A 72,089-nucleotide genomic window follows, 5' to 3' on the forward strand; every position below is an offset into this window, starting at 1 on the left:
TTTCAAGTTACTCGTATAAAAAATGATTTGAATAAAACTTGTTTATTTTAGAAATGATTTTACAGTGTTTTATATGATGTTTTATACTAAAATACATATTTTTATATATTAGCCTAAAAATGTTTTATTAGAAACTCTGAATGTCTCACTAAGTGAAAACTTGGCGTATGATTGTTTCACACGTATGTACAAACAACTAGCAGAGTAGAGCGTGTATATTATACAGTGGCATGAATATTAAAGATATTTTAGCTACTTCGATACTTTAAATATGGAAATTTTAAGTATAATTAATAGTCTAAATGAATAGTATTTTAATAAATCATGTTTAAAATATTAATTTGTTGATTTTTAAATTAGGCAGTTTTTAGGTAATATTATTTATAATATGAAACATGATTGAACTAAATGTTTGCTGTCTAAAATCGGATTTGATTTTTACATTAAAATATTAAATTATGATTTTACGCGATTATTAGATTTAAGAGAAGGAAATTCGATTTGAAATTTTAAAGAAATAAAATTTCATTGGTTTTTGAATAATTAATGTTTTATATGATTGATGTGACATCTTTGACACATATATGGGCACGTAAAAATATACCTTAATTAGAACACACCTAAAAAGAAGCAGAGGATTAGAATATTGACTATCATCTTAATTAAAATGAATAATTTAAGGGGAAAAGAATAATTAAATTAGAAAAAGAATTGAATAAATAAATAATTAAAAGATTAAATTAAACAAATACAAAATTAGAAATCTTGATTCAAATAACTTTGCCAGGCAAACTTGGCACCAAGCTACTTGTCATAACCATTTTTTTTGTAAAACAATTAAATATTATTTTTAAAAACAATTATGACTTTAAATTGAAAAAAATGAGTGATTTTGAATTGATTTGAATTAAATTAAAAATGGAGTCGCCATCGACCTTTGGGTTAGGTAGGTCGAATACCTAAAAACATCTTTTAAAACAATTTTAAGAAAAAATCATTTTTTAGACAAAAATGGTCTGCGTTTACCAAATGTTCGATTTGATGGGTTCGGGAGTCGGTTACGCGTGGGGAAGGATTAGCACCCCACAACGCCCAAAAACTGGTACTGTGTCGCTTACATGTTGTCGTAAAATGGTGGAAATTACAAATCGAATATAAAGTTAAAATATGATCTATTTATTGAATATTTGTTAAAATAATAGAAATACTTCATTTGGTAAGAAATCTCAAGATTTGCAATCCTCCAACGGGAAAGCTATCTCATCTATTTCTTATCTATAAAGTATATCCTATCTTTGAATTACCACTAAATAATATTGTCATGAGTAGAAAATAAAATATGCTTAATTTATGTATCGTTAATATTAACATAACAACCATTAATACAATAAAAATTATGAAAAATAGAATAATATAAATTATGATCTATTTATTGAATATTAGTTAAATAATAATAAAAAAATCCTTTTCCTCGATAAGAATCCCGAGATTTGCAATCCTCCGCAGGGAAAGCTACCTCGTCTATTTCTACTTGTAAAGAATTTTTCTCTTTAAATTAAAAAATGACGAAAATTGACATAATGCATCATACTATACTTTTCCAAAGCATACATCACTCATTTAAGATTCAATGAAGAAATAATAATAAAGATTAAAATTTAAATATTAAACAATATGAACATCAAATAAATTAATCAAAAAATAACAAAAAAAAAATAACAATAAAATTTTCTATAAGCTTGTAAAAGGGAAGAATTTGCATTTTTTATTCTGCTTGAACGTCGTATCGGATTGTACCACTTCGATCAAGTGATACTTTCCACGCCCGTTCTATAAATATGTGTTCTTGAAATTATTCGAATATATACAATAGAGAAATATAATGGGAATAAATATAAATAATATATGCGACATAGAATGTTTATATTAAATGAACAAACAACATTATTTACATAATACAATAACCAAAAAATATGTAAAATACATTCATACATAAATAACTAAAATAAAACTAAGTTAACATTACAAACCAAAATACAAACCAAATAAGCACATATGATAATTTCAAGGACCAAAATGACGCTTAACCAAGCTTGAAGGGCTAGATAATGTCAAAATGAAATTTAAGGACCAAAATACAAATACAGAAATTTAAAGAGTTAAAATCGAAGGAACATAAGTTAAAGAACTAAACTGAAATTACACAAAAACATGAGGGATCAACAAATATTTAAACCAAATACCAAAACATGACTAAAACAGAAGATGCATAATCTGAGGCCAAATTCGAACATCAGCTAAAATCACACAACACATGCAAATAAGGACTAAAACGAATATTATATGAAACGAGCAACCAAAATCTAAACACTTAGAAAGTATAATACTAATCATATAGGATTAAAACGAAACAAGAAATAAATAAAGAGCTCAAAATAGAAAAGATGAAATTTCATTAAGGATCATATTACAACCATTACAAAGCTAAAGGGATTTAAAATGTAGTTATCCTAAGAAAATAACAAACACGGAAGAAGTTATGAGGACCCATACTGTCATTATCCCCTTTTAACCCAGCGTCCGACCCTCCCCTGTCTCAGAACGACGTCGTTTGACGTCTGAGATATACCCTTTAAGGGTTATTATGAAACCCTAAAATCATTTCCTCTCCCCTCTCATCCCCTCAGCCGCAGACCCAACCCGTGGAGAACTCTCCCTCGGCTCACCGCCATGGGAGCGACCAAGCCTCCTGCCACCGCTAATCAGTGGCCACCAAACCGATCAACCATCCCCCCACGAACGACCTCTCCTTTGAAACCCGACCTCTAGAACCCAAACCCACAACTTATATCAACCGAAACCAACCCCCCCAAAACCAGAAAAACAAAGGCTTTACCTTCAGATATGGGCTAGCTGGGATCGGGGAAGGTCACAGCGAGATTCACGGTGGTGGTTAGAGAAGGTAAAACTTTTCTTTTTCCTCTCTTTTTTTTTCTGTTTCGATTTTTCTCTCCGTATCTTTTCTTCTCTTTTTTTTTGTTCTTTTATCTTTGCTTCCCCGGATTTCTGGTGAGATGATGATGATATCTAGGTAGAGCCTGGCTTTTTTCTGATTTGGTAGGATAGAAATCCCGAATATTTAGGATTTATTGGTATTTAAATTTGGAAATTAGATTTTGTGAGATTTGAACTGTATATGATCATTTTTGATTGGCTTTGCTGTAGATGACAATAGTGGAACAGTTGGGTCAGGCCGGAACAGTGATGGTGGCGGCGTCCGGGAAGCTGAGGAGTCACACGGCGGCTGGAACTCCAAACAGAAGTGGCGCTGAGTAGGGGATTAGGGTTTGAAACCCTAATCTATTTTAGGGTTTGAAACCCTAAATTGTTTTAGGGTTTGAAACCCTAATCAATTTAGGGTTTAAAACCCTAATCTGATTTAGGGTTTGAAACCCTAATCTAACGGTTGCTGGGCTCCGGGATTGGGCCAATTCTGAGTTGGGCTTCGGGTTGTTGGGCTCCGGGATTGGGCCTTTTGTAATCTGAATTGGGCTTAGGGATTAGGCCTGCAAAAATTGTAATAATAAAATATAATAATAATAACGATAATAATAATAATATAATAACGGAAAAAAAAACCCGGACAAAACGGGTGTTTACAGCTGCCCCTCTTTGCACATTCTTGTGTTAACAAGAATAGGGCAAGACGACAAGAAACACGTTTTTTGTCTGGTTCTCCTCTTTTGGTTTTAAAAAAATGGATAGTTTTGTTGATGGGGACGACACTGCTCATACGCAATGAAGAGTCTGGTCGTCTAAGGGTGACATGGCTCCTACTGATGAGGAGATCTGGTCATCTTTAGGGATGATAACTCGGTTCCTACGTAATGAGGACGACTGGTTATCAGGTTGACACGGCTCTTACGTGATGAAGAGATCTGGCCATCTAAAGGAAGGGTGATAACTCGGTTCCTACGTGATGAGGACGGCTGGTTATCAGGTTGACACGGCTCTTACGTGATGAAGAGATCTGGCCATCTAAAGGAAGGGTGATAACTCGGTTCCTACGTGATAAGGACGGCTGGTTATCCTAATGTTGACACGACTCCTACGTGATGAGGAAGTCTGGTCAGTTGATGTTGACTGATTCATTGCTTCAATAAGTCTTGAAGATCCTGTAAAAATGGTCATATGCCATGATTTCATGTTAGCAATATGCCCTAAGGATGATCTAAATGCATGTTTAAAGAGTTATGCTCAGTTCGATCCTGGCATTGGGAATCTCTCATACTCCTTGACCGGAATATGCGATATTTATGCGTTTGTCCATGCCTGGTTACTTCCTTGACCTCTCATTAAATATTATTTGACTTGGTCCTTCTGATCTACCCCGAGAGAGTTTATCTTACCTCTTTGATTCTTTGGTCATTGATTGATTTTTCAGAGAAAATTCATTCAGAATGGCCTTTCCTTGTTGCATGCCTTTAAATTGGGACTTCTTTGCTTGGGAAAAGTATGATTATGTTGAAACTGATTTCTTTAATTTAAACCCTCTTTTTTTCTCAATGATTTGTTTAATGATTGATGGGAGCGTGCCTTTGTATGTGTTCTCTGGCGAACACCTGTTTCAAAATCCCCATACTCTGACACTTTTCCGAGTAAGGCATAATAACCGATGTTATTGATTAGTAATTTGGTGAATATATGCGAGGATATTGAATCAAATTCAAAAATTTCACTGAAGATAGGTAATGAGAAAGTACAATCTTTTGGGACAAGAAAACAAGTATATACAAAGGAAAAATAATGGACAAATATAGGAATATCAAATGCTGAATCCTTTTACTTCTTCACTCCAAATCTTTCTTGAAGTTGACATGTGTTTCGAAGATTCAGATCGTACAAAAGATGTGTGAGTATGAGAGTCTTTCCCTAAACTGTTAGGCTTCCGAGGAATCCACCATTTCAAATTCTGATTATTCGAGCCGTCCATTACGGATTTTCAACTCGAATCCTCCTTTGGTTTCAAGATGCCCATTTTGGGTTTTCATCTTGAACCCTCCTTTTTTTTTCTTCTTTTTCATTTTTCATTTCCTTCTCTTTTTTTTTTTTTTTTTAAGTGTAATATCGCTTGACCGAATCTGAATCACGGGATTAGGCAAATCTTCTCCATCCATTCTCTGTTAACACCAAAGCTCCTCCTGAGAATGCCTTTTTACAACATAGGGACCTTCCCAGTTCGGCATCCACTTCCCTCGAAAGTCTTTGCATAGGTAAGATCTTTTTTAGTACCAAATCGCCTTCACGAAATTCTCGAGGTCTGACTTTCTTGTCATATGCTCGTATCATCCTTCTCTGGTACATTTGGCCATGGCAGATAGCTCTCAGCCTTTTCTCCTCAATCAAATTTAATTGATCAAACCTACTTTGTACCCAATCAGCCTCGTCTAGTTTCAACTCCATCATACTCAAAGAGGTATTTCCACCTCAATAGGTAAAACTGCTTCCATCCCATATACCAAGAGAATGGTGTTGCCCCAGTAGATGTACGAACGGACGTGCGATAAGCAAGCAATGCAAAAGGTAATTTCTCATGCCAGTCTCTATATGTTTCAGTTGCTTTTGTGATGATCTTCTTGATGTTTTTATTCGCTGCCTCTACTGCCCCATTCATTTTTGGGCGATAAGGAGCCGAATTGTGATGTTTGATCTTTAACTTTGTGCAAACTTCCTTCATTAAATCATTGTTCAAATTCAATGCATTCTGTGATGATCCTTTCAGGTGTTCCATATCTACAAATGATTCTCTTTTTAGAAATTTGCACACTGCTCCTTTTGTGACATTAGCATAAGAGGCAGCTTCAACCCATTTGGTGAAGTAGTCTATAGCCACTAAGAAAACGATGTCCATTTGAGGCCTTCGGTGAAATTGCCCCAATGACATCGATGCCCCACATTGAAAACGGCCAAGGTGCGTTCATTACATGGAGTGGTGAAGGAGGAACATGTATTTGGTTATCATGAATCTGGCATTTATGACATCTTCGAGCAAATCTGATACAATCTCCTTCCATAGTGGACCAATAATACCCAACCTCATGATTTTTCTAACCATTGTGAATCCATTAGCATGTGTTCCACAAACTCCTTCATGGACTTCCTCAAGTATTTTCTTGGCCTCGATTCTATCCACACATCTCAAAAGCACCTGATCCTTGCCCTTTTTATACAATATATCTCCATCAAGGACATACCACATTGCTAATCTTCTTAAGGTCCGTTTATCATTCTCAGTTGCCTCCGCTGGTATGCCCGATACTTCACATACTGGAGAATATCATAATACCATGGGAGATTATCATCCTCTTCTTCCTCTATGTTGCAACAATGAGCTGGCATTTCTCTTATACTCATCCGAATAGGCATCATTCGAGATTGATCATCGGCCTTAAACATAGCTGCCAACGTAGCCAAGGCATCTGCCATTTGATTTTCTTCACGAGGAAGATATGCAAAAGAAATTTCTTCAACTCTTTGATCAACTCCATCACTAAGTTCTTGTATTCTATCAACTTGGAGTCTCGAGTCATCCATTCCCCGCGAAGCTGATAAATAACCAGAGCAGAATCGCCGAATACTTCTAGGCTTTTAACTTTGCGCTCAATTGCAGCTTGAATACCCAAGATACATGCTTCATACTCTGCCATATTGTTAGTGCATTCAAAGGCGAGCCTACTAGTACAAGGATAATGATCTCCTCAGGTGAAACTAGTATTGCCCCAATTTCATGTCCCACAGCATTAGAAGCGCCATCGAAGTTCATTTTCCATGTTTCATTTTTCGGAGTATCCTCTTCAGTAACAAATATACTCATCAAGTCCTCGTTCGGAAAATCAAATTTTATTGGCTCATAGTCTTCTAATGCTCTGCTTGCCAGGAAATCTGCAATAGCACTTCCTTTAACTGATTTCTGGTTCATGTAGACTATATCAAATTCGGACAACACATTTGCCATCTCGCCATCCTTCCAGTTAGAGCCGTTGATTCCATCAGGTACTTTAACGGATCCAGTCTTGATATCAACCAGGTAGTATGATACAACAAATATTGTCTCAGCCTCTTAGTAGTCCATACTAAAGCACAACATAGCTTTTCGATAGAGGAATATCGAGTCTCACAGTCAGTAAATTTCTTACTGAGATAGTAAATAGCTCGCTCTCTTCTTCCAGTTTCGTCATGTTGGGCCAACACACATCCCATTGACTTCTCAAAGACAGTCAAATATAAAATCAATGGTTTGTTTGGGATTGGTGGCATCAAGACAGGAGCAGTAATTAAGTAACTCTTAATTCTATCGAAGCATTCTTGGCAACTATCATCCCATTCTCCTGGGTTTTGCTTTCTCAGTAATCGGAATATTGGATCACATTTCGGTCAACTGAGAGATGAATCTGGCAATATAATTTAACCTTCCCAGAAAACCTCGTACTTCCTTTGCGTTCTAGGGGGAGGTAATTCCAGAATTGCTTTGACTTTATCAGGATCTATTTCTATCCCATTCTCACTGACTACAAATCCCAATAACTTCCCTGAAGTAGCTCCAAATGTGCACTTGGTTGGGTTAAGCTTGAGCTGGTATTTTCTTAATCTTAAAATAGTTTCCTTAAGACTTTTACATGTTCTTCTCCAGTTTGTGATTTGGCAATCATATCATCCACGTACACTTCTATATCCCTGTGCATCATATCGTGGAACAACGTAACCATGGCTCTTTGATATGTTGCCCCGCGTTCTTAAGTCCAAAGGCATCACCTTGTAGCAAAACGTACCCCACATTGTCACAAAAGTTGTCTTTTCCATGTCTTCTGGGTCCATCTTAATTTGATTGTAACCTGAGAAACCATCCATGAAAGAGAAAAGCATGACCAGCCGTATTGTCAACCAAAGTATCGATATGTGGGAGTGGAAAATTATCTTTGGGGCTCGCTCGATTGAGATCTCGGTAGTCAACACACATCCGACTTTGCCATCTTTCTTTGGAACTGGCACTATGTTTGCTACCCATTCAGGGTACTTGGCCACTTGTAAAAATCCAGCATCGAATTGTTTCTTCACTTCTTCCTTGATTTTTAATAGCATATCTGGTCTCATTCTTCGAAGTTTTTGCTGAACAGGCTTGCATTCCGGTTTTATTGGTAGCTTGTGCATCACAATGTCAGTTTCCAACCCCGGCATATCTTGATAAGACCAAGCAAACATCCCTATATTCCCGAAGAAGGCTTATAAGACCATCTCTTATTTTTGGTGAGAGTGAAGTGCCATTTTAACCTCCTTTATATCCTCTTCTGTTCCCAAATTTATTGTTTCAGTTGTCTCTTTGGGGCAATATTTGTCTATCTTCTGCTCCATCATTCTAACAAGCTCAGAGTTTAGCTCACATTCCTCTTCATCTTTATAACCCTCAGATTCTTCGAGACACATGTCATTTTCAAAATCAATTTGTGGTTCAAAAGTATCATTACTCGAACAGTTGATATCTGAACCTGCGAATCAAAGGAGTATATTTGGCTGGACAAAAATTTTACCTAATATTTATTAAGAGAATAATAAAGAATAAAGAATACTCAAGAGATGAATAAAATACTTGCTAAGATTAGAATGAAAGAAAAACACTGTTTCATTAAAGCATGACAAATAACAATTTCCTTTTACAAAAGCCCTATTATATTTGGGTCAAAAGGAGACAGATTTGTTATTATGCATTACTTTGAAAAGTGCTTATAGAACACAGGGAGTTCTTCAACAGTGTAATTGTTCAAAACATAGCCAGGAGGACACGGACGGATTGATGCCAATGAGCATTCTCCAGTAGAATCATCTGTGATACGTTGATGCTCAGGCTTCCCAATAAATCTTCAACAAATTTTATATCTTCACTATCCCATGACTGTTTCAGCGTGTCAATCACAAATCCTCCAGACACAAAAGATTGGAGAGAGGCGGAATGACCATGGGTCCCCAAACAAGGTCTTCTCTCTTTACTCTTGCCTTCCTCCTTTCTTTAAGCTTTTGTGCATCTTTGACTTTATCATGGTACGTTGGTTTGTATCCGAGACCAAAATAATTTCTTTTAGGAACTGGAGCCGGCCCTTCAGTGATGCCTTGCAGTTTCTTTCCCAAGCCTTTCCCTACCTTTGCTCCTCTAGCTAATGTCTCCTTTAATTGCATCTTTGTATTTTTGAAAGATGAGGACTGGGAATTCTTTTGCCTTCAGAGATAAAGTAGCATTAACAAATTCCAAGGACTGGAAAGAGGACTCTAGTGCATTTTCATCTACCCCTACATATGGTGCATCTGTAGTGATAGAGGCAATGATGTCTTCTTCCGCCTTGATGGTCACCAGAGTCCCATCAACAATGAATCGGAGCTTTTGGTGAAGGGAGGAAGGAACTGCCCCAGCCATGTGAATCCAGGGTCTCCCCAGCAAGCAACTATAACTCGGATGGATATCCATGACAACAAAATCTACTTCAAATGTTGTAGGGCCAATTCTGAGAGGGATAATCATCTTCCCCATTATCTTGCGTTCTGTCCCATCAAATGCCCTTACAGCATTGCTACAAACCCTCATTTTGATACATCCACAGGAAGTCTATTAGAGTGTCGAATGGCATGACATTCAAGGCCGATCCGTTGTCAATTAACACCCCAGAGACGATAACTCCTTTGCAATGAGCCGTAATGTGTAAAGCCTTGCCCCTGCCTTTTCCTTCTTCTGGTATTCATCATCATAAAATAAATGAATTATCTGCATTAATATGGTTTACCATCCTATCCACACGTTCCACTGGTATATCCTTCCCTACAAAAGTTTCATTCAGCACTTTGATCAGAGTATTTCGATGTACTTCCGAATGCAACAGTAGAGATAACATTGAAATCCGTGCTGGGGTCTTATGAAGTTGTTCCACAATGTTATCTCGCTGTGTTTCAGAAACTTAAAAATTCCTGAGCCTCCTCAATCCTAACAGGCTCATTCAATTTATCCTCAGGATCTTAATAACCACATCTCTTGCTTTTCAGCCTTTCCAGGCATAGCATCTTCCACTCCTGGTGAAAATCCAACTTCAGCAACCTCTTCCTCCTTACTCTCAGGAGTATAATTTGGCATGTATAGTCCCAGGGAACACTCTTGTTACTCTTGTAGGCAAAAGGCGTAGGGGTTTTGATCACCACCCTAGATGTTATACTTCCACTGCTGGCCTCGTAATTTGGCTTCGATATGACCAGGACAGGCTTTTTTAAATTCTTTTCAGCTTCCCTTGAATTTTCTTCAGAAGCGCAGATATATCTTTCATTCTCACTCATTCTTTCTTCATAGAACTGCAACTCCTGCTTGTTCATTAATTCTGGACCATTTGCCTGAATTCTTGACAGTCCTGAATCTGATGACCATTTTCACATGGTATTCACAAAGTTCTCTATTTTTTTCATTGAGCATTCATTTCTAGGGCTCAACAACCCTCCTCCTTTATTTGAGCATATACCCACTTCAGTGGTGTTCTTATTTCTTCAATTCTCCTTTTAACTCTCTGATTTTTCTCAATAGCGTTTACTCCCTGATTCTGATGATTTGGAAGTGGGTTTGCAGCAACACATGGTGCTTCAGATCATTAAAGGACACCACTTTTCTCTAATCAGATCTCAACCACTCTTTTAAAGCGAGACACTTTTCAATATTATGTCCTCTGAGATTTGCATGATATTCGCATGTCTCATTTTCGTTGAACCATTTTGGATAAGGTGGTTTAATTGGATCAAGAATTTTGGTGACACTACGTGAGCTTGGACTAATCCAGGAAGAGCTCACTGTAAGTCATTGGTATGGGAGTGAACGTCATCCTTTCATTGTTGCTCGCTTAGTCTCTCCTTGGGATGAAGAAGAATTTCCATCTTCGGTTTACTCACAGAGAAATTTACATTATCACCTCTCCTTCTTTCCTTTTCACATAGGGTTTCTTTGCAGGAGTTTGGCTACCGACAATCTGCCCCTTCTTTAATGCTCTCTCAATCATCTCTCCACACATCACGATATCAGAGAAGCTCTTAGTTGCCACTCCTAACATATGATCAATATAAGGAGATTTTAACGTATCTATAAACATGGTTATAACTCCCTCTCAATAAGTGGTGGGTGCACTTGAGCAGCAATATCCCTCCAGCGCTGAGCGTATTGTCGGAAGGTCTCATTATGCTTCATCTCCATATTTTGGAGAGTAACACGATCAGGCATCATATCGGAACATGTTGATACTATCTTTAAACGCATTGGCCAAATCCTTCCAAGACCCTATTTTAGCTCGGGTTAATTTGTTATACCATCTGACAGCTGACCCCGTCAAGCTGGCCTGGAAACAGTGAATTAATAGCCCATCTCCTTCACGATCCTGTCATTCTTCGACAAAACATGGTCAAGTGAGCAACAGGACAAGTTTTTCCATAACTTTTCAAATTCCGGCATTTGAACTTTGGTGGTAATACTAGTCTGGCACAAGACTCAATTCCTCTGCATTCATTCCGTCTTGAGAACCCTGCTTTCCCCATTTCTTTAAAAAAACCCTTGCACCAGTCCTTTAAATGCTCCGGTACTTCCGTTTTAGGTTTCTCCATTTCCTCAGGATCTACATCAATATACTCATAAGGACTGTTTTGAGGGTTAGTCGTGGCCATTTGAACCTTTACAGCTGAAGACCTGCAGGATGTTCCCCTAACTTTTCAGGTGAGATAACTAGTCTCGGGGTAGACTCCTGCCTAGAAACTTCAACAGGGGCAGCGCTTGGTTCTTTAACTGTTTCAGTACGTAACCCAGACATCTTGGTCATCATCTCATTCATCATATTAGCCTGGCTTTGCAGTATTTGATCTATAATTGACTTTTGTGACTGATCCATCTTTGCCTGCCATTCTTGTTGTATTCTTAGTAAATCTTCTTGCATTTCTTTCTTTAACTGATCAAGCTTGGCCTCCATGGCTCTACTTCGCGTGTGATAAGGATTGGAGTTCTTACTTGCCAGAATCGTCTGTCACATAACCCTTCGGAAATTAATTTTATTGTTCTTTTAAATTCGAATGCATATTATTGGTAATGTGCTATAATGATACATTTTATTGGTGATGCATTATAAATGATGAACATTCTTATGCATAATGAATGATGCAAGTATGAAATGCAAATAAAAGGCGTTGACCCAAGCAGTAACCATTCGGAAATACTTTCATTGGATAAAAAGTTTCACTCATTACAAAGGAGTTCTATTACATAAGGCCTAGCCTCAGACTCAGCTCTACAATTTCATTCATAATGGCGATGATCTCCCTTGTATATTCAGAAACCGGATTTGTGCGCAGTTGGATGATCTCCGCTCTATTGGCTAATTCGTTCATGTACCGAGCCACTTCACCCATTTGAGCAATAGCTTCCCCCATCATGCGCTCGCGTCTTCTACTAAGGATCGATAATGCTCGTATGTATTTTCCCATCCCTTATTGATGCGTTTGATTTCTTTTTCTAGACTGGTAATATGAATTCGGCATTTCTGGAGTTCACCTTTCAATTCCCTGATTTCCTTCTGGAAGGATTTGTTTTCTTCGAGAGCAACTCTTAGGTCCACTGAAGCGGGAGGAACTTGCACTTGCAGAAGGGATTGCTCGAGGCTCGATACATGACTTTTGAGCTCATCATTCAGCTCGAGATTGGTTCATCTCATGTTCGAATCTCATCTGTAATTCTCCCATTTCTCCTGTGAGCTCATCTACTTGCTGACTTTTTGTCGAGAATCTCTGCATCCACGATCCAATCTCTGCCTGCTTTCTATCGAGGAATCGATTCCATCCCTGTCTCTCAGACCACATCTCTTCTTTCTTTTGCTTTCTTTCTTCTTCGAGCTCTAAAATTCTTCGATCTTTGTCCTCAAAGTCCTCAATTATACTGTTCATCTCAGTTTTTAACCCTGGACTTGATTCTTTTCTTCTTCTAATTCTTTCAAGCTGACTTCTTTTTCTTCTTGGAGTTTTTGAGCTCTACGAGCCTCAGCTTTATACTGCTTGATCAATTCCTTTTTATCGGCCTCTAGCTCGCATACTTTTGCTTTTCCAGCTTCTATCTTCTTGATCTGACACTTGTTCTCAATTTCCAGACTTTTGATTCGCCGTCTTGCAGCCGCTAATTCTCTGGATCCAAGTTTCTTTCTCACTTGCTGCACCCTTTGATAATCTTTTTTAAGTCTTCTAAATCGGCTTCCACCTCCTCTTTCCGTTCTCTCATCATTATAAACTGTCTGGCATGAAATTCAGCCTCGATAGTCAACATGAAGTTTTCTCTCTCCATCTTCTATTTTCTTGGAATCTTTAGCCTTTTCCATTTCAAACTCAATTCTTTGGATTTCCAAATTCGAAGGGATATTTCTGATTTGTTCTTCTATCGACCTTGATCCCTCTCCAGATGTTAAAGGTATCTTATCATTTACCCTCCTGATTCTCCAGGCTTCATAATCAGGCGTCAAGATAACATCCGCTCCAACCACTTTAGTCCTAAAAGTCATCCTCCAAGAATCAGCCACATCTTTGATTTTCTTTCTATAATTGCCTTCTTTAAAATCAAATTCAGCACCAGTCAACCCATGAGTCACGGGAACAAACTGTCGGGCACCGTACTGTCTCAATATCAACAAAGGAGCGTATCCCACTCCTCCCCACAATCCCAGTAATATGATCCAGTCCAAATCTCCGCACTTGAACAAGATTTGTGTATGCATCAGCCACGGTGTTCGCCATGCTATGTTTTGACTTTGTAGATTCCGGAAGAAATCAATCCATTGATCTTTCTGAGATACTTCAGGCCACTCCTTCGTAAGGTACTCAGCAATAGGAGAATAATCTTTCAAAAAACGGTTATAGTTGACTTTTCTTCCTTCCAGAAATGGCTTCTGATCCACACAGTAAGCAATTGAGCACAGCCCATAAAACGACCTCCCCCCAACCTTCTACATATATTCAGAGATCGAAAAGTTTCAGCAAGAATTGCATGGACTGGATTCACCTCTCTTCCTAACTTCTCAACCAAATCGACTACTGCTAGCTCGATCAATCCCAAACATTTTGGAAAGATTACCAAACCATATATACCCAAAGCAAATACATCTCTACGCACGTTTTCATCTACATGTGCTTCAGCTATCTTTGTAAGTGAGACCATGGCACTCCCTCACTTTCTCCCTTGCGTTGCAAACGATCATTCACCCATTTGTCGCTTGTGCCCGAGATCTTTGCAAGCTTTGACTTAAAGGAAGGCCCTTTTATCGACCGGGAGTAAACTTTGTCCACTTTAACGCTTGTCAAATTCAACAGAAATTGGTATTCCTCGAGGGTTGGAGTCATGTCCTCTCGAATGTGAAACACTATAGGCCGGATTCCAAAACTGTATTATGCTTCGTATGAGAACCGGTCTACCTTCACGTATATCAGATGAAATATATCCCCATAAGTCTGCTGAAAAGCTTGCCTCTCAATAAGATTCCAACTTTCCCAAATGGTTTTCAATCCCTGAAGCTCATTCTGTTTTAAAGAAGCTGGTGTATAATCAGACAGATCCGACACGTAGTTCCCTGATAGACTATCTCCCTGCTCTTTCTGCTTGGCCTCGGACCAGTTCCTTACATCTGCTGGATTCACTTCTCTGTTTAGGAAACTCCTTTCCATCGTGAAAGTCTTTCCACTTTATCGCTACTCACAGATCAATCGCCTTTTCTAATGATATGTCTATGCAGTATGAAAAAAATAAACAAAACAAACAAAACAGTTAGTCAAAACAATTGCATAAATTTAACATAAAATATAAGTAAAACGGAAAATCTATTCTATTTATGCATTATCTACCTGAATAATATTCCTCAAAAAGGGTCCTACCCAAACATGCTCTCTACCCTCCTAAATTAATTCTAACTGCACCTAAATTCTATTTCACATGCTTTAAAAGAATAAATCTATTCTACACCCTCAAAAATAAATAAATAAAATAAAATAAAAAGGTTAGAGGGTTTCTCCATTGTGTACGCCTATTTTGGGTACCTATTGACGGACAGAGGTTCAGTATGACTCTACCTAGTGTGACCATTCTATGGTTCACTATATGCATGGTTTCAGCTCTAACAGGAAAAAAGGTACTCGAATCGTCCTTGATGTCATGCCCCCTTGGGCTACCAAACCCTCAATCCTCACCCATTACAGGTTTCAAACGGACCGAGTTCAATTCGAGGGGATTCACTGCCTTATACCCATACGAGGAATAAATTCCTACGAAGGTATAAGGTAGTATCCCATGGGTTATTTGCTAAAACTCATACGAAGAATAATTCTTACGAGAGTAAAGCAATCACCCTAACTAATTTGGATCGAAACTCATGTCTAGAGCTCATGTTATGCTAATGAAACGATGTGTGAGAAACAAACAAACCTTTGACTCAAAAAACGGGAAAATAAAATAAAAAATAACACCCAACGAGAACTAAGAAATCTGAAAAAATGAAAACAATTAAAATGTTAGTATATAAAAATAAAGAGATAATAATACATAAAATTCAATAAATAGATCATAGTTTTACTAAAGATTCGAACTTATAATTTCCACCATAACGACCATATATAAGCAACCGACAGCCTGACTCTCTGTCAGTCCCAGCGGAGCGCCAAGCTGTCATAACCATTTTTTTTGTAAAACAATTAAATTTATTTTAAAAACAATTATGACTTTAAATTGAAAAAAAATGAGTGATTTTGAATTGATTTGAATTAAATTAAAAATGGAGTCGCCATCGACCTTTGGGTTAGGTAGGTCGAATACCTAAAAAATCTTTTAAAAACAATTTTAAGAAAAAATCATTTTAGACAAAAATGGTCTGCTACAACCAATGTCATTTGATGGGTTCGGGAGTCGGTTACGCGTGGGGAAGGGCCCCACACAACGCCCAAAAATGGTACTGTGTAGCTTACATGTTGTCGTAAATGGTGGAAATTACAATCGAATATAAAGTAAAATATGATCTATTTATTGAATATTTGTTAAAAATAGAAATACTTCACTTGGTAAGAAATCTCAAGATTTGCAATCCTCCAACGGGAAAGCTATCTCATCTATTTCTTATCTATAAAGTATATCCTATCTTTGAATTACCACTAAATATTGTCATGAGTAGAAAATAAATATGCTTAATTTATGTATCGTTAATATTAACATAACAACCATTAATACAATAAAATTATGAAAATAGAATAATAAATAAATTATGATCTATTTATTGAATATTAGTTAAAATAAATAAAAAAAAAAATCCTTTTCTCGATAAGAAATCCCGAGATTTGCAATCCTCCGCAGGGAAAGCTACCTCGTCTATTTCTACTTGTAAAGAATATTTCTCTTTAAATTAAAAAATGACGAAAATTGACATAATGCATCATACTATACTTTTCCAAAGCATACATCACTCATATTAAGATTCAATGAAGAATAATATAAAGATTAAAATTTAAATATTAAACAATATGACATCAAATAAATTAATCAAAAATAACAAAAAATAAAATAACAATAAATAATTTCATAAGCTTGTAAAAGGAAGAATTGCATTTTTTATTCTGTTTGAACGTCGTATCGGATTGTACCACTTCGATCAGTGATACTTTCCACGCCCGTTCTATAAATATGTGTTCTTGAAATTATTCGAATAATATACAATAGAGAAATAATGGGAATAAATATAAATATATATGCGACATAGAATGTTTATATTAAATGAAACAACAACATTATTCATAATACAAATAACCAAAAAATATGTAAAATACATTCATACATAAATAACTAAAATAAAACTAAGTTAACATTACAAACCAAAATACAAACCAAATAAGCACATATGATAATTTCAGGACCAAAATGACGTTAACCAAGCTTGAAGGGCTAGAATAATGTCAAAATGAATTTAAGGACCAAAATACAAATACAGAAATTAAAGAGTTAAAATCGAAGGAACATAAGTTAAAGAACTAAACTGAAATTACACAAAACATGAGGGATCAACAAAATATTTAAACCAAATACCAAAACAGTGACTAAAACAGAGAGCATAAATCTGAGGGCCAAATTCGAACATCAGCTAAAATCACACAACACATGCAAATAAGGACTAAAACGAATATTATATGAAACGAGCAACCAAAAATCTAAACACTAGAAAGTATAATACTAATCATATAGGATTAAAACGGAACAAGAAATAAATAAAGAGCTCAAATAGAAAAGATGAAATTTCATTAAGGATCATATTACAACCATTACAAAGCTAAAGGGATTTAAAATGTAGTTATCCTAAGAAAATAACAAAACACGGAAGAAGTTTGAGGACCCTACTGTCATTATCCCCTTTTAACCCAGCGTCCGACCTCCCCTGTCTCAGAACGACGTCGTTTGACGTCTGAGATATACCCTTTAAGGGTTATTATGAAACCCTAAAAATCATTTCCTCTTCTCATCCCTCAGCCGCAGACCCAACCCGTGGGAGAGAACTCTCCCTCGGCTCACCCGCCATGGGAGGCGACCAAGCCTCCTGCCACCGCTATCAGTGGCCACCAAACCGATCAACCATCCCCCACGACGACCTCTCCTTTGAAACCCGACCTCTAGACCCCAAACCACAACTTATATCAACCGAACCAACCCCCCCAAAACCAGAAAAACAAGGCTTTACTTCAGATATGGGGCTAGCTGGGATCGGGGAAGGTCAGCGAGATTCACGGTGGTGGTTAGAGAAGGTAAAACTTTTCTTTTTTCCTCTTTTTTTTTCTGTTTCGATTTTCTCTCCGTATCTTTCTTCTCTTTTTTTGTTCTTTTATCTTTGCTTCCCCGGATTTCTGGTGAGATGATGATGATATCTAGGTAGAGCCTGGCTTTTTTGATTTGGTAGGATAGAAATCCCGAATATTTAGGGATTTATTGGTATTTAAATTTGGAAATTAGATTTTGTGAGATTTGAACGTATATGATGCATTTCTTGATTGGCTTTGCTGTAGATGACAATAGTGGAACATTTGGGGTCAGGCCGGAACAGTGATGGTGGCGGCGTCCGGGAAGCTGAGGAGTCACACGGCGGATGAACTCCAAACAGAAGTGGCGGCTGAGTAGGGTTAGGGTTTGAAACCCTAATCTGTTTTAGGGTTTGAAACCCTAAATTGTTTTAGGGTTTGACTCGGTTCCTACGTGATGAGGACGGCTGGTTATCAGGTTGACACGGATCTTACGTGATGAAGAGATCTGGCCATCTAAAGGAAGGGTGATAACTCGTTCCTACGTGATAAGGAGTGGTTATCCTAATGTTGACACGACTCCTACGTGATGAGGAAGTCTGGTCAGTTGATGTTGACTGATTCATTGCTTCAATAAGTCTTGAAGATCCTGTAAAAATGGTCATATGCCATGATTTCATGTAGCCATATGCCCTAAGGATGATCTAAAGGCATGTTTAAAGAGTTATGCTCAGTTCGATCCTGGCATTGGGAATCTCTCTACTCCTTGACGGAATATGCGATATTATGCGTTTGTCCATGCCTGGTTACTTCCTTGACCTCATTAAATATTCTTTGACTTGGTCCTTCTGATCTACCCGAGAGAGTTTATCTTACCTCTTTGATTCTTGGTCATTGATTGATTTTTCAGAGAGAGATCTGGCCATCTAAAGGAAGGGTGATAACTCGTTCCTACGTGATAAGGAGGTTATCCTAATGTTGACACACTCCTACGTGATGAGGAAGTCTGGTCAGTTGATGTTGACTGATTCATTGCTTCAATAAGTCTTGAAGATCCTGTAAAAATGGTCATATGCCATGATTTCATGTAGCCATATGCCCTAAGGATGATCTAAATGCATGTTTAAAGAGTTATGCTCAGTTCGATCCTGGCATGGGAATCTCTCGCTCAGTTCGATCCTGGCATGGGAATCTCTACTCCTTGACGGAATATGCGATATTATGCGTTTGTCCATGCCTGGTTACTTCCTTGACCTTCATTAAATATTCTTTGACTTGGTCCTTCTGATCTACCCGAGAGAGTTTATCTTACCTCTTTGATTCTTTGGTCATGATTGATTTTTCAGAGAAAATTCATTCAGAATGCCTTTCCTTGTGCATGCCTTAAATTGGGACTTCTTTGCTTGGGAAAAGTATGATTATGTTGAAACTGATTTCTTTAATTTAAACCCTCTTTTTTTCTCAATGATTTGTTTAATGATTGATGGAGCGTGCCTTTGTATGTGTTCTCTGGCGAACACCTGTTTCAAAATCCCATACTCTGACATTTCCGAGTAAGGCATAATAACCGATGTTATTGATTAGTAATTTGGTGAATATATGCGAGGATATTGAATCAAATTCAAAAATTTCACTGAAGATAGGTAATGAGAAAGTAAATCTTTGGGACAAGAAAACAAGTATATACAAAGGAAAAAATAATGGACAAATATAGTGAATATCAAATGCTGAATCCTTTTACTTCTTCACTCCAAATCTTTCTTGAAAGTTGACATGTGTTTCGAAGATTCAGATCGTACAAAAGATGTTTGAGTATGAGAGTCTTCCCTAAAACTGTTAGGCTTCCGAGGGAATCCACCATTTCAAATTTGATTATTCGAGCCGTCCATTACGGATTTTCACTCGAATCCTCCTTTGGTTTCAAGATGCCCATTTTGGGTTTTCATCTTGAACCCTCCTTTTTTTTTCTTCTTTTTCATTTTCATTTCCTTCTCTTTTTTTTTTTTTTTTTTTTAAGTGTAATATCGCTTGACGAATCTGAATTCACGGGATTAGGCAAATCTTCTCCATCCATTTTGTAACACCAAAGCTCCTCCTGAGAATGCCTTTTTACAAGATAGGGACCTTCCCAGTTCGGCATCCACTTCCCTCGAAAGTCTTTTTGCATAGGTAAGATCTTTTTTAGTACCAAATCGCCTTCACGAAATTCTCGAGGTCTGACTTTTGTCATATGCTCGTATCATCCTTTCTGGTACATTTGGCCATGGCAGATAGCTCTCAGCCTTTTCTCCTCAATCAAATTTAATTGATCAAACCTACTTTGTACCCAATCAGCCTCGTCTAGTTTCAAACTCCATCAATACTCTCAAAGAAGGTATTTCACTCAATAGGTAAAACGGCTTCCATCCCATATACCAAAGAGAATGGTGTTGCCCCAGTAGATGTACGATGTACGAACTGGCCCTTCTATAGAAGACTTTCCAACAGGCTGCTCTGATCTGGCATACCCCATTCCTTCCTGCCCAAACATAACAGTACCTCACAAATGTCAGACAATCATTACAATCTTCAATAAAATTTGAACATCTTTTTCAGATGGATAAATCAGTATGAACCAATAGGCATCAGAAAAGAAATTTGGGAATCTTTGAGCAACCCCTTTTCTACAGCTGGGATTCAAGAATAATCCCACTTCTATGGAACAGTTTTGACATACAGACTCGACATCAGTTTAATGTTACAATTCGTATCCCTAACCCTAAAAGATTAATAACTACCACTGGCACAATTCCTACAGTCAATTAACCCCCGACAGTAAAATATCTCACTCATATCAATAATTAAATTATTCAACAAGTAAAATAGCCAACATTCAAAGATTCTTTCTTCTCCATCTTCAAATATCCGAAATTTTAACATTTAAGGGCAGGATACAAATTTGATTGACTCACTTGGGCCAACAATTTGCTGGAAAATGCTCAAATGGATGGATGCCTGCAGATCCACAGTGATTTCCATAACTCAATTCCTCCCCAGACTTGTTAAGAAAATGGTTATCACTGCCAGATAATGGTGGAAAGAAGGCCTTCTGTAACCATGGATAGGAATCTCTTGGATCAGCTACAGAACTGAATGTTCCACCATTCTGGCCATTACCAAGAAAAACTTTCCGAGGAGACCATTTGCCAGCAAGTATATGGTCCTCTTTTGTGAACAATGACGCCATAGCTTTCTGAGAAGAAGGGTGCAAAAAGTCTTCCTTGTTAGATCTATTATGTACCAAGGGGCAAGAACCAGCTTGCGGGATCACCCACCAAGCCCAGACCATCCTGATCAAGGGGAGAACTGTTCCACATCTGCCATGTGCCTTTCTCATTTGTATTAGCATCATCCACAGTAAAAGACGGAAGATCTTGGGCCTTTGGGGTAATTGGGAATCTGCTAGAATTCGCATGCCTTTCATCAACAGATCGTGATCTTGACACTGGAGACTAGAGGTGAGGGCTTGCTAATTTCAGCAGCAGATATATTCTTCAAACCACAAGGTCTTTCCATTCCCACGTCTATTCCAAAGCCAGCACCAAAGTCCAACTGAAAATTATCAAGTGACTCAGAAACAGGCCCAAGCAAGGATACCGGATCAGGAACATAATAGGGGTCATCAAAAGCTCTGGTTCTTCCTGTATAAATTCGTTGAAACCCATCTGCAGCATGAGCGAAATGGGTTCAATAGCTGTGTGAGAATCCTAAACTTTGGGGATCCCATTTGTGTACATAGACATAACGGAGATGGTAATCCAAAATTGATAGGATTATCAAATGTTTGTATTGTTGAATGTTCTGGAAATGGTGGGCTCTTAGCTTCTGCTTGAATCCTTGAAGTTGATCTACTAATAACATAGCATTTGAGATTGGAGGAGCAGAAGTGAATGAGTAATAACTGTTGCCACGATTTTTTAGGTGCTGTCCTCAGTTGGGGTTCTGAATTCACCTGCAGTGAACAGCTCCATAATTTAGCATTGTTTCCTTCTACAGAAATTGCTATTATAGACAAAGACCATAATCTTCAAGAGAACATCAAATTCTACAGTAATAGAACATGCCAACTCCAGGGGAGGATGCAGTAAAGCGAACCAAACAATCAACCTTCTCTTCCTAATGTATTTGTAGCTTGCATGAGACAAAGAATAGGAAATAAGTGTGGTGTCACATACATGGGGAAAATGAGACGGTGATTCAATTACACTGACTACATGGTAAGCATTGTACTAATTTCAAAAGAAAATGTCTGTATTTTGTATTTATACAAAAGGTAAGAATTGCACTAATTTACTAAAACAATGAGCTCAAATAAAAAATTTAGAAAGCTTAAAGGCTGGTGATTTTAACATTCTTATCATCTCCATTCATACTCAAATTCCCAGCTAGTCGCTCAGATGGACAGAAGTCTCTCCAATTAGCCGAAGTATGGCATGGTCTACAGGATTGTTATTTTGTTTTGTAACAATAGCAGGAGTATTAGTCTTTCCAAATAAACTACTTCCCGTGAAAGCTTTAGACGATGACAAGAATGTACCCTCATACGATCGAAGTATCTAGTTCCACCATTTCCCCGACTAAAATTAATTGCAGAGTATTTTTGGTCCAGTTTCCTGTTTCAAGAACACTGCCCTTGAGATTATCTGTCCAAGACTTCGGATGTTCCTGGAATCAATCTCACTCTTCTTATCAATGTCATGCTTCCGTTCAGTTTCCTTACAGTTTTCTTCTCAAGCACTGCTGCATAAAGTGGCTTTTACCAGATGCTTTATCTTTCCTTCTCTCTTTATACTTATTTTCTGCTTCCTTTTTTAGTTCTTTCTCCCTAGCAGGTGATGACAATTTGCTGCGATCTTTTCAGCCTCCGGTCTTCCATCCCTCAGTCTCCTTCGTTCTTCCACCAATCTTTAAACCTCCTCTTTGCTCTCTTTTCTTGCTCTAAAAGCTCCTTCTCTAACTTAGCCTGTCTCTTTTCTTCAGCCTTTCTGCGTGCTTTTTCTCCTCTGCTATCATGAATGCTTGTTCCATTATCGTCCCTCTTAGCCAACAGGCCCCTGTAGTCTGCATTAGATAAAGCATCGCAATTTGATGAATTAACCCCAAAAATCTTTCTCAAAAGCCACCTAATGCTCAAGAAAGGCATCTTATAAGCTTTGGGAATTCTATATCCTCGACCTGTTCCTCTCCCTGAGGCGGGAATTCTTTCTAACCTCCAAGCAGATAGCCGGGGCATTAAAATTTCATACCAAAACAGAGTTTCCAAAAGCACTAAAACGCAAGCCAGACTGGGGAGGTGATTTCGAATCGAAAATCAGGTGGAAATAGCTGAGAAAGTGCCCATAAACCTATGAATGGTATAACCAACCAGGCAGCATCGAAGCAACCCTGCGAGACCACTTCTGAATAACACATAGTATACATAATCCTCTAAATCAAAACTATCTTCACTCTTTCGAAATCTCCAAAATAAAACCCCCAATCACGCAATTTCCTCCTCCCAAATCGAAACACCAACCCTAATATTCTCGTTCTATATCAAAATAGATATAATTCAAAGCAGCAATTCCTAAAGAACCCTAAGCATTTATAATCGTGAATCCTTCAAAGAAAAAAAAACTAACGTCGAGTTAATATTTCAATTTTAAATGAATTAAACGCATTGAAGAATAGAAGAAAAGCACTAGAAATGGATCGATTCAGTTTTTTATTTCCCCCCAAAAGTTTATTTCTAAAATCGATTCAGAGTTCATTTCGGAGCTTAATCGGGTCGGAGCTGTATGTGAAAATAGATAAAAAGAGATGGATGCAGAAGAAAATAAGGAAACCTACTTCTTTTCCTTGGAAAAATTGTTTTTCAAGAAAAATAAGCAACTCTCTGATCCGGTTTCTTATGCCGGCTTTTTGGTAGACCGTTTCGTTAAAATGGTCGACTTGCACTACATTAGGCCGAAGGTCTAAAGCTCTTCTATGAAAATTACTTACTGGAAAAAATAAATTACTTAAATATAATTTTGTTCACTTTAAGAATTTAAAGTATTTTTTCGACAAAAATATTTTATTTTTAATGTTATTATTCTAAATACCTCATCAGTCACAATTTAATTAAAATATTTATTATTTTCAAAAATTTTCAAGATTTCTTTACCATTTCTTCTTCATGGTCGTGAGTTTTACAAGAGAAACGTTTCTCTTTTCAATTTCAAGCCAAATTGTTAAGATTTTGAATGAAAGCATGAAATAAAAATTTATTCTACATGAAATTATTTATCATTTGGTACCATTTGTTCATGTTTTCCATGCTTGAAACCTTAAGTTCTTGAATTTGATGGATGAAGAAGATGTTAGTTTTTCATGTTTTAAGGTTAGATAATGATGTAGTTGATGTTGTTGAATCATTTTCATGTTTAGTAGTTACTGAAAACCATTAAAAAAGAAAAAAATCCCAATTTGACCAAGTTATGGTTTTTGGTATGAAATTGAAATTGATATGGGATTGGTTGTAATTGCTTGGAAATGATGTTTAGAAGATGAATACATGCTTGAATCAAGTTAGAAATCCTACCTAAGCATGATAGGTTCGGTCTATGTATGAAAAATAGGGAAAATTATCCAAGGGTTAGCAATGATGAATGGATGATTCTATATGATATGATCTCGATTATATGTTCGAGTCATATATGTGAATGGTCGATCGTGATTCTAGTAAGAAATCTCGTAATAATAGCTTGAACTTTGAAATTGCATAAAATAACATAAGAAGGAACGATATGAAATAATAATTGAAATGATGGAATGAAAATGAGGAATTTGTTGAAGGTGATGGAAGAGTGATGGTCGTTGTGGTTTAATGATATTGAAAATAGATGGTGAAGTATGAATGGTGTTGTCGTGGCAAATGGTGTTGTCGTGGTAGTGTTGTAAGGTTAAAGCGGATTGTGACCCGTAGCTATTTGGAGTTAAGAACCAACAATATAAAAAGATGGAATCGAATGGTAGGGTATGGAACGTGACACACTAGCTATAGATGAGTTAGGAACCAACGATATAACAAAGGAAATGGATGAAGACTACAAGACTATCTTGAGCCGATAAAGTTCTACAGAGAACAAGAATGAAAGCAACCTCTCAAAGATGTTTTATATATTCAAATGTGTATCTACAAATGACCCCAAAGGTGCCTATTTATAGTGTTTCTAAGTAGCATATGAAAAGACTCAAAAGATGAAAACATTCTCATGAATTTAGCAATAAAATGCACTTGAATGATTTGTCTTCTTATCTTCAAGGTTGGATGAATATTCTAGATCATTTGGGAATGAATCTAGACAATTTGAAGCTGAATTTGGCCTTAATTTCGTCCAAGGGGTGGAAGACTCTTGTTATTCCATGCTGAAAGTGTTTTTAAACAAGTGAATTAAATCACCCTTCATTGCATGCTCCCTTGAAGAATATGAACAACCCTTGAATTTAGATGATAACAATCAGCTTGAATGCCTTGAATGGGTGAATTAAGGGTCCTTCAATGGCTTGTCACTTGGATGAAGTTGAAAAACTCTCCCTGGCTCAAACTCATCCAAATCATCCATGCAAATTCTCGTAACAAAATTCCAGCCTGCAATGTCTTCAATAAATCGATCATATCTCAAGCTTCCGTTATCGGATTAAGGTGATTCAAAAGGCGTTGGAAAGCTAAGAGATAGATGAATAATTTAAAATTCATTTCTAGAACCAAACACGTCTGTATCGGATCCAGAATTGGAAGACATTCTGACGGCATTCTTGCATATGATGAAACCATTCAACTTCTCGTGCACTACACACAAAGGTGAACTTTATTCAATATTTAATTGAAAACATGCATGAAAAATTAAGAGATTAATAAACGAACTAGTTTAATTAATGAGCTACTTCCCTAAATGAACTAGATGATTTAAATGCAATGCATGCTTGAATGAACAACACACTTATTAAATGCAATGAATGTTATGCAAACTTGATGTAAACATACTCTCCATGGCTGCTTGAAACTCCTTAGCCCTTTCTCGTGTGATGGGGCCACTTGGGTACTTCTCCGGGTCTTTGCAATTGGCGATCAATCAGTCCCTCCCTTTAAGGCGATTTGTCCCCAAATCGTCACCTATATCATAAGGAGACAAGTCAGCAACATTGAAGGTTGCACTGACATTAAACTCACCTAGAAGATCTAATTAATAGGTGTTGTCATTGATCTTCTTGACTATTTGGAATGGTCCATCTCCTCGAGGCATTAATTTGGACTTTCGTTGAGCCGGAAACCTTTCTTTCCTCATGTGTAGCCACACCCAATCCCCTGGCTCAAAAGTAATTCCCTTACGACCCTTATTTTCTTGCTTCTCGTATTGCTTAGTTCGTTTTTCAATGTTCTCCCTCACTTGTGTATGAAGCTTCTTAACAAACTCAGCTTTGTTAAGTCCATCTTTATTTACAATTTGATCAGCGGGTAATGGTAACAAGTCTATCGGTGTTAATGGATTGAACCCATATACCACTTCGAAAGGCGTACGCCCCGTTGTAGTATGGATTGAATGGTTGTATGCAAACTCCACATGTGGTAAACTTTCCTCCCATGTTCTCAAATACTTCTGAATGATGGATCGAAGTAACATGGAAAGTACTCGATTCACCACTTCAGTTTAACCATCCATTTGAGGGTGGTAAGTGGTGGAGAATAGTAGCTTAGTACCAATCTTACTCCATAGGGCTCTCTAAAAGTGGCTTAAGGACTTCACATCCCGATCAGACACAATAGTTCTAGGTATACCATGTAGCCTTAAAATTTCCCTGAAAAACAAAGTAGCAATATGTGAGGCATCATTAGTTTTGTCACGGGGAATGAAATGAGCCATTTTTTAAAATCTATCAACAACTACAAAGATAGAGTCTTTTTTGTTCTTTGTGCGTGGAAGCCCTAGCACAAAATCCATTGAAATATATCCATAGTGCTTCCAGTATATGTAGTGGTGTGTAAAGTCCATGTGGGATAACTTTAGATTTGACTTTCTTGCAGTAAAGGAACACTCACATAACCTTTCCACATCTCGTTTCATTTTGGGCCAATATAGATGTTCTTGAAGTATAGCCAAAGTCTTTGCTATCCAAAATTCCCATTAATCCTCCTCCATGGGCTTCCTTAGTGCGCAATTCTCGCATGGAACCTTGAGCGACACATAGTCCCCTTCCTTGAATAGAACCATCATGCTTAAAGTATTTATCAATCGTCCCTTTCTTACATGCTTTGTAAATTTCTCCAAAATCAGAGTCAGAAACATATAAGTCTTTAATAAAAGTAAAACCCAACAACTTATATTCCAAAGTGTTTAAAAGAACATACCTTCGTGATAATGCATCGGCAACTATATTCTCCTTACCTCTTGTACTTGATAACATATGGAAAAGTTTCAAGAAACTCTACCCAAGTTTCAAGAAACTCTACCCGTTTGGCATACCTTTTGTAGAGTTTATGCTGCCCCCGAATATATTTCAACGCCTCATGACCGGTGTGAATGATGAACTCCTTAGGCCAAAGGTAGTGTGGCCATGTTTTCATTGCCCTCACAAGAGCATATATTTCTTTGTCGTAGGTAGGATAGTTAAGCGTAGCTCCACTTAATTTCTCACCAAAATAGGTTATAGGACGTTCACCTTGAGATAAGACTGCTCCAATTCCTACACCTGATGCATCACGTTCAATTTCAAAAGTTAAATTAAAATCAGGTAGAGCAAGTAAAGGGGCATGAATTAAAAAATCTTTAATGCTATTAAAGGACTTCTCTTGATCTTCCCCCCAAAAGAATTTAGAATTCTTCTCTTGTTAGTGGGGCGCCTATGGTGCTAAAGTTTAGGATGAATCTCCGATAAAAACTTGCAAGTCCATGGAAGCTTATAACTTGAGAAATGCTTGTTGGTCATGGCCATTCTTCAATGGCTTTAACCTTCTATTTGTCAACCTCCAAACCTTCAGAACTTACAATGAAACCTAGGAAAACAACTCTATCAGTACAAAACATACATTTTTGTAAATTAGCAAATTCGAACTTGCTTGGTCACCTTGAGTTCTCCTCCATCATTGAGCCATTGCAGTTTATAAGGTTGTGGATGCTTTGTTGTTCCCAAGCCAAGTGTATCTACCATTAAGGTACTAGCAACATTAGTGCAACTACCTCCATCAATAATAACAAAGCATATATTTCCTCCAACGTGGCAGCGAGTATTGAAGATATTTTCACGTTGTTCATCTCATCCATTGGATTGCACATTTAGGCTCCTTTTGACAAAAAGAACCTCTCTTTCCACGGTATGCTCTAATTCTTCCATTTCAATGGTAACATCTTTATTCTCATCCTCTTCTTGTTCCAATACAACTTCTCCACCATCTCGAAGAAGCATGGTGTTGCGATTTGGACATTGGCTTGCAATGTGTCAATGCCCAAAATACTTAAAACATTGTATGTCACGGGAACGATTTGGAGTGATGGTAGTCTTACCCATGCTAGTTTCGGAAATGGGCTTACTTCTTTTGGGTGGTCCTCCTCTTTCGTGGGATGACAATAGAGAAGTCTTCTTATATGAACTTTGCCCCTATTTTGAAGTTGCACTCCCATAAGATTGTGTGGCACCCTTCCTTGAGTTGCTTTTCCACCTTTATGGTCATATGCACCATGTCTTCCATCTCCACATAATGTTGCAACTAAACCACGTTTGCAATGTCCAGATTAAGTCCCGCTAGGAATCTTGCCATTATGGCTTCTCGATCCTCATCGATGTTGGCTCGAATCACGACTACCTCCATCTCTTTGTGATAATCTTCAACACTTCGGTTACCTTGTGAAAGGTTTTGAAGACGGTTGAATAACTCCCGATGGTAGTGGGTTGGAATGAATCGCCTTCGCATCACTACTTTCATTTCATCCCATGTAGTGATAGGATGTTCTTCATTGCGTCTCCTACTTCATGTCAATTGATCACCATATTAGTGCATAATCCATAAACTCAAGGGCAACGAGTTTTACCTTCTTGAGTTCGGAATAATCATGGCACCCGAAGATGTGTTCTATCTTCTTTTCCCATGCTAGGTAAGCCTCGAGATCCATATTGCCTTGGAATGGTAGAACGAAAATCTTGATATTAACAAGATTATCATCCATTAATGGACGAAACCTTTGGGGCCTTATACCTCGATTTCCCATTCTTTGTTCTGATGCACGATCTTCTTCAGGTCTTTTCACTTCTTCTTTCCTCCTTGATTGTCATCTTCTTACTATGGAGAGGTTCCAACTCTTCCCTCAAAATCCTAGTCAATTCATGCATCATGGCTTGCATTTGTAGGTTTGGTTCAACGTTACCTGTAACTTGAGAATTGTCTCCCGAATGATGAGACATAATTAGTAATAAAAAAATAACCTCACAAAAAAAACCTCACCAAACACTCCAAGAAAAGTCACTCCCACTCGTGTTTCACTCGGGATGTCTTTTACCCTTAATGATCACTCTTGCCTTTTACCACTCATGCTTTGATTTCAAGTCCTTTTAGGAATTTTCTCAAGGCTTACAAGGTCTAGTGGACTTCGACTGAAACAATTGTGGCTTGGTAGTAAGGATAATGAAATAAAATTGGCTACAAGTAAAAGAGATAGTAAGTAAAGGTAACAAATTGAATAATTGAATATAAGATGAAGTAATTTTTTTTCTTTAAAGATGAAAAGAATTACTCCCTCCCTATTTAAACTTTTTTCTTTCTTTTATTTTTTTTATTTTTTTTTTTTTTTTTTTGATTTGTACAAACCTAGGAGAGAGAAATGAAATGATACACTTACTGAATCAGCTAGCTCTGATGCCAAATGATATTGATTATATGTTTCGTCATATATGTGAATGCCCGATCGTGATTATAGTAAGAAACCTGTAATGATAACTTGAACTCTGAAATCGCATAAATATAAACATAAGAAGGAAATGATATGAAATAATAATTGAAATGATGGAATGAAAAGAATGAGGAAATTGTTTGAAGGTGATGGAAGAGTGATAGTTGTTGTGGTTTAATGATAATGAAAAAAGATGGTGAAGTATGAATGGTGTTGTCGGGCAAATGGTATTGCCGTGGTAAGTGTTGTAAGGTTAAAGTGGATTATAACCAGTTAGCTATTTGGAGCTAAGAACCAACAATATAAAAGATGGAATCGAAATGGTAGTATGGAAAGTGATCCACTAGTTATAGATGAGCTAGGAACCAACGCTATAACAAAAGGAAATGGATGAAGACTACAAGACTACCTGAAGCCGATAAAGTTCAACAGAGAACAAGAATGAAGAAACCTCTCAAAGATGTTTTATATATTCAAATGTGTATCTATAATGACCCAAATGCCTATTTATAGTGTTTCTGAGTAGCATATGAAAAGACTCAAAAGATGAAAAATTCTCATCAATTTAGCAATAAAATGCACTTGAATGATTTGTCTTCTTATCTTCAAGGTTGGATGAATATTCTAGATCATTTTGGGGATGAATCTAGACAATTTGAAGCTGAATTTGGCCTTAATTTCATCCAAGGGGTGGAAGACTCTTGTTATTCCACTACAGCAAAACTGATATGTAGCAGTGTTTTTAGCAGCATTTGGAGAGAAAATGCCACAAAAGTTAAACATATAGCAGCATTTTACAATCGTAGCGCCACAAATTGATACTTTAGCGGCGTTTGTTGTAAAAACGCTGCAATAGATTTGACATATAGCGGCGTTTTTACAAAAAAACGTTGTAATATGGTGGTTTATTGCGGCGCTTTTTAACAAACGCCACAATAGAGTGGTAAATTAGCGGCGTTTATACCACATACGCCACAATAGATTAACATATAGTGGTATTTTAGTCAAAACGCCGCAATAGATCGGTAAATTAGCGACGTTTATACCACAAATACCGTAATATATTACACATATAGTGGCATTTATTCTTAAAACGCCGCAATAGTGATAATTAATAATGGCGTTTTTAGACAAATGCCGCAATAGTGTTAATCAATAGTGGTGTTTTTAGAAAAACGCCGTAATAGTTTTAATCAATAGTGGCATTTTTAACAAACGCCATAATAGTGTAATCAATAGTGGCATTTTTTTGTATAAACGCCGCAAAATGTTAAATATATAGTCCTCCTTTTCTCCTACCCGAACCCTAAAATCATTTAAACTCTTCTTCCCTCAAAGCTTCTTCTCTGGAACAACAATAGCTCTCAAACGATTCCTACCGACGTCGTCGTTTGTATGTCCTGACGACCAAATCGGGCCTCTCACCGACGAACTATAACACAACTGCACGGTTTGATCCCTCTTATCATTAATGATCTTTTTCATTTTTTTGGTCTTTTGAAAATGGGGAAAACCCAAAAAGCTAATGTATTTGAGAAAAAGAGAGCATGTTGTTGCCTTGAGTAAGAGAAGTTATCGTCGACAGAATGTCTAAGTGGCGTATTTGCTCTGATGATGGATCAAATTATCGTTGGGAGGATATCGGTCCGGTCTCGCCGTCGAAACTGGATGATGACTCGAAAGGAACTCCTATTGCTCCATACTCTTCCATGGTTAATCTCCTTCTTGAAGGTAATAATCTATGAATCTTTCAGCCGCTATAATTTGTTTTTCTACGCTCAGTCAAATTTCATAGATTGTATGCATATATGATCTTCGAAGCTTATTAAGAACGATGATAGAGGAGTGGATAAATACTCGATGTTTAGAACTGAATTTGGTAACTCTGTGGCATTGAAAGAATCTTCAATTGCAAAAGCAGTATCTATCCTCAATGAAGATGAAGTTGCCTCTACTGTTACTCTAAGTAAACATTTATATCATCTATTTAAATTTATTTTAATTTTTATTTAGTTCGCAAGTCACCTACAATCAAGTTTCATACTGTAGGTGAAAGGTCGTTATCTATTTCAAGTGAAGCATTGAAGCACGCAAGGACTCTTCTTAGTGAACCGGAGGTAGGAGATTTATTTGGTGAAATGGATGAAGAGTTTCTCCATATAGAGTTTACACAGAGGAAAAACTTAACGATATGTCGTCAAACAAGGAAAACAGCTTTCCTACGTCCTTTCCCCACGAATGAGCACAACTAAATTCTACTGAACAATATGGTGAAGACTGTTTATGCATAACTTTAATGTTTCTAAATTGTAATGTATTTTGTTGCTAAGTATTTTTATGCATAACTTATGTCTTAATTAAAATGTATGGTTGTTGTTAATATGTAAAATCAACTAATGTTTCTCCATATACTATTTATACATATATCAGTCAATTTAGTTGATGTACAGTAGAAATGAAATATATAAAATCAACTAATATTATCTAAATAAAAGGTAATTAGCGGCGTTTGTATCCAGAAACGCCGCTATAAATATGACATTTTGTGACGTTTGTATCCAAAAATGCCGCTAAAGAGTAATACTTTAGTGGCATTTTTGAAACAAACGCCGTAAAATGGTTGTATATTGTCATTTATAGCGGCGTTTTTCCAATAAACGTCGCTATAGGTACGTACTTTAGTGGCATTTTTATAAAAACGCCACTATAGAATCGTACTTTAGTGGCGTTTGTATTTACAAACGCCGCAATTTTATAGTTTCTAAGTCCCACGCCCCTTTAACCCTTTTCCATTTTTTTCTCCCACCTATTTTTCATTCCCGTCGTTCTCTAATTCAAAACTCTAATTCAAAAGAGTAGTCATTTGTAGCATTTTTTATATAAACACCGTAATAGGGTTACGTTTGTTGAAAATGCCACAATATAATAGTACTTTAGTGGCGTTTTTATACAAATGCCGTAATAAGGTTCATCTATAGTGGCATTTTTCAAAAAATGTCGCAATAGAGTAGTACTTTAACGGCGTTTATAGAAAAACGCCGCAATAGATATAATCTTTAGTGGCGTTTGTTTCAACAAACGCCGCAACATAATTGTACCTTAGGCAACTTTAAAAGAACCACTAAATAAGAAAATAAAAAAAGGGTAAATCTAAAATTCTTATTTGTACAACACCAGAAGCAACTGAAGCAACAGGGAAATTGAGACTTCGACTTTCCTACGCTAGCGCACTCTCTCTCACTCCTTCCACAATCTTTCGGTTCCTTCCTTTCTCCCTTTATCCCCCCATTTTTTGATCTCCCCTCTCCCAAAACTCTCTTCCCTTTGTTTCGTCTTCAAAACATTCAAATCTACGATGTCGGATCAAGGTATGCTTGATTCCGATTTCCCTTCCCATATTTACTCTAGATCTTTATTGTTCATTCAATATGATTATTTTTTCCAATTTCGATTGTATTTACTTTTGGAAGTTGTTTGCATTTTTTAAATATTATGGTCGCGTTTTACAATTTTTAATGTTTTATCCGAGGGTTTTAAATATTGGTTGATTTCTTTGCTCTTTTAATATGTATAATTTGATCAGCTTTACCTATTCCCCCTTTGATAAAGTCTGATTATAAATCAGTTTTAGGGTTATACGAAAATCTTTATGTTTGTGTAAAGCTGAATTAATGATTTTTACAAGCTTTCATTTGACTCGAATGGAATTTATATTTTTTTGACTATCAAAGTCTTAACTGTCGACCTTTCTAGAAAAACTTTAGAATCCTGATTTAAAATAGTGAACCTAATAACATTTTCACCAGCCTACCCAATCTAATCCAACGTCCCATAATATTCAATGATAACTAATCTCATCATATCTACCGTCCGATCCATTTCTTAGAAATGAATGGTGATGAAAATTCTACTCTTCACCCTTTCCCTGCTTTTGCCCCCAAGTTTCCAATGCATATTTCTCTATTTTCTCGTATTCTCTTAACCTTCGAACAGATTCTCTGATCCAAAGGATGAATTATCAATTGTCGGGGGTATCATTCTTCTTTTCTGGATTTTTTTAATAGATCCTGCAGTCAAATTGATTGGATATTTTCTGATTTTTTTTAACCTGCTTGAACACTTTGGGTTTTAATTTCTAGGGTTTGTTATATCTGGGCATTTTTGAATTTAGGAGTAAGTTAAGGTTCTAGGTTAAATTTCCTTTTTTTAAGCTTCCCAATCCGGGGATTTTGGTTTAAGCATTTGAATTAATGGTTTTAGGTTAAAAATTCATTCATTTTACGGAATTTGAGTGCCAAGAAAGCACGGAGGCTTTTAAGAATTTAGCGAACTGTTGTGAAACAAATCGTTTTAGTTCCAATTCCGTAACCAAGGATTTAGAACTTTCGAAACTGGCATTGGGTTGTAATCCTACGAAAGGCAGTCCGAGTTATTGTAGTTCGAAAAAGTTACCTCCTAATGATGTTTTTTCGAATGTATGGTGCGCGATCACGGATCTCCCATCGGCCTTGATATCTAAGATTTTGAATTGTCTTGACCCTAAGGAGCTTGGTGTAGTGTCTTGTGTGTCGACCACTCTCCATAATATTGCATCTGACCATCAGGTTTGGAAGGAATTTTATTGTGAAAGGTGGGTTTTACCGACCGCTGCTCCAGTTTTCAGATGAGAAGCAATGGAAGGAATTGTTTGTGGAGAGGGAGTATAGGAGCAAGACTTTTTTTAGGAAGGTATAGCATTGATGTTCTACACGGTCATACTGAAGCTGTTCAAACCGTGTTTTTATTGGCTTCTGCCAAGCTCATTTTTATAGCCGGATATGACGAGGCAGTTCTCCTTTTGGTTCTACTTCTCCTGGGATTGTTAGTGTCGTATTGTCAAGCAGCAGGTTTAGAAATATTTTTTAGGTTGAACACATATATATATATATATATATTAAGTACCATAAAATTTTGTACATAACAAATACAAATAAAATTTCAGATAAATATATATAATAAAATAAATAAATATTAAAAAAATTAGATTATCATTTGTATTGGGGTTTCAACTTTCATGTACGTTGGTTTAAAAAAGTTGACGTGGTAATTTAAATGCTTTATAATAAAGTTGGTTTGTAACGAATATCTTATTGTTTCATATTCACCTGAAACAGATTGTCAGTTGTTATTCATGTTGAATATTTTACATAAACTAGAAGCCCTTGTCCTTCTGTAGTTTTTGTTGAACATGAATGTTGATATTTTCTGCAATAAAGAAGCCATTTTTCCCCTTTTTTTGCATAACATGAATGTCGATATTTTCTTGCATATTTTGTTATACACTTTCATCGGTTTGAATTCTCTCTCTAGGTGCTAATTGAGTTGAGACACTCGAATTTAAATCGATTGCGAGGAACACGTTTTTCAGGAAACAAAGGTAATCTTCTCTCTTTAAGAATGAAACATGAGTTTGTTTAGATATAAATGCTTGATATTTATGTTTAGAGAATATTGTTTTTGTGAAAAAAAAAATTAAGTCGAGATAGAGTAATTAGTAAAGAAAAGTTAGTGGTGTAATATGTTTCCGTACTCGAAATAACATAACAAAAATTTTATTTGGATGAAGAACTTCTTATACTGTTACTTGATCTTAGCCTAAATCCATATCTCTTATTTGCTTGTTACCATAAAATCCTTGAAGTAACATTTGAGAATTTGGACTTTATTCTTTTTCTTGTTTGAATGTGTCTGCTTTTAGAACTTTGTTTTATTTTCAATTTGTTAATGTTAGTCCTGTACTGATGTTAGATAATCATTTGTTTTTGTGAATTCAGGATTTTTAAAGCTCCAAATCAGTGAATACTACATTTGTGGACCCTTTGTTTGCACTTGTCTACTATTTTTTTCTTGAAAGGTTGATTCTCATAGAGTTTTAGGTTCAATGTAATGCTTATGTTTAGGTTCTAAATTTATCTATAATATTAGCAATTAACATTTGAATTTGAAACTCCAGAAATACGAAATAGATAAGAGTTGGATGGATTTATCAAGGATAAGTGTCGAATATCGAAATGGAGTCGAAAAATTTCTAAATTTAGCTTTTTCTGAATGCAAGTCAAGAGAATATGATTCTTTGCCCTTGTAAGAATTGTGTTAACATTAACTCGCACATTCGTGAAGTTGTGTACGAGCATCTAGTTATTTTTGGATTTGTTCGGGGTATAGAAAATGGATCTTTCATGGAGAGTTTGTATCAGATAGATATGCTTCCACGAGTTATTCGACTTATCCTGCTCCTTCTCACCATCCAACTTTTAGAGAAGATGACATGGAAGGGATGTTACGAGATGCATTTAATATGCACACTCATCATCCGTATGTTACAGAAAATTATTGTCAGAATGATGTTAATGATTTCATTGAGATGGGAAGAATTGGAAGTACTGAAGAGTCAAATAGAGAAGCGGAAAAGGTTTACAAGTTGTTGAATGAAATGAATGAACAATTTTATGAGGGATCAAAGTTTTCAAAGCTTTCTTTCTGCATTCGTCTTTTCCACTTAAAATGTCTGGGAGGGTGGACTGGTAACTCCTTTACGCAATTGTTGGAGTTACTAGGAGAAGTGTTTCCTTTTGCAAAAATCCCTCAATCATGCAAAGATATGAAGAAAATGATAAAAGATTTGGGTCTTGGATATGACAAAATTCATAGTTGTCCAAATGATTGTAGAATGATTGTATGTTGTATTGGGGTAATCGAAAAAAATCAGGACTCTTGCCATGTATGTGGAAAATCTCGATGGATGATTAGGGAGGCAGAAAATGTTACTGAGGATGAAGCTCAAGCACGATCAAGAAAGAAACTGATTAAGATTCTGCGATATTTTCCTCTCATACCTAGGCTACAAATATTGTTTATGTCCTCCAAGACTGCTGAGTCTTTGAGGTGGCAACATGATGGCAGAACTGTTGATGGATTATTACGGCATCCAACGGATTCTTTAGCTTGGAAGTCATTTGACAACAAGTATCCAAGTTTTGCAAGAGATCCTCGAAATGTCAGGCTCGGTCTTGCAACTGATGGGTTTAATCCATTCAAAATCATGAGTACTTCGTATAGTACTTGGCCAGTTGTACTTGTTCCATACAATTTGCCTCTCTGGATTTGCATGAAACAATCATCTTTCATCTTTATCCATGATAATCCCTGGCGAGAAAGGCCCCGGAAATGATATTGATATTTACATGCAGCCGCTAATTGTAGAGTTGAAACAGTTATGGGAAGGGGCCGAAACGTACGATGTGTTGACGAATGAGAACTTTAATTTACGCGTGACTTTATTATGGACAATTAATGATTTTTCTGCGTATGCAAATTTATCGGGTTGGAGTACAAAAGGTCGTTACGCTTGTCCTTGTTGTACTGTAGAAACATGTTCGAAGTGGTTGGTTAATGGAAAGAAGTTCTCTTATATGGGACATCGTCGGTGATTACCTAATAATCATAGATTTAGAAGTCAAAAGAATATGTTTGATGGTAATGAAGAGTTTCGAAATGCTCCTGACCAAACAATCGGCTCTCAAATATTCAGAATGTTGAAAAATATCAATTTTACTTATGGAAAGATGAATCAACCAAGTAGTGAATGATCAAAGAAAAAGGCAAAGCAAGTCAATGAAGAGGTTGAAGTTGACGAACAAATTGATGATGAGTCTGATGAAGAGGATGATCCAAACGAGGTAGACTTGTGGAAAAAGAGGAGTATATTTTTCGAGTTATCTTATTGGAAAAAGTAGATTTTGAGACATAATCTTGATGTAATGCATATTGAGAAGAATGTTTGTGAGAATATTATCGGGACCATTCTGAATGATGGCAGAAAATCTAAAGATAATCTTAAGAGTCGACTTGACTTAGTGGACATGGGAATTCGCCATGATCTTCATCCGCAATTACGTCCAAAAGGAAGAAATTTCTTACCGCCTTCTATTTTTTCTCTTTCGAAGAAAAAAAGAAGAAGTGTTTTGCACGGTGTTGAAGGATATAAAAGTCCCAAATGGGTATGCATCAAACATTTCTCAATGTGTCAGTGTTAAAGATCGAAGACTTTATGGTTTAAAGTCACATGATTATCACATATTAATGCAAGATTTACTACCAGTAGCTGTTCGAGGTTGCATGTAGAGTAAGGTGACGTCTTGTATCATTGAACTTTCTAATATATTGAAAGACATCTGTGGGAAAGTTCTAATGGTTGAAGAACTTGATAAACTACAAGATCGAGTCGCCTTGACTTTATGCAACTTGGAGAAGATATTTCCACCTTCATTCTTCACAATTATGGTGCATCTGCTAATTCATCTTCCTCACGAAGCTAGAGTTGGTGGTCCAATTTTCTATCGATGGATGTACCCTATAGAGAGGTGTTATTTGAATTACACGTTTCAAATTACTACTGATTATACCTCTCACTCAAATGTATTTACGTAGTATGTTATTTTGTGTATAGGTTATTGGGCAAGTTGAAGTCTTATTGTCGTAATAAGCGTTATCTGGAAGGATCAATTGCTGAAGGGTATTTGGTAGAGGAATGTATGACATTTTGCTCTAGATATTTGGAAGATGTTGAAACAAGATGGAATAGACCAAATCGAAATGATGTGTTAAGTACTGATGACTTACCTCAACATTATTTCTTTGGAAGTTATGGTCAACCATTAAGGAAAGTTGAAATTGCACACTTAGATGACACGTCTTGGGTACAAGCACACCGATATGTTCTTTTCCATCACGATTCAATAGATCCATTTCATACGTAAGTCTTTCGGACCCAATCCTAATGAAATCTCTTTATCTTTTATATTTATCAATTTTTAACGACATAATATTCTTTATAGTGAGTTTAAAGAAGTATTGAGATCTCAAGCACGCTTCCGAAGATTAAATCAGCGAGAGCTACATAAGTTATTCACAGAAACTTTTCATGAATGGTTAGGCCAGACGGTAAGCAATTAAATCTTACGGAACACTTATAAATTATATACGTCTTGCTTTTTATATCGACGTCAATGCAAATTAATTCACCATTCATGTGTAATAGGTTTGGAGTGGGAGAGAAGTTAGTGAAGAAGTTAAATGGCTTTCTCAAGGTCCGAATAGAATAGTTAAAAGATATAATTCCTTCCTTATTAATGGGTTCATGTTCCACACAAAATCTCATGAAAGATTAAGAATGACATAAAATTGTGGAGTCGTAGTTACTTCGTTAACTACAAGTTATGCTACTGTAAGGGAAAATAATCCGCAAGAGGGAGAGGTCGATTATTATGGAAACTTACGGACATTATTGAGTTAGATTATTACGAAAAACGAAAGGTTGTGCTGTTTCGGTGTGACTGGTTGATGTAAACAGATGTATAAAAAGAGATAAATTCTGGTTTACAATGGTGAATTTCTCTCGATTAATTCACACGGGTCAACGTTTGATGGATGAACCATATGTATTTTCTTCTCAAGTGAAACAAGTATTTTATTGTCACGATCCAATGGATGATGGTTGGTATGTTGTGCTTCGAAATACTCCCAGAGACTTGATATACATCGGGGATGGAAGTAGAGATGACATTGAAACAAGATCAGAAAGTTTACCTCTACTACCACAAAACTTAGATGAAACTATCAGTAATACAACATAATTTCATTGGGTTCGAGAGGACGTTGATGAAGATATTTATGACAACTGACATTATATAAGACTTTTGTACGATTTTATATATTCATTTATTTATTTATAATGTTATAACCTTTAACATATTGTCTTTCAATATATTCATTAATTAATTAATTTTTTTATTACTCATGTTTGTTTATTATAGATATCATGCCGAGGAAAAAAATAAATGATTTGCGGGTTGTTCGAGCTTCTGAAGACCACGAAGAAAGAAATAACGAGGAATCGAATGCACCTGAGTCTTCCGAAGTTTCGAAAACTGTTGAAGAAGACGTACAAATTCAAAGTAATATTCGAAACATTATTTACTACTTTGTTCATTTTCAAAACTGGATTTTGTTAAGGTAATAATGTCATGATAATACATACTCTATAGAAATTCAATACTAATTTATACTTACGGTGCACACTTATTTGCTGTATAGGAGAAATTTTCTTTAGAGGTCTTTGACGATTATGTGAAGCAAACGTTAGGGAAGAGACAGAGGGATCACAAGAGCTCATTAAAGAAGAAATACTTCAAGAATGATCTCAGCCTTGAAGAGAAGTTGCAAACAGTCCCACCAGGAATGCTCAGGTACCAATGGGAAGATGCAGTCAGATTTTGGAGTTCAAAAAAAGGACAAGTATGATGTATTTTTCAGAAATAATTGTAACGAATTGTAAAATCATCATTAAAAGTGGTTGTTTGACATTGTAGGACCGAGAGCATATTGGTGTTGCTAGCAGGCAACGACAAAAGTTTACGCACACGGCTGGATCGAAGAGTTTTGCTTGTATAGCTCATTAGGAGGTATTATAGATTATTGAAATAGTTTTTTTGTATTCCATGTACATACTAACTCATAGTAATTATATTATGGTACATTGTAGGAAAATACATCCGGTTCTAAAGTTGGTTGAATACAACTCTTCGACATGACACATACGAAGAAGGATGTCACTCCTATGACTGCTGACGCTGTAGAAATTATAGTACGTTTTTTGGGTAGATGTTTTAAATTTACCTGACTTTATTTATATTTGTACCATGACATTTTTTATTTTAATTAATTATTCACTTTATTAAGAAAAATTGAGGGAGAAAAAGGCGTAGTATCATATTACTACTTCGAGTCAAGGTATTGTTAATGATGATGACATTGAAAATCAAGCTATTAATGACGTTTTGGGTCCTGAAAGATATGGTCGGGTGTGCTGTCAAGGATCATTCGTTACTCCCACCATATATTTTGGATCCAGTTCATCACAGTACATGTCATCACAGTCTCGATCTTCCCACCAAGAAGTTTGTCGTTTAAAAGAAAAATTGGCTGAGATGGATCAACAAATGGCTAACTTGAAAGCGGAAAATGAAGCAAGGGAAGCAGAGAGAGAGCAACAACAGAAGCAGCCATAGCAGCAGCGGAAGAAGAGAAAGAAGCAGCGGTAGCACAGAGAGAAGCAGCGACAGCACAGAGAGAAGCAGCATATCAACAGAGATGTGAAGAATTTGAAAAATGACTCAATGATATGATGCTGATGATTCAGAAAACACAACCTCAGAATCCACCATCGTAGTCTCATTTATGTTATGAGTATTCTACTGAACCTTGTTTATCTGAACTTATATTACGTTAATGAAAACTTTTATTTATTATATTGGATTTGATGTTGTTTGTTATGGATATAGAGTTTGATGTTATTATTGTTTTGTTTGTTGGATAATGGAACAGGTTGAAAAAATAGTTTTGGGGTAATCAAGTATAATTTCTAGTACTATTAAATTCTGTGTTATTTAGCGGCATTTGTAACAAAAAATGCCACAATATACCATACATTTAGCGGCATTTTTATCCTAGAAACGCCGCTATATACAGACCTTTACCGGCATTTTTAGCAACAACGCCGCAAAACATCAATGCCTACTGCGATATTTGTGAGAAAAATGCCACAAAACATCAAAACCTACTGCGCCGTTTGTGGGAAAACGCCACAAAACATCAACACCTACTGCGGCGTTTTAGATAAAATCGCCACTAAACATCATAACCTATTGCGGCGTTTGTCTATAAAACACCGCTAAATATCAATACCTATTGTGGCGTTTGTCTAAAAAACGCCGCTAAATATCAACACCTATTGCAGTGTTTGTCTAAAAAACACCGCTAAATATCAACACTTATTGCGGCGTTTGTAAATATCAAAACCTATTGCGGCGTTTGTCACACAAACACCGCTAAATATCAATACCTATTGTGACATTTTTTGTTAAAAAACGCCGCGAACTTTAGCAGCGCTATTTTCAACGGAGGTTTTCACGGAGTTTGTCTTAACGCCGTATGTGTTTTTAGCGATGCTTATAAACGCCGCTAAAGGTTAAAAAAACGCCGCAAAAAGATTGTTTTGCTGTAGTGTTCCATGCTGAAAATTGTTTTAACAAGTAAATTAAATCACCCTTCATTGCATGCTCCCTTGAAGAATATGAACAACCCTTGAATTTAGATGATAACAATCAGCTTTGAATGCCTTGAATGGGTGAATTAAGGGTCCTTCAATGGCTTGTCACTTGGATGAAGTTGAAAAGACTCTCTCTCTTGGCTCAAACTCATCCAAATCATCCCATGCATAAAATTCCCGTAACAAAATTCCAGCCTGCACTGTCTTCAATAAATCGATCATATCTCAAGCTTCCGATATCAGATTAAGGTGATTCAAAAGGCGTTGGAGAGATAAGAGATAGAGAAATAATTTCCAATTGATTTCTAGAACCAAAAAAATCTGTATCACATCCAGAATTGGAAGACATTCTGACTGGCATTCTTGCATATGATGAAACCATTCAACTTCTCTCATGCACTTAGACACAAAGGAGAACTTTATTCAATATTTAATTGAAAACATGCATGAAACAATTAGTAGTTGATTTAATAAACGAAATAGATTAATTAATGAACTACTTCCCTAAATGAACTAGATGATTTAAATGCAATGCATGCTTGATTGAACAACACACTTATTAAATGCAATGAATGTTATGCAAACTTGATGTAAACATACTCTCCATGGCTGCTTGAAACTCCTTAGCCCTTGCTCGTGTGATGGGGCCACTTGGGTACTTCTCCGGGTCTTTGCAATTGGCGATCATATCAGTCCCTCCCTCTTTAAGGCGATTTGTCCCCAAATCGTCACCTATATCATAAGGAGACAAGTCAGCAACATTGAAGGTTGCACTGACATTAAACTAACCTGGAAGATCTAATTGATAGGCATTGTCATTGATATTCTTGACTATTTGGAATGGTTCATCTCCCCGAGGCATTAATTTGGACTTTCGTTGAGCCGAAAACGTTTCTTTCTTCATGTGCAGCCACACCCAATCCCCTGGCTAAAAAGTAATTCGCTTACGACCCTTATTTTCTTGCTACTCGTATTGCTTAGTTCGCTTTTCAATGTTCTCCCTCACATGTTGATGAAGCTTCTTAACAAACTCAGCTTTGTTAAGTCCATCTTTATTTACAATTTGATCAGCGGGTAATGGTAACAAGTCTATCGGTGTTAATGGATTGAACCTATACACCACTTCAAAAGGTATACGCTCGTTGTAGTATGGATTGAACGGTTGTATGTAAACTCCACATGTGGTAAACTCTCCTCCCATGTTCTAAAATTCTTCCGAATGATAGATCGAAGTAACATGGAAAGTACTCGATTCACCACTTCAATTTAACCATCCGTTTGAGGGTGGCAAGTGGTGGAGAATAGTAGCTTAGTACCAATCTTACTCCATAGGGCTCTTCAAAAGTGGCTTAAGAACTTCACATCCCGATTAGACACAATAGTTCTAGGTATACCATGTAGCCTTAAACTTTCCCTAAAAAACAAAGTAGCAATATGTGAGGCATCATTAGTTTTGTCACAGGGAATGAAATGAGCCATTTTAGAAAATCTATCAACAACTATAAAGATGGAGTCTTTTTTGTTCTTTTTGCGTGGAAGCCCTAGTAGAAAATCCATTGAAATATACATCCATAGTGCTCCCGGTATGGGTAGTGGTGTGTAAAGTCTATGTGGGATGACTTTAGATTTTGCCTTCTTACAAGTAATGCAATGCTCATATAACCTTTCCACATCACGTTTTATTTTGGGCCAATATAGATGTTCTTGAAGTATAGCCAGAGTCTTTGCTATCCCAAAATGTCCCATTAATCCTCCTCTATGGGCTTCCTTAGTGAGCAATTCTCGCATGGAACCTTGAGGGACACATAATCTCCCTTCCTTGAATAGAAAACCATCATGCTTAAAGTATTTATCAATCGTTCCTTTCTCACATGCTTTGTAAATTTCTCCAAAATCAGAGTCAGAAACATATAAGTCTTTAATAAAAGTAAAACCCAACAACTTAGATTCTAAAGTGTTTAAAAGAACATACCTTCGTGACAATGCATCGACAACTATAATCTCCTTGCCTTTCTTGTACTTGATAACATATGGAAAAGTTTCAAGAAACTCTACCCATTTGGCATGCCTTTTATTGAGTTTATGTTGGCCCCGAATATGTTTCAATGCCTCATGATTGATGTGAATGATGAACTCCTTAGGCCAAAGGTAGTGTTGCCATGTTTTCATTGCCCTCACAATAGCATACATTTCTTTGTCTTAGGTAGGATAGTTAAGCGTAGCTCCACTTAATTTCTCACTAAAATAGACTATAGGACGTCCACCTTGAGACAAGACTACTCCAATTCCTACACCTGGTGCATCACATTCAATTACAAAAGTTAAATTAAAATCAGGTATAGAAAGTAAAGGGGCATGAATTAAACAATCTTTAATGTTATTAAAGGACTTCTCTTGATCTTCCCCCCAAAATAATTTAGAATTCTTCTCTTGTTAGTGGGCCGTCTATGGTGCTGAAGTTTGGGACGAATCTCCAATAAAACTTGCAAGTCCATGGAAGCTCATAACTTGAGAAATGCTTTCTGGTCGTGGCCATTCTTCAATGGCTTTAACCTTCTCTTTGTCAACCTCCAAACCTTCAGAACTCACAACGAAACCTAAGAAAACAACTTTGTCAGTACAAAACGTACATTTTTGTAAATTAGCAAATATTTTTTTATTCCTCAAAACAAGTAAAGCTGACCTCAAATGTTGAACATGTTGTTCCATGGTTTTACTATATATTAGAATGTCGTCAAAATAAACCACACAAAACTTACCTAAGAATTGCCTAAGAACATGATTCTTTAACCTCATAAATGTGCTTGGTGCATTAGTTAAGCCAAAAGGCATAACCAACCACTCATAAAGGCCTTGCATTGTTTTGAATGTTTTTTTCACTCATCACCTTCCCGCATTTGTATTTGGTGGTAACCACTCTTAAGATCATTCTTGGAGAAGAGGTTATAACCGCTAAGCTCGTCTAACATGTCATCTAAGTGAGAAATAGGGTGATGACACTTTACCGTAATTTTGTTTATCGCTTGACAATCCACACATATGCACCGAGTTCCATCCTTCTTTGGAACAAGTAGAACCGACATGGCACATGGGCTAAGGCTTTCCCTCACGTAGCCTTTTTCCATCAACTAAGATACTTGCCTTTACAATTCCTTAGTTTCTTCAGGTTTGCTTCGGTAAGCTGGTCGGTTTGGAATGACAGATCCTTGAATAAAGTCTATTTGATGTTTTATACCACAAATAGGTGGCAACCCACTTGGTATTTCTTTCGGAAATAGGTTATCAAATTCTTACAATAAAGACACAACAAAAGCAGGCAAATTTTGATCATGGTAGTTAGTGTTCAAAAAATATTCCTTATACATAAGCACAAGTGCTTCCATTGTCGTCATTAAACACTTTTTTAACTCTCTCTCTTTAGAAAGAATGATGATTTTCCTTCCCTCATTTTGATCACACTCTTTTGCTTTTACCTCCATTTTGGTCTCTCTCTCTTTGGCTCTTTCAAATTTTCCTCTCAATTGAATTTGGTCTTCATGTATTTGCTTTGGTGAAAGTAAAGCTAAAGTGATCTTCCTTGCCCCATGGTTGAATGTATACCAGTTGGTATAACCGTCATAGATCACTCACCTATTAAATTGCCAAGGCCTTCCAAGTAGTAAATGGCTTGCGTGCATTGGAACGACATCACAAAACACCTTGTCTTTGTACTTACCAATGGAAAAAGCAATTCGAACTTGCTTGGTCACCTTGAGTTCTCCTATATCGTTGAGCCATTGCAGTTTCTAAGGTTGTGGGTGCTTTGTTTTTGCCAAGCCAAGTGTATCTACCATTAAGGTACTAGCAACATTAGTGCAACTACCTCCATCAATAATAACAAAGCATACATTTCCTCCAACGTGGCAACGAGTAGGGAAGATATTCTCACGTTGTTCATCTCCTCCATTGGATTGCACGTTTAGGCTCCTTTTGACAACAAGAACCTCTCCTTCCACGCCATGCTCTAATTCTTCCATATCAATGGTAGCATCTTCATTCTCATCCTCTTTTAGTTTCGATACAACTTCTCTATCATCTCGAAGAAGCATAGTGTTGCGATTTGGACATTGGCTTGCAATGTGTCCACGCCCCAAACACTTAAAACATTGTATATCACGGGAACGATTTGGAGTGACGATAGTCTTACCCTTGCTAGTTTCGGCAATGGGCTTACTTCCTTTGGGTGGTCCTCCTCTTTCGAGGGATGGCAATGGAGGAGTCTTCTTGTATGAAATTTGCCCCATTTTGAAGTTGCACTCCTATAAGATCGTGTGGCACCATTCCTTTTGAGTTATTTTTCCACCTTTATGGCCATATGCACCATGTCTTCTATCTCCACATAATGTTGCAACTCAACCATGTTCGCAATGTCCGAATTAAGTCCCGCTAGGAATCTTGCCATTGTGGCTTCTTGATCCTCATCGATGTTGGCTCGAATCATGACCACCTCCATATCTTTGTGATAATCTTCAACACTTCGGTTACCTTGTGAAAGGTTTTGAAGACGGTTGAATAACTCTTGATGGTAGTGGGTTGGAATGAATCGCCTTCGCATCACTGCTTTCATTTCATCTCATGTAGTGATAGGATGTTCTCCATTGTGTCTCCTTCTTGCTATCAATTGATCCCACCATATTAGTGCATAATCCATAAACTCATGGGCAGCGAGTTTTACCTTCTTGAGTTCAGAATAATCATGGCACCCGAAGATGTGCTCTACCTTCTTTTCCTATGCTAGGTAAGCCTCGGGATCCGTCTTGCCATGGAATGGTGGAATGGAAATCTTGATATTAACAAGATTATCATCCATTAATGAACGAAACCTTTGGGGCCTTATACCTCAATTTCCTATTCTTTTTTTGTGATGCATGATCTTCTTCTGGTCCTTCCACTTCTTCATTTCCTCCTTGATTGTCATCTTCTTTCTCTCGAAATCCTTGAGTACGTTCCTCTTCAATACAGTCAATACGTTCATGGAGAGGTTCCAACACTTCCCTCAAAATCCTAGTCAATTCACGCACCATGGCTTGCATTTCTAAGTTTGGTTCAATGTTACATGTAACTTGAGAATTGTCTCCCGAATGATGAGAAATAATTAGAAATAAAAAATAACCTCACAAAAAAAACCTCACCAAACACTCCAAGAAAAGTCACTCTCACTCATGTTTCACTTGGGATGGCTTTTTTCCTTAATGATCATTCTTGCCTTTTACCACTCGTGCTTTGATTTAAAGTCCTTTTGGGAACTTCCTCAAGGCTTACAAGGTCTGGTGGACTTCGGTTGAAACAATTGTGGCTTGGTAGTAAGGATAGTGAAAGAAAATTGCCTACAAGGAAAAGAGATGGTAAGTAAAGGTAAAAAAAATGAATAATTGAATATAAAGATGAAGTAAAATTTTTTTCATTAAAGATGAATAGAATTACTCCCTCCCTCTTTAAACTTTTTTTCTTTCTTTTCTTTTTTTTATTTGATTTTTTTTTTGTACTAACCCAGGAGAGAGAAAATGAAATAATACGCTTACTGAATCGGCTAGCTCTGATGCCAAATGATATGATATCGATTATATGTTTCGAGTCATATATGTGAATGCTCGATCGTGATTCTAGTAAAGAACCCTGTAATAATAGCTTAGACTTTGAAATTGCATAAATATAAACATAAGAATGAAATGATATGAAATAATAATTGAAATGATGGAATGAAAAGAATGAGAAAGTTGATTGAAGGTAATGGAAGAGTGATGGTTGTTGTGGTTTAATGATAATGAAAAATAGATGGTGAAGTATGAATGGTGTTGTCGTGGCAAATGGTGTTGTCGTGGTAAGTATTGTAAGGTTAAAGCGGATTGTGACCCATTAGCTATTTAGAGCTAAGAACCAACAATATAAAAAGATGGAATCGAAATGGTAGGGTATGGAACGTGACCTACTAGCTATAGATGAGCTAGGAGCCAACGATATAACAAAAGGAAATGGATGAAGACTACAAGACTATCTTGAAGCCGATAAAGTTCTACAAGAGAACAAGAATGAAAGCATCCTCTGAAATATGTTTTATATATTCAAACGTGTGTCTACAAATGATCCCAAATGTGCCTATTTATAGTGTTTCTAAGCAGCATATGAAAAGACTCAAAAGATGAAAACATTCTCATCAATTTAGCAATAAAATGCACTTGAATGATTTGTCTTCTTATCTTCAAGGATGGATGAATATTCTAGATCATTTTGGGGATGAATCTAGACTATTTGAAGCTGAATTTGGCCTTAATTTCGTCCAAGGGGTGGAAGACTCTTGTTATTCCATGCTGAAAATTGTTTTAACAAGTGAATTAAATCACCCTTCATTGCATGCTCCCTTGAAGAATATGAATAGCCCTTAAATTTAGATAATAACAATCAGCTTTGAATGCCTTGAATGGGTGAATTAAGGGTCCTTCATTGGCTTGTCACTTGGATGAAGTTGAAAAGACTCTCCCTTCGCTCAAACTCATCCAAATCATCCATGCATAAAATTCCCGTAACAAAATTCCAGTCTGAATTGTCTTCAATAAATCGATCACATCTCAAGCTTCCGATGTCGGATTAAGGTGATTCAAAAAGGCGTTGGAAAGATAAGAGATAGAGGAATAATTTCCAATTGATTTCTAGAACCAAACACATCTGTATCGTATCCAGAATTGGAAGACATTTTGACTGGCATTCTTGCATATGATGAAACCATTCAACTTCTCTCATGCACCTAGACACAAAGGTGAACTTTATTCAATATTTAATTGAAAACATGCATGAAAAATTAAGAGTTGATTTAATAAACGAACTAGTTTAATTAATGAACTACTTCCCTAAATGAACTAGATGATTTAAATACAATGCATGCTTGAATGAACAACACACTTATTAAATGCAATGAATGTTATGCAAACTTTAAATTCTCATGCAAATTCATGCATAAGTAACGTAAATTGTTCCTCCCATATTATTCTTTCGTCATCATGTTCCAAACTTGATGTAAACATACTCTCCATGACTGCTTGAAACTCCTTAGCCCTTGCTCGTGTGATGGGGCCACTTGGGTACTTCTCCGGGTCTTTGTTATTGGCGATCATATCACTATATGCTTTAGAATGTTATTTGGACCAATTTAAAAGTTTATAAAGATTTGGGGACCAAATTGCATAATGTAGGAAACATGGGTTTAAAATGGAAATTGATGAAAAGTTTATGTGCAATAAGCAAATGGATGGTTGACATGCTTGAATATGTTATTGGATACTTGAATTTGAAGTTAAATGGTAACGGACCATTTGAATATTTTGGAAATACTAAGATAAATTCTAAAAGAATTCATTTTTTTTGATTAAATTGTGGAATTGGAAATAGTTATGTGATATATTCTTTGAATGGGAGAACTGAAGTTGTATTTTTGAAGTGTTAAGGTTGGCATTGGTGTTATGTAATGGAATTAGTATCGAAAAGTATTGAAAGAAATTTTGGAATTTTTTATGCTAATGTGTGCCTATATGCTTTAGAATATATATGCTTTGCAAATGATATTCGTATAGATCATGATCGAAACCAAGAACAAAGCAAGATAAAAGCTAAGGAAAAAGTGCAAAAGTGAGGCTTATATCATTAAATAAAGTTTGTAAGCTAAGTATACCAGGTGAGTGCATTCTTACTTATATTATTATATGTATGATACGAGGAAAAATTATGATGAGTAAACCTCAAATGTTTTGCAAATAAAAAGATTTAAATCCTATTATGATATATTTTAATAATATTTTTAAATGGTATTTGAATGTTTCATGTATGAACTGCCCAATGCATTGATTTATGATAATTGTTATACATGAGTTTCTATGGATACTTTTGATTAATGGATGATATATGATTTTGGATAAAAAGCTCATTATATGTGCATTGAGAGTTATTGGTACAATTAGCATGCCATGAGGTGGAATGATCACTGAATTAAGTGATTATGTATTGGTGTATTCATGTATAATTTATTGGCACTATATGTGCATTATGGTTTCATGATGTTTTGACGTTGTGAGCTACCATATTTGATTATTGATTTTTTGTATAATGATGTTGTATCTATAGTACATGTGTATTTGTCTGGCACTAAAAGTGTAATTTATTATTGGCAGTTAAATTGTATATGCACACACTTGTCTGACTCACATACCATGCATTCTCATTTGATATTCATTGGCGTATGAATTGAATAAAAATGAAAAGTACATGTTTGAATGATTCAGTTGAAAGTAAATCTTTTATCGAATACTCTAATTTGACATAAAGTGTTTTTTATCTGAATTATTGATTTGCAAGTTACCCGTAACACCCATTTCCAGTATATGTTTCCGAACACGAGTCATAGATGTCACATGACTTTTGAAACATTTTTATACTTGAAAATCAGTAAAAAAATTTCGTTTTCTTTAAAAAAAAACCATTTAATATTATATTAAACACATCTACTCTGATTAACAATACTAGTTCATGTTATCCATATTTACAATCAATATAAAACGATCCAGTTAATATATCACAACTAGTTCCAAAATATTTAAATAGAGCTAATAGGACATTCATAAGTACATGCCACTAAACTAAGTCAAAAATTACATCATAGGATGTCTTACTGATATTGCAGTATATTCCTTGATGCTTGGAGTTGCTATGTACTCTTTACTTCTAATCTCGACTTTTACCTACGTGTGAAACCAACACACACTAAGTATTTACTTAGTGATGCATAGTAATATAAAATGAATTATACTTAAATATAAGCATATCCCAAATTATCAAAATATAAATGAAAATTGTATAATTCATATCAATACATCAAATAGGCTTGGCGAACCAATCTTCAATCAAATAACATGATAACTATCTTTGGTATGCCCATCATACCTATCAATCAGTATTTTCTAATTTATCCTTTGCTTGCATAATAAATTTTAAATGAAAATGCATGGTACACGAATTGCACCTAAATGTCGTAATTAAAACATAAGTATATCATAACTATCCAAATATGAATTTAATTATTTTCATATCATTATACGTTCTTTGGGGTGCACACGTAGTGTTGATATGGTAATTCAAAATCTCATTATGAATTTCGTGGGTTGCACACTTAGTGCAGATATGGCCGTTCATAAACATATTATGAATTTTGTAGGTTGCACACATAGTGCCAATACGGAAATTCATAAATTTATTATGAATTTCTTAAGTTGCACACACAGTGCCAATACGGAAATTCATAAACTTATTATGAATTTCTTAAGTTGCACACATAGTGCCAATATGGAAATTCATAAACTTGTTATGAATTTCTTAAGTTGCACACACAGTGCCAATACGAAAATTTATAAACTTATTATGAATTTCTTAATTTGCACACATAGTTCCCATTAGGTAAATGCAATACCTACATTAAGCAAAATGCATCTATGACTATCATAACATATAAGTACATACTAAATGCACTCACCTGGTTTGCCTTACAACAATGCTCAAATGTAGTCCAACTATTCTACGACTTTATCCTTGCCTTTCTGATTGTTTGACTCAGGAGCTTGATTACGATCTACATAAGCATCCATTAAGTACACATACCATACCAATTTTAGTATACTTCTCTAACATTTATACTTTTAATAATACTTAAAAGTACTACTATATTCAATTTCTATCAAAAATTCATCATATCTTAAAGTTTCCAGACTCAATAGTATCGGTACCCCTATCATGGTATCGATACTTATATACTATGGTACCAATACTCCCTTTCAGTATCGATATCATTTATGCATTCTGTAATCCATGATATCGATACCCACATCAGTAGCGATACTAATTGCATCATTATCGATATTATTCATCGTAATTCTTCAAATTTAAACCTATAATATCGGTATTGTTCTTACAGTACCGATACCCTTACCCATCTTTTCTATTTTTCAGCTCGATTTTTACCCAAACCTCAAACATTATCCTTAAACTTAACATCACTTAACCCAACTAACTTTCCTCCGTTTAGCTTCTTATAACACCCAAATTCTCTAAAGAACACTCCAAACCAAGAATCATACAACTTTTTCTAACATGTTTTTAATCACCTCCAAGTATTCTAATCTTTTATTTACTTATTTGACAAGTAAAATATACTTATAAACATCAATAAAAACTCATATTTCAATAAATCACTCAAAAACCCATTTTCTTCAATCTCAAATAAAACATGCATTTCTTAGTTTTAATCCTCTTTAACCCTTCCTTAAGCTTACACGTCACTTAAGGTTTCAAGACTTGCCCATAAACTAAAGAATAAACTAACTTAAAGAAAACTTACCTTGGCTATGGGGAGAGCACGATCATGGGGAAGAAGGATAAGAGAAGAAAGATAGCTAACTTCTTTAACTTTCCCCTTTTCTCACTTAAATCCCTTATAAAAATGAATTTTAAATTCATTTCCCTCTGAAAGACCAAAATGCCGTTTCGTTCTTCCATTCTTCCATTCCTTACTAATTAGTCTTAAACACAATTTCCTAAATCATTCCTTACACTTTTCAATTTACTCAATTAAGCCTACCAAATTTTAAATTATTTCACTATGATCACTGACCCAATTTTTGGGATATTACAATTCTCTCCCCTTAAGTAAATTCATCCTCGAATTTAAAGAAATACTTGATACGAAGATGTGTGGAAACTGTTTCCTCATGTCCTCCTCTCTTTCCCAAGTAGATTTTTCTTCTACCCTATGGTTTTGCCAAAGTACTTTAACTAGAGGAATCTTCTGTTTACGTAGTTCTTTTCTTTCTCGAGCCAAGATCCGAACTGGTTCTTCCTCGCAAGTCAGATATGGTCGGATTTATATTTCCTTTGGTGTGATAACATGGGATGGATATGATCGGTACCTTCTGAGCATCGATACGTGAAAGAAATCGTGGATCTTGTCCATATCCGGAGGCAAAGCTAATTGACATGTTACTGGTCTGACCCTTTTCAAAATATCATAAGGTCCAATGAATCTCGGACTTAGTTTTTCCTTTCCACCCAAATATCAATACTTTCTTCCAAGGCGATACCTTCAAAAATATCTTGTCTCATACTTGAAATTCAATTTATTTTCTTTTGAAATCAGCATAAGACTTTTGGTCGATCGTAGGCTATCTTTATATTATCCCGGATAACTATCACTTTCTCTTCCATTTCTTTCATCAAATCAGGGAAAACTAGGTCTCGATCTTTTAGTTCAAATCAATTTAAGGGTGTTCGACACTTCCTCCCATACAAAGCTTCATACGGAGCCATCTTAATACTCGATTGGTAACTCCGCTAAAGGAAAATACCTTTCCCATGATCCTTTGAACTCAATCACACATGCCCTTAGCATATCCTCCAATACCTGAATAGTTCATCCTGACTATCCATCTGTTTGTGGATGAATAACTGTAATGAAATTCAATCGAGTACCTAAAACTTTATGCAATAAATTCCAAAATCTTGAAGTGAATCTTGGATCTTTTCGATATGATCGATATTAGCACTCTTTGCAATCGAATAATCTCTTATATACATAACTCATTATATTAATCCATTGAAAAATATGTTCATACAAATATGAAGTGAGATGTCTTAGTAAATCTATCAACAATCATCCATAATGAGACTTTCTTGCTAAGTGTCAAAGATGGCCTTGTAATAAAGCCCACAGTGACTCATTTCCCATTTCCTTTCATAAATCGAAATTGATTGCAACAATCCGGAAAATACTTGATGCTCAGCTTTTCCTCTATTGGTACGTCAGACACTTTGCCATAATTTCCATGATGGCTCTTTTCAAACCAGGCCACCAAACCGACTCTTTAAATATTTGTACATTTTTTCCATCTGAATGCATACTTAACTAACTTAATTCCCCAAAAAGAATATCTTTCTTAAATTCTTCATCATCATGAATACAAAGTCTCCCATGATAATACAAATATTTGTTGGACTTGACATCAAAAGTCCTTATTCTCTTCATTTTCTACTTATACAATTCTTATCATGAAATTTTCATCTTACCTGTCTCAGGTTCAACTCTTTTTGAGTCTACAAGTACTTTAGGCTTTTGTAATTAGCATAACTATATCACCACTTACCATACAGGTAAAGGCATCAAATCTTTAAAGAAAACTCGACTGTTGCCAACTCTAAATCATCCGTAGGATAATTCCTCTTGTGAATCTTTAACTTTATCGAGGCATATGCCACAACTTTATCTTTTTGTATAAGCACCCTTCCTAAGCCATTAGGAGATGCATCACTAAAAGCCACATAATATTTACCCAACTCAAGTTGTATAAACACTGGTGCCTCTTTTAAAATCCTCTTTAGCATTTCAAAACTCTCTTGGTTTGGAATGCACCAAAATATCATCTATAATTACCACCAAAAATTCATAATGTTCATACCGAGTCCGAAAAGCTGTCTTTGATATATCCTCCTCCTAAATCTTTAATTGGTGGTATCATGACCTAAGGTCTATCTTAAAGAACACTATTGTGTCTTTCTATTGATCAAATAGATCATCAATCCTCGAAATATGATACTTATTCTTTATTGTTACCTTATTTAACTGTCAATAATCTATGCATAACCACATAGATTCATCTTTCTTTTTGCTAACAACATAATTACTCCCCCAAAATGAAACACTAGGTCTGATGCAACCTTGATCCATCAACTCTTTTAATTAAGCCTCTAATTCTCTTAACTAGCTTAGGTCATGTGATACAGAATCATAGAAATATGCTCAATACCTTGATAACTATCAACCTTGACATCCACCTCTCGATCTTGAGGTAACCAAGATAATTCATCTAAAAAACATCTATAACTTCCCTAATTGTGGAAATATCATATAATTCTACTTTAATTATTTGAGTATCTAACATGTTATCTAGAAAAGCAATACATCTTTTTGAACTAACGGTTTCTGGACACAAACAACCTATACCCAATAAGATCTTAACTCATCAAATGACAATTCCATCAAATTCACAGAGAACATAGACCTTAGAATCATTATCAAATATTTACTATCTGTCCAACTCACACTTGCACCATGACCCATAGGGCTTACCGCTATCCTCTCACTCGAGATTAAGTTGAACATAATACTTTTATTTTAAAATTTCTTATTTCCTTCTTGAGGTAATTTGTGTAACTTTTCCGGATCCATTGAAAATATTCTCGAGTAGTTGAAACATTTTCCCTCTCAACTATGAAAGTCTAAATATCCACATCATTTAATAAGAAGACTTGACAACTTTGTAGCAATAACTTAATAGCAGTTAATGCTAAAATTGAACTAGTAAACAAAATTTACTCTTTTTCCTATCATTATGAACTTGACAATTTTCAAAGTTCTCAAGAATTAACTTCAATTCTAAATAATAATTCATTGTAGCATGGAATGAGTAAAAAATCCATTTTCACAAATTACTTTCTAAAAGTATCTCTATCAAATCCATAAAACTTAACATTTATTCTCAAACAAACTCATAATCATTTGATCTACTAATAACTCAATTTTCTATAAACTTTTAGCGGTCAATGTATTTACCGCTTACTCATTTCCTCTTACTCAAATTAATAATACTTTAAACAATTTAATTCTTCACTTAAATATTTCTCAATTATTTAAGCTTACCTGAAGAAACCTCATAATTATCACTAGATTCAGAATATCCTCTGGATCCTCATCCGTTTCAACTTCTCTTGTAAACCGTTCAAATTTTTTAATGGATTCCTCAAATGTAGAAACGTCGTTAAACGCTGGGGCATTCCTTCCACAGAATGGAGGAAAATTCCTAGCAACTTATATCATTCTAAGGCGCGATACTGAAGTCATGTTAGATTCTCTTGGGTCTATTTTGATCTCGACCTTTTTTCGATATTATCAACTTTCTTGATTTTGGTCTGAAATGAAATGGAATATTTTGTATTCGAGCCTTTTATGTTTCTATTTTTATGTTTTAGTCACTATGTATATGTTTTAATATTTTCGTTAAATACTTCGATTGATATAGAAATTTGTTTTTATTTCATGTTAGTCCTTTATGTTTCTATTCATTTTATTTTAGTCCTAAAATATTATTTATGGGTTATTTACATTTATGGTGCCTCTATTATTTAACATTCGCAATTTGGTCTCTGGTTTATTTTGTAATTATTGTTTAGCCCTTTTAGTTCTGTTAATACCTTTTTAGTCTTAAGTTTTTGTTTTTGGTTATTTTAGTCTTTTAAATGTCTATATTTGTTATTTAGTCCCTTAAGTTTCTATTTTTTTACTATTTTAGTCCTTTAAGTTTTTTTTGCTATTTTAGTCCTTTAACTTTTTGTTTTATCTAATTTAGTCCTTTAAGTTTTTGTTTTGCTATTTTGGTCCTTTAACTTTCTATTTTTGCAATTTAGTCCTTTACGTTTCTGTGATTTTTATTTTGGTCCCTTAAATTTTTGAATATGTTTATTTGGCTATTTACATTTTGATGTGTAAATTTTTATATTGTTTTGTTTTTATCCCTTTTGAATTTATACATTTAGCATATTATGTATTTATTTGTATAACATTAAACAAATGTAATTTTTTATTATTTGTTGTAATTATTTTTTTACATTTACGATTGTATTTATTCCCATATTATTTCCATATTTAGTTATAATGTATTTGAGTAATTTCAAGAGCACGTATTTGTTGAACGGACGTGGAAAGTATCACTTGATCGAAGTGATACAATTCGATACGACGTTCGAATAAATTGGGACTTGAACTAAATCTATTTTATTTATTAATTAAATATTTTTATGTGAATGATTCAATGCTTTCTGATTAATTTATTTTATTTCATGCAAATGTCAATATTCATTTTTATTTATTATTCGATTTGCGTTGTTATATAATCGAAGATAGAATCTTCTTTTACATATAAGAAGTAGTCGAAATAGCTTTCCCGACGGAGGATTGCGAATTTTGAGATTTCTTATCTAGTCAAAGAATTTTCTTTAAGTTATTAATTCGAAGTAAATTAAATTAACTTTAATAAAGGGAACACACTTTAATTATCGATGTGAATTCAAAATTTCCACCATTTACGACGACGTGTAAGCGATTCAGTATAAGTTTTTGGGCGCTGTGGGGATGCTTATCATTCCCCACTCGTAACCGACTTCTGAATTCGTTTTAATCGAATCTTTGGTAAACACAAACCAATTTTTTGTCTAAAAATGATTTTTTTTTCTTAAAATTATTTTTAAAAGACGTTTTTAGGTATTCGGCCTACATAACTCAAAGGTCGATGGCGACTCCTTTCAATTTTATACAAATCAATTCAAAATCACCCAATTTTGCAAATAAAACTCATAATCATTTTTTAAAATAATATTGAATTTAAATGGTTATGACACATGAAATTAAAATATTACATTCTTTTCTTAAACGATAGACTTGAATTTGACTTTGATGTAATATCTTAAAGAAAATATTAGATTAAAAGATATACACATGTGGTTAATAGTATTACACAAAAATAAAATCTTTTACGAGAAATCAATGCAATAAAATACTCGAACATATATATATATATATATTCATTAATCATAAAAGAACCAAAAATTATTAGAACTAAATTATAATAACCATAGGCTATAGAAGATAGTTGAATTCAAGCAATCACAACATTTAAAGGTTTTACGAGAAATCTTTTTCTTCCGACACACTACATTCGAGAAGTTAAGTAACGATTTCATTGACTTCGACAAAGAAGAAGTTTAGTCGAAGACTACTACAAAGAGATACAATCCTTAATGAACCGTGCTAACATCACAGAAGAAAAAGATACAATTTTGAGATTTTTCATCAACTTGAATCCAAACATTGTCGACCTCGTTGACTTACATGGGTATACAAGCCTTGAAGATACATAAACCTTAACATATAAAAATATATAATCTTAATTAATATAAACCTTAATAATAAATATTAACGTAATGTAATTTAACAATAGTGTATAAGTAAATTCATTAGATATAAAGATAAAAAAGTTAAGGAAATACCTTTTAGCTTTTATCACACATTGTCAAGAAATATAGCGTAAACACTCCAATATGCCTATATAAGCTAAACCCGTTAAGCTCTTCAACTCATGAAACTAATATATATTAAATTACGATGTTAGTCCATATAGTTTTATTTTTAATTTTTTTAAAGTATATTTTTTAAAATGCTTTCAGAGATGATGTGAACTTTGGAAGGTGTGCACTTTGAAATGTGCATTCTCACGTGGCATCATGTCAACATTTTCCATGGAAGACACGCTTCATGATCCGTGTCATCTGTATATGTCATAGGTTCAGCGAAAGAACAGATGTCGATTCATGCCTTACTTTACGTTGAGTTAGCTCGGACAAAACCCCACGAAGACGTAAATGGTGATCCGCGCATTGTCAGAAAGGGTGCTAAATTATCAATATTAAGAGAGATGATGTCTGACTGATAATTAATGGGTCTGAGGGCCTAAGAAAGTTGGAGAAAGGAAAAGGACGAGAAAATATTTTTTTAAAGAGTAAACACCAAGTTTAATATTTGAACCATTACTTATGTTCTGTTTTATCGCTTAAATTTCATGTTTATTTAAAACTATGCCTAACATTTAATTTATATTTTAATTTGTTATTTAATATTTAAAAATTAATAAAATAGTTGACGTGATATTTTTTTAATTTTTAAATGATGATGTGATATTAATTTATCGTGAAACATCAATATATTTTTAATGGTAAGATGTAAAATGAAATATAAATTAAATTTTATATATGATTTTAAAAAATAATTAATTTGTGTACAAAAGAAAAATAAAAAGTACTAGGACTAGATATATAGTTACCCCTTTTCTTAAATAAAGAAATTAGGTGTAAAATGGGGAAACAGTAAAAAGACGCACTAATAAAAGAAGGCCAGATTTGGCGGGGGCATTGCTTAAGTTGCAGAGAGTTGGTGCTTTATCTTACTCATTTCTGACTATATTCTCTCACTGTTTCTTGGCTCTCGTGCTTATATTTTCTTTATTTTTTACTTAACTTAATAAAGAAATGTTCTAATTTAACCCTCCCCTCTTATTATTTAATTTTTTATCGGTTTAATTTAAAAGGAACTACATTTGCCTCCGAAAAGGCTAGAAAGTGAAGATGAAAGAACAGTTTAGAAGGATAGTTTGACATTTATTACTCTTTTCTATTCACCACAAAATAGTAAATCACTGTTGTCCCCTCACTCATCACACCACTACAGATTACAGTTCTTTTCTCTTTCAATAATGCAACCTTGGGTTTATATAATATAGTTTATGTTTCACTGTTCATAGAATTTCTCGTGAGTCTTTGTATTTTTAAATGGAAAAATAATGAATGGGTTGAGAAATATTTTTGATAAATTTCTATTCATCATAATTTTTTTATCGAAAATATTAATTTTTTTATTTAAAAATCAGTAAAAAAAATAACTTTTTAAGTAGTGTCTAATATTAATATTTTTGAAAAAAATAATATTTTAAATAACATTTTAACTAAATTATTAAAAAATAATAATATTTTCAGTAAATTATCTGTTTAACTGTATATTAACTGTGGTATGGAAAACTACTATTTTTTTTTACTTTAAAAAAAACGGGAAACTTTGTGGGGTTTTTTTTTTCCATTGATACTTTCTTCTACAAGCGTATTGTCGGTTACAAAAATCTGACCTTTATACTGAGTAGTGAGTGAAGTGCTGAAGTAAAACACTTTGTGATTTCACTTTTATAGCTTTCATGGCTTTGGGGTTCTGGGGACTTTTGGTCACCGTAAATTCTCTTGCTGGGGACTTGGGTCATAGTAAAAAGGTAATCTTTGAAAATATTTGGAGTTTCCAAGCTGGCATTTTTTTCTTAGTTGCCGGGAAGTTCTTCTTTTGCAAGCTTCAATGTTGAGGATTTAAGGGTTTAATGGAAGTTTCGAAGTGAATGTCTCTGCTGCATTGCTGTTTTCAAAGGTTTAAGTGCTTCTGCTCATGTATCGAGTGCATCTAAAGAAGTTTTTCAGTTGATTTTCTTGTTTTAAGGTGAGATCTTCAGGGTTTTTAGTTCATCAGTTGCTTAAATTATGTTCAAAGAGTCTGGATTTTACTGCTGGACATTTTGGGGCTCAAATTACTGTTTTACACTTGGAATTTTGGCTTCAAGGTCTGACATTGTCCAACTAAAGCTGTTTACATTTTCTGGAATCAGAATATTTTTGTTTAGTTAAAAAGTTGTTTAGTATCTTGGTATAATTCTGGGATCTAGAGGTTTAATTCTTAGTTGACTGCTAGAAAGTGTAAAAGAGATGGGTTTTTTGAAAATTAAGAAGTTAAGGAAAGTCCAGAAGCCAGATCCTGAGAAGGGTTTGGTCGATAATAATGTGACACAACCAGAAGAACTGAAAGATGATAATGGTGATGGTGACATTGGTTTAGATGGATCATCCAAACCTGATCTTGCGGCATCCGACGTTGAGGATGAAGAAGATGACGATTTTATAACAAATGAGGTGAAGAGGAGGTTAAAAGAACTAAGAAGAAACAGTTTTATGGTGTTGATTCCTGAGGAGGAAGAAGAAGAGTTGTACCTCGAGGATGACGAAGCCGAGGCCAGTGAGACCAGCTCGAGCGAGTGGAGGGATGTGGAAGCAGAGGGGAGACAATGGTGGGGTGGGTTTGATGCTGTTTATGAGAAGTATTGCGAGCGAATGCTGTTCTTTGATAGGATAATGCACAGCAGATCAAGAATACTGGTAAATATTTCCATTTTCTCTGTTGCATTGTTGAATCTTATGCCGTCTGAAGTGAGCTACTACCTTTAATACAGCAGGAACATATTGTTAGCTGCATATTAGGTGGATTTGTTGTTTCCTGATAGATTGAAATTTTTAATTATATGTGCCTTTTGTTTTGCACTAGCATGAAGAATAATTTAAGATGTCCAAAGGTATAAGGTCTTAGTTGTGATGAGGCACGGTTCAGGTATCAAGTGTCACCCCTATCTTTTTGTGATACAAGTCTCCTTCATGTTACTTGAGAAACAATAATGTCTGAATTATTAAAACGAATCAGCTTGCGTGGAATGCAACTATGTTGAGTATTGGTTTATTGAGCAATGCCATCTGCTCGTATCACAAAAAGAGTTTTCCGGAATTCAATACGATTGATTTGTGATGGTTCACTTAAATGGTGGGAATAGGGATCAATCAAAGGTTAATTGCTTTCATACTCGGTTGTTTTTTGTTTGTTTACTATTTCCCACTTCACTCTTTGCCTTCAGGCTGTTGCCTTTTATGTCCATGAATCGGATATATTTCTGTCTTGATGAGATCGTACAGCACAAGTAGATGCATAAACGAAGAATACTATTGTTGGCAGGGTTCTTTTTTCTTAAAATATTTTTCCTCCGAGAAGAATAGAACTAACTGTAGGATCGTTGGCACTTGAAAGGTTTTTTTTATTTATGCTGTTGCTTAGAGTAGACTTGTCATTCTTTTTTTTTTGGAATTTCTTGGGAGATGTTTTCACCTTTTTGTTTCGTTTTAGCGTTGTAGTTTTATGTTAGTACCGAATCTTGAATTCTCATTGTGAATAATCGATTGGCTTACAGGCTCTATAAATCCTTCACCAAAATCTGCATCCAAGAAACATGCATCACCTCTTAGTTGCCTTTCCTTGAAGAAGATTGAAGAACCCGATGAAGAAACCGAGCACCTGCAGCAGCCAACGAACGACCCGTATCATGGCCTTGAGGTAGCATATGTGGCTCAAATTTGCTTAACTTGGGAGGCATTTCATTGCCAATACACACAACTTAGCCAGTTAGTTTTGTGCCAACCTGATAATCCTGCTTGTTACAACCACAGTGCTCAGCTCCTTCAACAGTTCCAAGTCTTATTGCAAAGGTTCATCGAAAATGAACCTTTTCAGGATGGTCCTAGAGCTGAAATATATGCCCGTTCTAGGCATGTTTTGCCTAAGCTTCTTCAAATTCCAAACATACAAGGTAAATCTTTGAGGATTGATCGGGAAAAAGTAGGAAACTTTGATATCTTGACTATTTTTTTTAATCTTTCCAGGTATGGATCATAAGGCTAAGGTGGAAGACGAATCCGATTATTTGGCTCTCGCTCCTGATATCATCAGGATTATCGAGAGCGTAATCCTTACATTCCAGCTTTTTGTAAAAATTGACAAGAAAAAACATACTTTGTTTGGAAATCAGATCCAATGGCTACCCCGTTTCAACAAGTTAAATCTTTATTAGAAAAGGTAACTTCATTCTACAGTATCCATATCATCTCCTAGGATACCGCTTGATTACACAGCACCGCCTGCGGTACCACACTTCGAACTAATTATATGGACCATTACGTTCCGCGGAATTGCGATCAATTCTGCCCTTTCATTATCAGTAGTTTATTTGCTTCGCTTACTTTGATCTATGCAAGTTTTTGGTCTACCGACATCACTGTACTATAATCCATCACCTGCATTATTTGTATTCGAATATGCTGCTCCAATTCTTCATTTTCCATTTTTGTTCCTGGCTCCATATTTGACACATTCGAACTTGCATGTCTCATCAGTGAAGGGAATGGTGATGTTCGAACGACCAACCATATGGATTTATTCATTATAATCTACTATGTTCTACAATGTTTTCATTTCTATCTGCAGAAAGCGACGAAGCTGAAGGAACTGCGTAAAAAGAGGAAAGGGGAAAAAGAAATCCTGGCCACCGACACCAGAAGATGTTCTGTTGTTGTTTGGTCTCATCGATGTCAAGATTGTATACCGGGTTCTCAGAATGGAAAAGATCAGTAAAGAGCAGTTGTTTTGGTGTGAAGAAAAGATTAAAAAACTAGATTTGTGCGACGGGAAGTTGCAGAGAGACCCATCGCCAATCCTTTTCCCATACTGATCACGTTGATCGACAGAGCTGATTAATGGACAGATAGCTGCCGAAAGACCCCTCTTTTATCATATAAAACTAAGAGTTGCTACTGGTTTTCTTCTGGGAATGCTATTAGCAACATGCTGCGTTGCCATTTCCCAGTTTTTGTTGATAAACTAGTAATTGACTGATGTGTGGCCCTCCTAACTGAAATTTTCGAAAAATAGAGTGGCCTTACTGCAATATTTTCCCAGGTAATTATAGTTGTCCGTTAAGCTAGTGTTGTGTTATGTTGTATTTAGGACATTTGAACTTCATCAGCCTTGATATTACAGAATTCAGATGTATGTTGTGGATATTGTCTGAGAAGTAATATATATAATATATATATATATATTCGGTAAACTATGCTTTTGATTTCGTTTCCTCAACTTTCAAATTGATTTATAATAAAATAATTACTCGTTTGAACGGGACAGGCTAAGGTATATGGAACATATCAATTTAAATTATGATAAAGAAGTCATGCTAACTCATCATTAATATCTTTTTTTGTGGAAATATGTACGTAGAGTTTATTAATTATAATTATTATTATGTAAAATAATATCATACATATATTCAAAATAATCATTAAAAAAATATAACCATGAACGATTATTACTAGATCTAAAGGGTCAAATGTAAAACTCCCCTTAATGTATTCTCATTTGATACATATCCAGAAGTCAATGAAATATTATATACAAATCACTACACGTCAAGAAACAATCAAAGAAACTTGAAGTAAGAAATCAAAGAAACTTGAAGAACTGTAAATCAAAAGGAAGACCAATAGAAGAAACTACATATCATTAATATTTGTATATATGAATATTTTAAAAAATTAACAAGTTCAAAAATAATAATAAAAATAAATTAATTTTTTAAAATACATAATAAGGGATTGATGTAATTTATTCATCAAGTTAATATGGTTTATATATGGAATATTTTTTAAAATATAAATTTTAAATACATGATAAAAAATTAACATAATTTGATCAACGACAATCAAATAAAATCCCTTCTCTTCAATAATCCGATATTTAAAGTCCTTAAACTTTTATAAATAAAAAAATTAGTGTGACCCTAAATTTCTTTTATGCATTCAATATGACCCTCAAGTCGAGAAAAAAAATTAATTTATCCTTTGATCAATAGAATCAAACCTTGACTATTACGATGCTAACATGACAGTTCACGACGTTAATATGACAATTCAAGATGGCTGAGGATGTGGTGGATGGGTTAAAACAATATTTTGATCAAATTAGTTGGCCAAATTTAAAAATATATAATATATTAAAAACCAAAGTGCTTTTAGTTTTATATACATATGAACATCATGAAAAATGTCTCCCTTTTATATCATATATGTATGCATACTAACCATCATTTAATTATCATATAGTCATATAAAACACTTATACAAAACATTCCTATTAAATTAGTCGAGACATACACACAAAATATTCTTATTAAATTAGTCGAGACATACACATTTTGCATCTAAATAGGAACATAGTAAGCAATTTGTATCAATAAACACATCTAATCATATTTCAGACAACTTTTGTAACACACAAATATAAGTGATTCGAGTGTCACACGGAATCACTGAATTAACTGACCATTTTTTTTAAAACCATACTCACTTTTAAAATATTTACACAAAGTATGAAACCATAATCATTTACAAAAGTGGGGCCCCAATTTAGAAAATTCGATAAATAAAATAAATAAGAGAAAATAACCTCAGTGACCAAAAATCCCATATAATATACGATTTTAACCAACTTTTTCCGGATTTGCCAAAATGACCAACAAAATCGCAATGCGATCGCTAATTCGCAACGCGATCTCCATTATCGCAAATCAGTTTCCAGATTCGCAACGCGATTATGACTATCGCAATGCGATTTTCCAATTTCGCGTTGCGATTTTCCCAATTCGTAATGCGAATAAGTAAATCGCAACGCGAATTTGGAAAATCACAATGCGATACTGACTATCGCAACGCGATAATACAAAATCGCAACGCGATAATGACTTTCGCAACGCGATACCGACTTTCGCAATGCGATTCTGACTTTCACAACGAGATAATACATAATCGCAATGCGATTTTAAAGCGCCATTAGTATAGAAACGCGTATTTTATTTTCAAATTCCAAACACGAATATTAATATATTGGAACACTGAACCGTCCACAATATATCCCGTAATCGCAACTCATAACCTAAAACCTAAAATCACAACTCAGTCCCATCTCCATCTCTCACTCTCTCACCCATCTCCGACGAAATCCATCCCCATCTCCGGCGAAATCCGTCTATCTCCATCTCTCAGAGCCACCCTCACAATCAGAAATGGAAAATCAACCAAATCAACCACCGAGGGTTAGTTTTTTTAATTATTTTCTTTTTGAAATTTTTGCATTATTATTAGGTTTTTCATATTGAAATTGATGATAGGGTTAGTTTACTGGTAATTTCAATAATATATTAACCATTTCACTTAGATTGCTTATTAAATCAACCGAGAATCGCAACGCGAAATGAAAATCGCAACGACAAAATCGCAACGCGATTTTATTCTCTCGTTGCGATAGTCAAATTCGCGTTGCGATTGTCATTTTCATGTTGCGATTTTCATTTTCAGAAACTATTCTTCTTCTGCAAATTGAAACTTGAATGAATTGCATTACTTCAACCAAAAAACAAAGACAAATAAGAAATTCACAGTGTTGCAAATTTAAGTTTGAAGAATAAACTACTACTCTTTATGTTTATTATTGTTTTTGGTATATCTTCACAGTGTAGTTTTGGGTATATCTAACTTAGTATGTTTATTGTTTTTGTAGAACTTATATTCGGCTCAATTGACCTTAAGAAATAAAGTCAGCCTGGCTAAAACAATTGCGGCGAAGCTTTCACCTGCACAAAGAAAAATGTTTGAGGATACTTGCTTCGGGCCATGGCTGAAAGTACAACATCATCCCGGTGGAGATGCGATGTTGACACACCTGTTTCTTCAAACCATGACTAGGGATCTACCAGATACTATACAACGTCGTGATGAAGAGATATGGTTTGATTTTCCACCGGCGTATACGTGTTTTGGGCGGGAGGAGTTTTGCTTAATCACCGGTCTACGCTTCGGACACGATGATGTAGGTCGGTACACTAGACACATTACCCGCCCATCATGGTTATCCCGGGTTTTTCCTGAGCTGGAGAGGCCGAATCTACACGTGGAAGACCTGACGAGATTATTGAATAAGAAAGATGGTTTTACTCGGATGGATAACGTCGATGTTATCCGAGTATGCCTTCAAATACTTTTGCATGCCGACTTTTTAGGAAGAGAGGTCAGACAACCTATTCCGAATGATCTAATCAAATTGGTAGAAGACCAAAATGCATGGAACCTGTTTCCGTGGGGTTCGTATTTATGGAAAGCTACATGGAATAAGTTATCGTCTGCCTTGGATGATCGAAAAAGTTTGCATGGCGATGGTTCCAAATACACTTTGACAGGCTTTATTTGGGCCTTTAAGGTAAGAATTTTTATATAATGTTTCCAAAATTATAAGTAATTATTTAACAATTACTAATGTTTGTTATTATATTGTTTGTAGATTTGGATATTTGAGGCCTTTCCCACCATGAAGACATATGCAATAAAAACTTCAAATGATATTCCCAGGGCTATTTCCTGGAAGAGGAAAACGGAACTTGCAATGGGAAGATTTACTACGGTATACGACAATAAATAATGTAAGTTAACATAAATACTACCATATGTTTATAAACAAGTTATTACTAGTACACGTTTAACTTTGTTTGAGCTTTTATATTGTTAGGAGGCCAACACTCCATTACAGAGGCTGACACCAACGGAAGCTGAGCTTGCCACTGATTGGTGGCAAGGTAGTAAGCATTTTTTTGATGGCACGGATGATGAGCAGCCTCCACTTCGGGAGCCATCACCTCACCCAGAGCCATCACCCGATCGACCCGACTATACACCTCCACAACGACAACCATCACCTATTCTGTCACATCATCGAGCCTCTTCTCCACCATCACCGCGAGATAGGCGACCGACAAAGATGCTACGACGTTTATCTCCCTGTTCTCCACCTCCACCTCCACGGGATGAGTTAGGGGAGTTACGTGATGAGGTCAATGCCTTGCGTGAGGAGGTCGGTACTTTACGCAAAGACGATGGTGCATGGCGTGTTGAGGTGTCTACTTTACGCGGTGAGGTAGTCGCTCTACGTGAGATGGTAGCATCGTTGCAGAATGAGGTTCATACTCTACGCAACGAGGTAAGTTTAAGATTTTTTATATTTAACTTGATGATTAATTTACTCGTAATTTCACTTAGATTAACCATTTCACTTAAATTGCTTAATAAATTCATTCGGTTGCTGCCAATACTGCTAAACTATTTTTGTTAGTATTTGTTTTTGGTTTTGTTTTTGTCTTTTGGTTGAAGTAATGCAATCCATTCAAGTTTTCAATTTGCAGAAGAAGAATAGTTTACTTTCGCAACGCGAAAATGACTATCGCAACGCGGAAATGGCTATCGCAACGCGAAATGAAATTCGCAATGCGAAATGAAAATCGCAACGACAAAATCGCAGCGCGAAATGAAAATCGCAATGCGATTTGTGTTTCGCGTTGCGATTTTGTCGTTGCGATTTTCATTTCGCATTGCGATTTTCTCGTTGCGATTTTCATTTCGCATTGCGATTTTCATTTCGCGTTGCGATAGTCATTTTCGCGTTGCGAAAGTAAGTTTCGTGTTGCGAAAGTAAACTATTCTTCTTCTGGAATGTTTATATATGTTGTCCTTTTAAATGTTTATATAAGTGCTTACTTCTGGAATGTTATCTGATGCATTTTGTGAACTATGATAGAATAATGACTTGGGTGAATTCAATGCAAGTTTGAAACATATTTGTCTTTGTTTTCACTGTTTAAATATCATGTCTGTTTATTTACTGATTTTTGTATTTAATTATTTAGCGGCCCGATAAGGTGGATTCTTTACGTCGGGTTTTTCTTGCACGACAGAGTTCACGCATCAGACGGCGTGCACGTTCTATTAAGTCTCCGTACACCCCAATAGTGCGAAGACACCGCAAGAAGAAGCCTGACTCACCTGTCATCCCTCAAGAGTCCACTCCTATCGTTGAAGAGGCCCCTATCATTCCTCGAGAGTCCCCTCCCACCGTTCAAGAGGCCACTATCATCGTTGAAGAGGTCCCTCCCACCATTCAAGAGCCCGATTCATATGGCGTCATATGTAGGATTCTTGAGAAACCCTCTGACGTGCCGGACATGATGGATTCAAGTTGGCTCTCGTATGAGTTACCGGCCAGTACCATACCGGTATCTGAAGTGGAGAGGAGACAACTACCGGACACAATTCTGGATAACACCCTTTGGGCTAAGACCGCAGTTGATTTTTATCTACATGAGTGGAGCCAGGGGTGTTTCACTGACATATGCAAGCTCAACGATGATATCTATTTGTTGCTTGATCGGTCTTGGTGGGGCGTATTATTAGGGGTCGAAGACAATGACTATTTCGATGGAGGGGTAAGTCTTATATTTTTTTTATATTTCAATTTGATTATTTTTTTTTAAATTTATGTAAGTTACTAATATATGTCTTTTTTTGTAAAACAGCATATCGATGCGTGGGTGTCATGTCTTCTAATAATTAGGAAACTTAAGGAAAATAAAAGAAATACACGATATATAATTATGCCGACGTCTTTTAACGCCGTTCACTTGAAGAATCAACGAGATGAATCATTTGCGTTGGGCAATGGACAAGCTAAACTTTATCCTGCATGGTGGGAGGTTGATAAGGTTAGTATTTATTTTAGATTGAGTTTAAAGGTATTCATAAATAAGTGCGCAAATGAATGAATTATTACTTATGATTGCAGGTGTTTATCCCTGTTTTGGAACGTAAACATTGGCTTCTCGTCGAGCTTCAACTCCCATCCCTTAAGGCAATAGTATAAGACAGCATGATAAATTACATATCATTGGCTGATTTAAGAGATATTATTAAGGGATGGAGCTCTCATTTGGCTAAATTCTTGGATGCGATAAATTATTGGACTTGTTCTGGAAACAAGAAGCCAAAGAAGCTCAATATTACAGTTAGCAGAGACGAGACCGCACCACAACAAACGAAAGGACCCAGAGGGGATTGTGGTCCTCTCGTATGCTTGGCATTGGATCGTTTGATCACAGGAAGTATAAAGTATCTACCTCCCACCGATAGAGATAGAGCTGCAGTAGGCTTGTGGTTTCGGCATTATATGGCTAGATCGATATATACGAGACGCTGCCTACCTGATCCGCGTTATAAAAATGTTCATTAAACAATTGGTAAGTTTATAGGCTTGTGGTTTGAAAATGTTTGGTTAAGTACCTAGAATTCAATAATTTGCTGTTTGTAGGTTTTAGATGTGTAGAAAGTGTTGTTTGAGTAAATGTTTGGTTTCTGCAGGTTAATCTCAGAAGTGAGATGCGTGAAAATGATGTATGGCTGCAAAAGTTGATTCAATAGTAGATGAGGAAATAAGAATTATTGCTTATTTTTTGATTGTTTAATTGATTTGTAAAAGATGATTTGTAAAATTTGATTTGTTTAATTGATGTGAACATAATTCTTATTTGTGCTTGTTTAATTGATTGAAATGTAATGGTTGATTTTGTTGATTTCAATCTACATTATGTTGAAGGCAAAAATGACTATCGCAATCCGAAATGAAAATCGCAACGCGAAATGAAAATCGCAACGAGATAATCGCGTTGCGAAATGAAAATCGCAACGCGAAACTAAAATCGCGTTGCGATTTTCATTTTTTCAAACTCAAGTTACTAATACATGCCTAACTGAAAATGTTAAAAGTTCACACAAAATCTACATAATACAACGTTTGCATTTAAAAATCACCTAAGTTAACAGTCCCAAAAGGTGAAGCCAGTTGTGATTGTGATTTTAAAGATGATTGCGATTTTGATTGCCTTTTGCTTAACACCATATGAGCTTTGGATTTTGATGAGGATCCATATTTTGGTAGAGGAAAAGATGATTGTGATGGCACTGGTGATCCACATGTCAACCTTGTATGGCCACTTTCCTTGCACCGACTACATGTCGATCTCTTCTTCTCTTCACCCTTAGACGGTATACGATCGTGACTTTTTGGTCGGCCAGGTAGCCTTCTGTCCATGGCTATCGCAATGCGATTTTCAAAATTCGCGTTGCGATTTTCCCAATTCGCAATGCGAATAAGTAAATCGCAATGCGAATTTGGAAAATCGCAATACGATACTGACTATCGCAATGCGATAATACAAAATCGCAATGCGATACTGACTTTTGCAACGCGATATTGACTTTCGCAACGCGATTCTGACTATCGCAACGAGATAATACAGAATTTTTTAGGTATATATCTACGCAGCAGCAACAACTCATAACCTAAAACCCTAAATCGCAACTCATTCCATCTCCATCTATCACTCTCTCCGGCGACATCCGTTCCTATATCCGTTCCTACATCCTTCCCCATCCGGCAACATGTCTTAATTTCGCAGCTCGTTTGTTTAGTAAATTAATTTACAACCATGAAATCATCTAATGTTGATCATGTTTGGATAGATTTGTGTTTTGGAGGGTCATGGGAGAATGTTCATGGTGTTTTACAATATATGCCTTTACCCATGAATCTTCAACTAAAACTGTCATTAAAAAAGTTAACTTATGAAACTCTAATGTTACGTGTTTCAAAGAAATTGAATTTAGAGCCCCTAAGTGATTTAGGCTATCTTATCAGAGAAATGGTAAAGTTTATTTGTTAACCGACAATGAAGATGTTGAACGATTCATTGCTTACATTAGTGTTTCAAGTGATGATGTTACATTGTATGTTGTTGAACCTAGAAGTAGTATTGTTGGGTCAGTAGCGGGTAGTAATCAACTAAGTTTTTCTCAAAACCCACAACCTTTCTCTAATCCAAATCCCAATAAACTTTCAGCACCAAATTTCGGTTTTCATATTGACCAATTAGACGACGATGAGCCAACAGAAAAAATTGTGAGTACTAGTCAGTATTCAAAATTTGGTCTTGGTCAATACCCGGACTTTGATATTGGTCAATACTCGGATTTTGATGATGTTTCAGAAGAAGAAACAGACCCTACGTGTAATGATTTTGATATTGGTCAATACCCGAATTTTGATGATGAAACAGCCGTTGCCGAGGAAGATGTTGTTGATGATAATGAGGAGGAAGTTACGACTGTGAATGAACATGTTGAACATCCATTCTGTAATTCATATAATCCTGAAGAAGAAAAAGAAGAAGAAAAAGTCCCCGAAGAAAAGAAAATGCCACAGGAGTATAACTGGAATATGCCAAAATTACTTCAGATACCGGAAGAAGAGTTGGTAAAGAAAGCAGTTGATTGTTACACAAAAGTTATTCGTATCAAGAAAGATGATTGTTTTGATACAAAGGAAGACTTGAAGATAGCTTTGTATACGAAATGTGTGGAAGATGGCTATCAACTAAAAGTTAACAAATCAAGCAAAGATCGTTTCGAAACAAGGTGTATGATTGACAAAAACTGTACGTGGCGTATGATTGCAAAGAGGATAAAAGATTGCGAAATGTTTCAAGTTAGGACTTTTATTGATAAACATACATGTTTAAGAACCCAAGTTTTTCCTCACCATAGACAGGCAAACAAAAAGGTGTTGGGTGGTTTTCTGGCTGAGTTAATGTTTTTGAATGGCAGGGTATATCGGGGACATGAAATTATGACTGACATGAATGCTCGGTTCAAGATTAGTATATCATATTCTCAAGCTTGGAGAGCCAAATGTTATGCCTTGGAATTGTTGAGGGGGTCGCCAGAAGCATCATTCCCAACTGCCGGCTTATTGTCACAATTTAATGCTGAAAAATCCTGGGTCGGTAACTCATATAAAAACA

The 72,089-nt window shown here is 35.6% G+C and overlaps 1 protein-coding gene, 1 long non-coding RNA gene and 2 pseudogenes across 2 annotated transcripts in view; 1 reads left to right on the forward strand and 3 right to left on the reverse strand.

Moving 5' to 3' along the window:
* Positions 1-20,314: 20,314 nt before the first annotated feature.
* LOC120126020 lies at positions 20,315-21,841 on the reverse strand. The gene is made up of 2 exons (XM_039144325.1): positions 20,808-21,841; positions 20,315-20,374 (listed from the first exon to the last, which is right to left on the reverse strand). The coding sequence occupies exons 1-2, from the start codon at positions 21,317-21,319 to the stop codon at positions 20,323-20,325; spliced, it is 564 nt and encodes a 187-aa protein (XP_039000256.1). The 5' UTR covers positions 21,320-21,841; the 3' UTR covers positions 20,315-20,322.
* A 394-nt stretch (positions 21,842-22,235) lies between these two features.
* LOC120126019 lies at positions 22,236-23,235 on the reverse strand (annotated as a pseudogene).
* Positions 23,236-59,751: 36,516 nt separating this feature from the next.
* On the forward strand, positions 59,752-63,279 carry LOC120126099 (annotated as a pseudogene).
* LOC120126100 overlaps positions 60,313-72,089 on the reverse strand; it is a 23,255-nt gene continuing 11,478 nt past the window's right edge. The window contains exons 3-4 of the long non-coding RNA XR_005516431.1: positions 67,879-67,882; positions 60,313-60,387 (exon numbers count right to left, since the gene is read on the reverse strand). This is a non-coding gene — a long non-coding RNA (uncharacterized LOC120126100). The remainder of the gene's footprint in view (positions 60,388-67,878; positions 67,883-72,089) is intronic.

The sequence above is a fragment of the Hibiscus syriacus genome, unplaced genomic scaffold (genome assembly GCF_006381635.1).
Source record: "Hibiscus syriacus cultivar Baekdansim isolate YM2019G1 unplaced genomic scaffold, ASM638163v2 tig00110450_pilon, whole genome shotgun sequence".
Taxonomy (NCBI): Eukaryota; Viridiplantae; Streptophyta; class Magnoliopsida; order Malvales; family Malvaceae; genus Hibiscus; species Hibiscus syriacus.

Excerpts from the sequence above, each read along its gene's own strand:
- LOC120126020 (XM_039144325.1), bottom strand. The coding sequence starts at position 21,319 with ATGAAAGGCATGCGAATTCTAGCAGATTCCCAATTACCCCAAAGGCCC. Across the intron at positions 20,375-20,807 it reads CCAGCAAATTGTTGGCCCAA|GAAGGAATGGGGTATGCCAG; the intron begins GTGAGTCAATCA and ends ATGTTTGGGCAG.